The sequence below is a fragment of the Taudactylus pleione genome, unplaced genomic scaffold (assembly GCF_031769625.1).
Source record: "Taudactylus pleione unplaced genomic scaffold, aTauple2 ptg000016l, whole genome shotgun sequence".
NCBI lineage: Eukaryota > Metazoa > Chordata > Amphibia > Anura > Myobatrachidae > Taudactylus > Taudactylus pleione.
In genome coordinates this window covers 26,962,746-27,023,693 of record NW_028284418.1, presented here as the reverse complement: position 1 = coordinate 27,023,693, position 60,948 = coordinate 26,962,746, and the positions used below count along the sequence as shown (strand labels likewise).

The 60,948-nt window shown below is 44.4% G+C and overlaps 1 protein-coding gene across 1 annotated transcript; it reads right to left on the bottom strand.

Moving 5' to 3' along the window:
- Window positions 1-642: 642 nt before the first annotated feature.
- TMC8 (transmembrane channel like 8) lies at window positions 643-37,184 on the bottom strand. Its single transcript, XM_088473348.1, has 16 exons — window positions 36,960-37,184; window positions 32,582-32,721; window positions 31,104-31,252; window positions 30,136-30,282; window positions 29,942-30,015; window positions 23,406-23,545; window positions 22,539-22,686; window positions 22,285-22,455; window positions 22,053-22,204; window positions 17,028-17,148; window positions 16,689-16,786; window positions 15,729-15,912; window positions 15,424-15,554; window positions 3,435-3,593; window positions 2,134-2,212; window positions 643-1,552 (listed from the first exon to the last, which is right to left on the bottom strand). Exons 1-16 carry the CDS (start codon window positions 37,005-37,007, stop codon window positions 1,460-1,462), a joined length of 2,034 nt encoding a protein of 677 aa, XP_088329474.1. The 5' UTR covers window positions 37,008-37,184; the 3' UTR covers window positions 643-1,459.
- Between the last annotated feature and the right edge of the window lie 23,764 nt (window positions 37,185-60,948).

Genomic DNA, 60,948 nt, shown 5'->3' with positions numbered 1-60,948 from the left:
ATGCTGATGTTCACATACCTGAGCGATTATTTGTTACTGCATGCGTGGATATTAGCGAACTTTCCTATGGCGCATACGTTACCCCAAGTGTGTGCACAAAGGTGCTGTTGTGATTGATTCAGATGGTATCAGAAGTGGTGGTGAAAAAGTTATGAGCGTTCCTGGGCGGTGGCGTATTATGGGAGTGTCGGGGCCGTGCCAATGCACAGATGGACAGCACATCAAACCAATCATAGAAGGCCATAATCAGGCACTGCACTTGCCATAGGACTGGAGCAATTTTTGATGGTACAACCAATGGTGGTGTATAAGAACGTACCAATCAGTATTACAGCATGCACGGTTGCTAAAATTGGGCGTCTCAGTCCTTGCACATTCAGTTTTATTGTTGGTTATTTACTTCAATCTTCCATTCTGTAACTGTTTGTATGTGCACGTGGTTTTCATCACTGTTACCTTGATGGTTTTGCCTTGTCCTAATTTGTGTTTCCTGTGTGTGTTTCTTTGTGTAGCGATATAACAGCAACCTAAGAATAAATAACTAGATCTTTATAGCATAGGAATAAACCAAGCAGGTTTAGAAATTATTTATGTATGGCATTTTTTTATTTTTTTTTAAGGAAACATTTTATTGGTTGGATGAGAAATCTGTGCAGAAGTTTGCACAAGATAAATAGTACAATAATAAGACACCATAAAGTAGTTTAATATTATAACAAATCAATGGCATTTTTATAATACATTACTGTTCTGTCCTGGACAAACGTGTTCATATAATAAAAACAGTTTTCACTATAACAGACAGTCAGTATGCAGTTAAGTAAAAAAAATCATACAGCATAAAAAAAAAAAATAAACATATAGGCATAAAATCATATACTAAAAAATAAAACAAGAATAAGATAAAATATTTCTCACTAATAGGTAAAACTGGACGCGTTTGATTGCTCCTGGTCGCTTCCTCTAGCAGTAAAACAACTGAGTAGTAACTATAACCATAGCGGTCCATGCCACTGCTATTGGGCCCAGCAGCACAGGGGGCCCTGTCCTAAACAAATAATTGTTCCTCAAAGTATAGACTGACAATATAGGTTCAGATTAAATATACCAGGCAGTTATATGATTTACAAAATAATGAGACTCATGTATATACTGTATAATTCAAACTAATGTGCTAGATGGCTACTATTGCTATTAATACCCTTCTGTATTGGGTACTAACTATAAATGGAGCACACATCATGGTGGGTAGGACTTTATGTTGGCGCATAGAGAGCCCAATAACAATTTTGCAATGAAGTTCAGACATTTCCATTAATACTCCCTAAAAGTTGTCCAATGGGATACTGTCCGTTTGGAAAGTAACAATTAGCAGCAAAACAACGTCTCTTCCACTAGTGACCATCAATTTCTTCAGTAATAGGTTGGAGGCTTTCACATTGATTTTCAGCAGGTCACATTAGCTGGTATCTAGCTGATGGTCTGCATTATGCTTCTGGCGGTCCTGTTCCTCTCTCAGCCTTTGCACCAGAAATTCTTTATCTTCTATTTGCTAAGAAGGAATAAAAATGGATGTATGAACTTTGATTCACATAGAGGAAAGTTTGACATTGTGTCCCAGTATGACAGATGCTTCACATCACTACTCTGCTAATTTTGGTCCTCCAATATCATTCTTGCCTAAAGATGGGCATGCAGGTTTATCGGAAATACTGTAATATGCTGGTGTTACCGTTGTAATGCTCTGATTAGCTACAGGATATCCTAACTCTGCCCACTACACCTAAACATCAGTGTGTCCACAGTTTTAAAACCCTGCACCCATTCAATAAAATACCCTGTGCGGAGTCTGTGGCCATCTCCGTAGGAACCTCCAGGAAAGTAGTGACGGTGCCATTTTCCTGGAGATATGAACATGCACAACATAGAAAGCACTGGGAAAATGGCACCAACACTATTTTCCCAGAGTTATATGCAAGTGCAGTAGACTCTGGCACAGTGCGTCAGCACGAAGGAGAGAAGGTTCTCTGATCCTAATAGACCTGACTAATGTGATAACTAAACATCTATGTCCATTATGTCTCTGAGTTCTTTAGCCTTACAGTGAAGGCTTATATTACAATCACTGCTTACATTTGACAAGAGGTCCTTCAGCTGCTCCACATCTTGTTCATTCTGACGGACTCGGCAGGCATAGGAAGTGAGCAGGAGACTAGGAAAGAGAAAGAGGATTTAAAGACAGCACATTTAGGTTAGCTTAATTACTAAACTGTTTTATAATTTACTTTCAGAGTTTGTCAAGATAGTAGTGATGGTACAACAAGTGACATAATTCGTAGTGGAACCCTTTGCTGTGATACTGTATATGGTTAGATCCAATAAACATACAGTAAATGCCCACTCAGGGTGCCAGTAGAATATTCAGCAACAGAAAAATAAAACTTTTCCAACTTCTCCAGGCACAGTGGACGTGGACGCTAAGGATTGCGGAGACTCACTGACCACTGGTAACAGACATGTTCAGCATCAGGTGAAGTGGGAATGTCCTAATAAAGAAAGATGCTCTCTTCAGCAATATGTCAAAGTTTTTTCCATTTCCACTTTACCGGAACCCACAGCAATTCTGGGGACAGGACCCGAAGTCAGCCAGATGTACGCCCTCCTACCGGAGGTGTGACTGCACATGCGCATGAGTTTTAGAGTGTCACAGTACAGTGCCTAGCTTCTCAGGTGGTACCACCGTTACCGTTGTGTGCTGTTACCAATAAACCTGCAAGCCTGGTTAAGGACTCTCTGTGTGGACTAACCTCCATTTCACATTCTGCTGGTACCTACTGAAACCTCCAAGGTTCCACAACAATAGCTTATATGGATAAGTACATCACTAACATTTTGCATCAGAAGTTTTGGCATACATTTGAGGAATGGCTATCGACCACTAATGGTTAACATCAATCTATGGTTTGCCACCGATGGCTGTTGTTTTTACCGTCAATGGTAGAGAAATAATGGTTCTCCAACATCAATTGGAGTGAAGTAGCAATGGATTTTTTCTTTTTCCCCCACAGTGCAGGGGAACAGAGCTTAGTCCTGCTCCCTGGCTACACCGCTAAGCCCGTCCCTCTTTTCCTGATTTGCCTGTGTCTGCCAATCCCCAGAGAATGGGAGTCCATTAATGGGTGTAACCCATCAAATGTTCCCAGTCAGTGGTTTCATGTAATTAATGTTTACTACCAATGGCACCATTGATGTGGTGGCCATTCCCAATGCATTGTCTTATTATAGAAGTCCAATACCAATAACTGCAGAACGCTAGTAGTAATGCAGAATTAAAAGGGCACCTGACAGTATTCTAGTAATATTTACATTCTGCTTTATATAAACATTTCAGTGTACCTGCCAAGTAGGCTCAGTGTAGGCAGCCATTGACTTACCACAGGGCAATGAGCAGACAGTAAGCACTGGTATCTGATGTCATGAATCGGATGGTCGTCAGGACTACAGTGGGCAGTGCTGAGCGTGTACTGTTCTGTACAGCCTCCCACGGAGTGTTGTAGTTGATGAATAGGCCACAGGACTGAGATGGGTGAACACTGTCAGTGTTTCCAAGTTGCAATTTAAGAAGCAGAAATTAAAAAATCATTCCTCAAAGAACTGTAATGAATTTCCCTATTTATACTATGCAGATTTTGTAAAAGAGCAGATTATGTGCTTGTTTCTTACATAAGTGTAAGAATATGAGAGCAAAGCTCAAACTGTAACATTGTGGGAGATGTATCTTGGGATCATATTTAATAATGAGGAATATTCTTGTTATCACTCGTTACTATTCTTAAATTATGCTCCAAACAATTGGCTCCTGTCATGTGTTTTAAAAATGACAGTTAGGAGCTGATTAGTTGGATCACCATTTAAGATTCGTAACTAGTGATAAGAAGAATTTTGCTTGTTATTAAATTTGCCCTTTAAGAGTGGACCAGTGGAGAATTTGCCCTTAGCAACCAATCAGCTGCTAGCTTGCATTTATCATGTACATTCTATAAAATGATAGATAGAAGCTGATTTGTTGCTATGGGCTTGATACATCTCCCTCAATATCCATAATGACTTCAAAGAAATTTTTCAGAAACATTTATTTAATATTGCTTAATAACGACTCATAAAATAACACAGTCAGCCACTGTGCATTCAATAACACACTCAGGTATTACCCATTCAATATCACACTAAGGCACTACCCAATGGCCACTGTCCATTCAGTATCACACTAAGGCACTGCCCAATAGCCACTATCCATTCAATAACACACTCAGGTACTGTCCAATGGCAACTACCTAGCGTTCCCACTAGGCTGTTTTAGCGGGGCGCGGCGCCCTGCCCTCTTTCTGGAGGGCAAAAAGCACCCTGCCCTCCAGGAGGAGGGCAAAAAGCGCCCTGCCCTAACAGCCTGCGGGAGCCGTTCTCACCCGCGGGACGCAGTGTCCCGCGGGTGGACAAACATGCGGTGACCCGGTCACCGCCGGAGAATAGACGCCGGGCGCATGCGCCCGACATCTATTCTCCCTTACTGCAGCGCTTGGGGGCTGCCCGGCATGTCCGTAAGCGCCGGGCACGCCCCAAGTATGACGAAAAGGGGGCGCGTCTTATAGACACGCCCCCTTTCATAACCATGCCCTCTTTTCGGGCGCACAAGATTTCCCTCTCTAGCTCCGGCGCCCTGCCTGCCGCCGAAGCTAGAGGGAACACTAACTACCCGCTCAATAACATACTCAGGTACTGCCCAATGGGCTCTAGCCTTTTTAATAACACACTCAGGGTAAATTTACTAAAGTGAGAGTTTTTAGAAGTGAGGTTTAGAAGTGATGATGCCCATAGCAACCAATCAGATTCTACTTAACATTTAACTAGCACCTCCTAGAAGATAATAGCTAGTATCTGATTGGTTGCTATGGGCAACATCACTTTTAAAACTCTCACTTTAGTAAATTTACCCTTCAGGGTCTAATTCAGTAAGGATCGCTATGCTAATGATTGCAATCGCAATGCTATCGCAGCCAAATATAAGAGCACCCCCTTTCCCTTATACACATCCATAATACTTTGCAAGTCTGCAAAACCATTGGTAACAACGAGTACAATCGGAGCCTCACGCACACTTGCACAAGGCCTGACCTTACTCAGGAATTGCTAACTTCATTGCACGCAGTGAAAGCCCATGCTGCGTATGGCACTGCAGTGGCTAATTTATGCATGACCCTGTAACAGTGTTCAAACGCACTGGCACACCTGCATTGCGCTGAACCCCCCCATCACCATCCCAAATGGTCACTCCCTGTCAACCACTCTGCGATGGGTATATGTAGTCACTGCAATCGCAGTCCCGATCGTATTGGAGTGTACACACACTGTGATGCAAGCACAGAACACAACAACGGCCGATTGCATGCGTAATTGTAGTTGTGATCAGTAATGAATCAGGTCCTCAGTTACTGCCCAGTAGCCAATGGTCACTGGCCATTCAATATCTCACTGTCACTGCCTAATGGCCACTGTCGTCCAATCAATAACACACTCAGATACTGCCCATTCAATATCACACTAAGGCACTGCACAATGGCCACTGTCCATTCGATATAACACTCAGGTACTACCCAATGGCCAGTACCCATTCAATTATACATTCAATGACCGCCTAATGTTCACTGCCCATTTAATAACACATTCAGGTACTGCCCAATGGCCACTGCCCATTCAATAACACATTCAGGTACTGCATATTTGTCACTGCCCATCCAATAACACATTCAGGCATTCCCCAATGATGCTGCCCATTCAATATCACACTCAAGCACTGCTCAATGGCCACTGCCAATTCACTATCGCACTGCCCAGTCACTAACACAAGCAGGTACTGCCCATTCAGGCATGGCCCAATGAGTGTTGCCCATTCAATAACACTTTCAGGTACTGCCCAATGGTCACTGCCCATTCAATATCACACTCAAGCACTGCCCAATGGCCACTGCCCATTCACTAACACACTCATTCACTGCCCAGTCACTAACACAAGCAGGTACTGCCCATTGGCCACTGCCCATTTAAAAACACTCAGGTAAGGCCCAATGACCACTGACCATTCAATAACACATTCAGGTACTGCCCAATGGCCCATGTCCATTCAATAACATTCAGGTTCTGCCCAAAGGCCACTGTCCATTCAATAACACATTCAGGTACTGCCCAATGGCCACTGACCATTCAATAACACATTCAGGTACTGCCCAATGGTCAATTACCTTTCAATAACATTCAGGTACTGCCCAAAGGCCGACGCATGTTTCGCCGTGAGAAAGCCCACTCCAGGTGAAATGCGTGTCGGCTCATCAGCTGGGGGATCCCAATGCGCACTGAGGACCCCTTCACCTTGCACCCACGTGGAGAGTTTGTTTGTACAGGTACTGCTTTATCTCTTTTCCTGCTCTCTCATTAGTTGCCTGTGTTGTGAGTTTCTGCACTGCCTAGAGCAACAGGGACATCACAAACACCCTGGCACTAACAGCAGAAGCAGACTGCACTGTTTCTATGTGTGTCGTGTGACAGTGAAACTCATTCCACGTCCTCTGGATTACATGATGTGGAACAGCAGAATCTGACCTGTAAGATCACACACTCTGCTTTTCATATCTATTAAGATATTATATTGCTATCTACTCTCCAATTCACAATAGAGGCACGTCTCTTATTACCATATCCCAGAATTTGTCTGGTTACTACGTGGGAGCGGTGTACAGCTTTTTAACATTGTCTTGTATTCTATGTTACACTGCTATGTTATGTTATGTTTTGTTATATTTTTGCCTTGTGTATGAGGATTGATCCTCTATGACTATTATTATATATTTTCATTAATCATTTTTTTCATATTTACTATCGTGTTATACCATTTATTCTATTGGTCACTTGATTATATTTCTGCACACTGTTGTATATCACCGAATACCTTACTATTATGCATAGGATATTATTTCCATTATTGGTTACCAGACACTATCAGGTTCTGTGATTTTTATGTGCATGACTATATCTGCCATCAGTGACTGAATTAGTTTACTGTTAGGGCACTCATAAATTTATTATGGTACACTAATCCAGATACTGAGCAACAGCATCATTAATAACTGTTGCCTTAATGCTGTCTCTATTTTATGTGTTACATGTGTGTTTGTCTTTTGGATCTTGCTCATTGGTTTTTGCTGAAATTTAAGATAATTCAATAAAGTATTTTGAATTTTATTTATCTTATCTCTATATACACCTCACCTTTCTTCCTTGATGTCAGGGGTGTGCCTCATTAAAGGAGTTCCCTTTCTCTTTACTCTCTTCAACATTTAATAACAGATTCAGGTACTGCCTATTGGTCACTGCTGATCCAATAACACATTCAGGCATTCCCCAATGAGTGCCGCACATTCAATATTACTCTCAAGCACTGCTCAATGGCCACTGCCAATTCACCATCACACTCAGGTACTGCCCAGACGGTAACACAAGCTGGTACTGCCCATTCAACAATACTCAGGTACTTGCCAATGGCCACTACCCATTCAAAAATATACCCAATGGTCACTTCCCATTTAATAACACATTCAGGCATTGCCCATTCAATAACACATTCAGGTACTGCCCAATGGTCACTGCCCATTCAATATCACCCTCAAGCACTGCCAAATGGCCACTGCCCATTCACTTACACACTCAGGCACTGCAGAGTCACTAACACAAGCAGGTACTGCCCATTGGCCACTGCCCATTCAAAAACACTCATGTACAGCCCAATGGCCACTGCCCATTCAATAACACATTCTTGTACCGCCCAATGGCCACTGACCATTCAATAACACATTCAGGTACTGCCCAATGGCCAATTACCATTCAATAACATTCAGGTACTGCCCAAAGGCCACTGACTATTCAATAAGACTCAGGTACTGCCCCGGTGAGTGCTTCCCATTCAATAACACACTCAGGTACTGCCCTTTCAATATCACACTAAGGCATTGCCCAATGGCCACTCACCATTCAATAACACATTCAGGTACTGCCCAATGTCCATTCAATAACATTCAGGTACTGCCACTGCCCATTCAATGACACATTCAGGCATTCCCCAATGAGTGCCGCCCATTCAATATCACTCTCAAGCACTGCTCAATGGCCACTGCCAATTCACTATCACACTCAGGTACTGCCCATCCAATAACACATTCAGGCATTCCCCAATGAGTGCCGCCCATTCAATATCACTCTCAAGCACTGCTCAATGACCACTGCCAATTCACTATTACACTCAGGTACTGCCCAGTCAGTAACACAAGCAGGTACTGCCCATTCAAAAACACTCAGGTACTGCCCAATGGTCACTTCCCAATCAACAACACATTCAGGTACTTTCCATTCAATAACACATTCAAGCATTGCCCATTCAAAAACACATTCAGGTATTACACTCAAGCACTGCCCAATGGCCACTGCCAATTCACTATCGCACTGCCCAGTCACTAACACAAGCAGGTACTGCCCATTCAGGCATGGCCCAATGAGTATTGCCCATTCAATAACACTTTCAGGTACTGCCCAATGGTCACTGCCCATTCAATATCACACTCAAGCACTGCTCAATGGCCACTGCCAATTCACTATCGCACTGCCCAGTCACTAACACAAGCAGGTACTGCCCATTCAGGCATGGCCCAATGAGTGTTGCCCATTCAATAACACTTTCAGGTACTGCCCAATGGTCACTGCCCATTCAATATCACACTCAAGCACTGCCCAATGGCCACTGCCCATTCACTAACACACTCATTCACTGCCCAGTCACTAACACAAGCAGGTACTGCCCATTGGCCACTGCCCATTTAAAAACACTCAGGTAAGGCCCAATGACCACTGACCATTCAATAACACATTCAGGTACTGCCCAATGGCCCATGTCCATTCAATAACATTCAGGTTCTGCCCAAAGGCCACTGTTCATTCAATAACACATTCAGGTACTGCCCAATGGCCACTGACCATTCAATAACACATTCAGGTACTGCCCAATGGTCAATTACCTTTCAATAACATTCAGGTACTGCCCAAAGGCCGACGCACGTTTCGCCGTGAGAAAGCCCACTCCAGGTGAAATGCGTGTCGGCTCATCAGCTGGGGGATCCCAATGCGCACTGAGGACCCCTTCACCTTGCACCCACGTGGAGAGTTTGTTTGTACAGGTACTGCTTTATCTCTTTTCCTGCTCTCTCATTAGTTGCCTGTGTTGTGAGTTTCTGCACTGCCTAGAGCAACAGGGACATCACAAACACCCTGGCACTAACAGCAGAAGCAGACTGCACTGTTTCTATGTGTGTCGTGTGACAGTGAAACTCATTCCACGTCCTCTGGATTACATGATGTGGAACAGCAGAATCTGACCTGTAAGATCACACACTCTGCTTTTCATATCTATTAAGATATTATATTGCTATCTACTCTCCAATTCACAATAGAGGCACGTCTCTTATTACCATATCCCAGAATTTGTCTGGTTACTACGTGGGAGCGGTGTACAGCTTTTTAACATTGTCTTGTATTCTATGTTACACTGCTATGTTATGTTATGTTTTGTTATATTTTTGCCTTGTGTATGAGGATTGATCCTCTATGACTATTATTATATATTTTCATTAATCATTTTTTTCATATTTACTATCGTGTTATACCATTTATTCTATTGGTCACTTGATTATATTTCTGCACACTGTTGTATATCACCGAATACCTTACTATTATGCATAGGATATTATTTCCATTATTGGTTACCAGACACTATCAGGTTCTGTGATTTTTATGTGCATGACTATATCTGCCATCAGTGACTGAATTAGTTTACTGTTAGGGCACTCATAAATTTATTATGGTACACTAATCCAGATACTGAGCAACAGCATCATTAATAACTGTTGCCTTAATGCTGTCTCTATTTTATGTGTTACATGTGTGTTTGTCTTTTGGATCTTGCTCATTGGTTTTTGCTGAAATTTAAGATAATTCAATAAAGTATTTTGAATTTTATTTATCTTATCTCTATATACACCTCACCTTTCTTCCTTGATGTCAGGGGTGTGCCTCATTAAAGGAGTTCCCTTTCTCTTTACTCTCTTCAACATTTAATAACAGATTCAGGTACTGCCTATTGGTCACTGCTGATCCAATAACACATTCAGGCATTCCCCAATGAGTGCCGCACATTCAATATTACTCTCAAGCACTGCTCAATGGCCACTGCCAATTCACCATCACACTCAGGTACTGCCCAGACGGTAACACAAGCTGGTACTGCCCATTCAACAATACTCAGGTACTTGCCAATGGCCACTACCCATTCAAAAATATACCCAATGGTCACTTCCCATTTAATAACACATTCAGGCATTGCCCATTCAATAACACATTCAGGTACTGCCCAATGGTCACTGCCCATTCAATATCACCCTCAAGCACTGCCAAATGGCCACTGCCCATTCACTTACACACTCAGGCACTGCAGAGTCACTAACACAAGCAGGTACTGCCCATTGGCCACTGCCCATTCAAAAACACTCATGTACAGCCCAATGGCCACTGCCCATTCAATAACACATTCTTGTACCGCCCAATGGCCACTGACCATTCAATAACACATTCAGGTACTGCCCAATGGCCAATTACCATTCAATAACATTCAGGTACTGCCCAAAGGCCACTGACTATTCAATAAGACTCAGGTACTGCCCCGGTGAGTGCTTCCCATTCAATAACACACTCAGGTACTGCCCTTTCAATATCACACTAAGGCATTGCCCAATGGCCACTCACCATTCAATAACACATTCAGGTACTGCCCAATGTCCATTCAATAACATTCAGGTACTGCCACTGCCCATTCAATGACACATTCAGGCATTCCCCAATGAGTGCCGCCCATTCAATATCACTCTCAAGCACTGCTCAATGGCCACTGCCAATTCACTATCACACTCAGGTACTGCCCATCCAATAACACATTCAGGCATTCCCCAATGAGTGCCGCCCATTCAATATCACTCTCAAGCACTGCTCAATGACCACTGCCAATTCACTATTACACTCAGGTACTGCCCAGTCAGTAACACAAGCAGGTACTGCCCATTCAAAAACACTCAGGTACTGCCCAATGGTCACTTCCCAATCAACAACACATTCAGGTACTTTCCATTCAATAACACATTCAAGCATTGCCCATTCAAAAACACATTCAGGTATTACACTCAAGCACTGCCCAATGGCCACTGCCCATTGAATAACACATTCAGGTATTGCACAATGGTCACTGCCCATTCAATATCACGCTCAAGCACTGCGCAATGGCCACTGCCCATTCACTTACACACTCAGGCACTGCCGAGTCACTAACACAAGCAGGTACTGCCCAATAGCCAATTATCATTTAATAACATTCAGGTACTGCCCAAAGGTCAATGACTATTCAATAAGACTCAGGTACTGCCCGGTGAGTGCTTCCCATTCAATAACACACTCAGGTACTGCCCTTTCAATATCATTCTAAGGCATTGCCCAATGACCACTCAACATTTAATAGCACATTCAGGTACTGCCCAATGGCCACTGACCATTCAATAACACTTTCAGGTACTGCCCAATGTCCATTCAATAACATTCAGGTACTGCCCAATGGCCACTGCCCATTCAATGACACATTCAGGTACTGACTAATGGCCACTGCCTATTCAATAACACATTCAGGCACTGCCCAACTAATTATACAAGCAGGTACTGGCCAATAGCCACTGCCCATTCAATAACACATTTAGGTACTGCCCAATCACTAACACTAGTAAGTACTGGTCAATGGCCACTGCCCATTCAATAACACTATCAGGTACAGCCCAATGGCCACTTCCCATTCAATAAGACATTCAGGTACTGCTCAATGGCCACTACCCCTTCAATAACCCACTCAGGCACTGCTGATTCAATAACACACTCAGGTACTGCTTAATGGCCATTACCTATTCAATAACACACTCAGCTACTGCCCATTGGCCACTGTCCATTCAATAACACATTCAGGCATTGCCTAATCAGTGCTGCCTATTCAATAACACATTCAGGTACTGCCTTATGACACTGCCCATTCAATATCACACTCAACCACTGCCAAATGGCAACTGCCCATTCAATAACACTCAGGTAACGCCCAATGGCCACTGCCCATTCAATAACACATTCAGGTACTGCCCAATGGCCAATTACCAATCAATAATATTCAGGTACTGCCCAAAGGCCACTGACCATTCAATAGGACTCAGGTACTGCCCAGTGAGTGCTTCCCATTCAATAACACACTCAGGTACTGCCCTTTCAATATCACACTAAGGCGTTGCCCAATGGTCACGCTCCATTTAATAACACATTCAGGTACTGCCCAATGGCACTGACCATTCAATAACACATTCAGGTACTGCCCAAGGTCCATTCAATAACATTCAGTACTGCCCAATGGCCACTACCCATTCAATGACACATTCAGGCATTCCCCAATGAGTGCTGCCCATTCAATATCACTCTCAAGCACTGCTCAATGGCCACTGCCAATTCACTATTACACTCAGGTACCGCTCAATCAGTAACACAAGCAGGTACTGCCCATTCAAAAACACTCAGGTACTGCCCAATGGCCACTACCCATTCAAAAATATACTCAGGTACTGCCCAATGGTCACTTCCCAATCAACAACACATTCAGGTACTTTCCATTCAATAACACACTCAGACACTGCCCTTTAAATAACACACTCTGGTACTGCCAAATAGCCACTGCCCATCCACACACTCAGGTACTGCCCAATGGTCACTGCCCATTCAATAACACACTCAGGTATGGCCCAATGGCCATTGCCCATTTGATAACAGAAACAGACAAATCTCAGGTGCACAACTCCAAATTAATAATAATATATATAAATGCAATAAAAGAAGAATAGTAAGAAAAGTGCAGTGTAAAGAGATAGTTAGGAGCAGCTGCAGCTGCATATAAAGAATGAAAATAAAAAAGTGAAGTACATATAAATTAAACACACAGTGAAGGGTTAAAATGTGTTATAATGCAGTGCCCTGAGACAAATCAGCCAATGCAATTCAGGTGGACCCACGCCCCAAAAATGAACCAAGGTTGCACTACAGTATATAACTTTTAGGACTTACCTAGAATTGTGCCTAATACAGTGTGCATATACATTACCATACTCCATGCTTTTAAACCAATAAGGAAGGGTGCTGGTCCAGAATGAGGGCGTCTCATTTCCCTCAGAAGTGCAGTAAAGCACATTAAATGGAGCATATGGGAAAGATTTCTGGACTGCACAACCTGGCTATATATATATAATGGGAGGTGTGTTTAATATATATGTACTTCACTTTTTTATTTTCATTGTTTATATGCAGCTGCTCCTAACTATGGGCCTGATTCAGACCCACTCGCGAGCGGCTGTCCGCTCGCAAGTGGGTCGATGTTATGCACTGAGCATGCGCACGACGGAGGGAGCTCCGTCGTGCGCATGCGCCAGACGCGACGAGCGAAGAAAAGTCCTTTGCTCGTTGTGTCCGATCAAAGGGGGCGTGCTGTCAATGTTGATTGACAGCACGCCCCCTTTGGTGGGCGTGCCGGGGGCGTGCCTCCCTGACGGGGGCGTTCCCACGGGAACGCCTCCCGTCAGAAGCTGGCCCACTGACATCACTAGTGATGTCAGTGGGAGTGATTTTGGCTCTGATAGAGCCAAAATCACTCCGGAGCTTGCGGTTGAAAACCTCAACCGCAGGCTCCGGCTCGCAATTTCGATGGTCGCGATGGTCTCGACCATCGCGGCCATCAAAAAGCACGCTCGTATAGCCTGTGGGTGGTGACCCACAGCTATACGAGCGTCCAGGAGGACGCTCCATGAAAATGGAGCCCGGCCCTCATTCAGAGCGTGCGCTCTGCTCAGAGCGTACGGCTCTGAATGAGGGCCTATGTCTTTACACTGCACTTTTCTTACTATGCTGGTGCCCTGGGGCGGCTTGGCTGGGGCAGCTTTTTGGGGGTCCTGCGCTCTGGATTTGAACCCTAGTATGTTAGGGACCTACCTGAAAGAGGTTACCTGGATATGGTGGGTAGGCCCATAAGCTTGGCCATGATTATGCTAAAAACCTCTATAGATTGCAAAATTTTATTGCATTTATATATATTATTATTAATTTGGAGTTGTGCACCTGAGATTTGTCTGTTTCTGTGCCTGCAATTAGTCTCATCAGGTAGCACCTCCCATTATATATATAGGGCCTGATTCAGACCCACTCGCGAGCGGCTGTCCGCTCGCAAGTGGGTCGATGGTGTGCACTGCGCATGCGCACGACGGAGGGAGCTCCGTTGTGCGCATGCGCGAGACGCGACGAGCGAAGGACTTTCCTTCGCTCGTTGTGTCTGATCAAAGGGGGCATGCTGTCGATGTTGATTGACAGCACGCCCCCTTTGGTGGGCGTGCCGGGGGCGTGCCTGCCAGACGGAGGCGTTCCCAAGGGAACGCCTACCGTCAGAAGCCGGCCCCACTGACATCACTAGTGATGTCAGTGGGAGTGATTTTGGCTCTGATAGAGCCAAAATCACTCCGGGCCTTGCGGTTGAGAAACTCAACCGCAGGCTCCGGCTCGCAGTGGCGATGGTCGCGATGGTCAAGACCATCGCGACCATCAACCTGCACGCTGGTATATGCTGTGGGTGGTGACCCACAGCTATACGAGCGTCCAGGAGGAGGCTCCATAATTATGGAGGTGGGCCCTGATTCAGAGCGAGCGCTCTGGTCAGAGCGTCCGGCTCTGAATCAGGGCCATAGTCAGGTTGTGCAGTCCAGAAATCTTTCCCATATGCCCCATTTGATAACACCCTCAGGTAATGCCCAATGGGCACAGCCTAATCATTAACACAAAGAACTACAGTCCATTTTGTAACATACCTATGATCACCACCCATTTATTAACAATCCCAGATTCTACTATAACAACTATTCAGTCACGACTAAGTTGTGCCCACTCTTTATCATCCCATGTACTGCACAATGACCACAATCCATTCACTGACATACCAATGCATTGCATAATAACCATTACCCATTCCCTAACATGCCCACTGGCCAGTGCTCACTCTGTAACATAGATATTAACTAACCATTCACTAACAAACCCCTGTACTGCCCAGTGATCAGTGTACATCATTACATGTCCTCATACTACCCCAATTGCCCCTACTGTATGTAATGCCTGCATTACGCATTCATGAACAAGTATAGTTTATTTCTTCTACTCTCTCACCTTGTCACTAGATAGATCACAGGGAAAAAGACTGTCATCAGACCCAGGAGCAGGACAAAGTGAAACAAGATCCTCAAAGTTGATTCGCGAAATAATTTCTGGGAGACATCACACAGGCGGTACAGGGAAAACTGATTGCAGTGGACAAATAAAGCTGTATGTTAAATGTGTAATAGTGACTCTACAGCTCGTTACACACACCCGAAGTCTAACATCAGTCTGCTTTCAAAATAGCATTTGCCACCCCATTTGCCACCCCATTAACTACTGGAAATACCCAACCTTCCAAGATTTGTCATTCTGACCTTTTTAATATAGAAAGTGATGAAAATGAAGATGATGTTGAACAGAGGCAGAAAGGGGGCATACAGCATCCCACCCCACACCAGGGTCTGACCATACACGGTGTCCAGCACATTCTGGGAGAGTTTGAACTTTTCCTTGCCAAGCCAGCGAACCACGCAGCACTGGGACCTGGAAAGCAGAAATCTGGGATATGGGAAAGAAGGAAAGGTGTAGGGTGAGAGCCAGAAATCAGTATTGGATGAGTCAGTTACAAAATGCAGATCTAATTATTTATGTCCTAAAACCAGGAATCAAACACATCAATGCATCCATGCTGCTATCTCTGAGGAAACCTTATTTGAAGAAAAAAAAATGGTAAATTGTGAAATCTGATTATTATTTAAATCATTAATTTGGAAAAATATTAATCTGTTTCATTCACATTCTGGGCGGGATGTGTTTGTGATGAGCCCTCTTAAAAAAATTGTAGTTTTGGAAAGTTTTCTGCAATATATATGGATCTCAATGTGTACGCATATTAGAAAAGGTCCTCAGGAGATATCGGAAGTATAGTACTGCGGCATAGCAGTCTCTACTTGATTCTATGGGGCTGCAATGTGCCCGTATGCTGCACGCTCTTGAAAGTGTAACTTTCTAGAGCTTATGCCTGCTGGGCAATGCCATCTTTGGGCTTCTTTTTGCAAACTTCTACAGAGAGGAATCCGGGATCATAGACCCGGAAGTCTACACATCACCAGGAAAGCTCTACATCGGATGAGCTGTCCCAGCGGGTAAGTATTCCTGCATGCTGGTCAAATAGGGGTCGGATGTCTTTCAATTGTTTTGCAAAAATTGATGCATCCCACCCATTGTCTTCACACCAACATGTACAGACAATATAGTCAAGAATCATAACGGTTAATGATTGTATGTCTTTTAGTGGACACCTATGGAGCCAGTAAGGTATTGGCACCTCCTACCTGCGGGGCAGTTGCATGAATAAGAACTCCACTAGCAGTTGGAGGAAGTGGAACATGGACAACTTGTAGAACTCCTGTCCCACTGATGTCTCCCAGCACTGAAAGGACAGAAAAGAGTTCACATAGAATGATGTAGATATTAACATTAAACAGAAATGCAGACTAGAGGTATATAATTATCTACATTTCAGTTATAACATGCTACACTATCATTTTCATCCAGACACAGCTCAGCATGCATTGTTCTGCCAGATGATATGAACTAAATATTAGTTGTAAATGTGTACATCCAGCAGTGCACTCATACAAATCTCACACACTATTTATACTGAGCATCACCTGAAAATGTGTATTGTAGCCACAGGTCTCACAGGGTGCACTGGAACCCCCCAAACACAGAATCTTCCTTCCCAGAGAAAAGAAGAAAATCACCAAGACACCAAGCCTGAGGAACACACACCTGTTCATAGAGAGGTAAAATGGATAAGTGTGAGCAAAAAGTAGAGACAAGTTGAGTAGATAGAGATAAATATTCTAGTGAAAGAAGCAAGAGGGATAATTAGCAGCAAACAATATATGGTAAAAGACCTAGCAGTAGAGTAAGACAGAGGCAGGTGGGAGTCACAACGATGGTAATATGCAAATGCAGGTTTCAGCCTTTCCCTTGTGTACTAGCGTACAACGGACTGTGCAAGCTCTGAGATGCCATCTTTCAATGCTCATGGACAACGGACCTCCGCCAGCGGCTGTAAATACCATCGCTTGCACCATCAACGTTTACGACAGCTTATGGCTAGCACAGTGTCTCCTTATGAAAATCCTCTCAACATGGCCTCTATGGTTGTGGATCTGCTTTCGAGAAAGCCCCCGCATGCACTGACACGGCTCTGAAACTCCCATAATGAAACAGCCTTTATTTGCGAGACGGCCACCTACCACGACTGTGACACTCCCATAATGAGACTACCTTTTATTTGCGAGACGGCCACCTACCACGACTGTGACACTCCCATAATGAGACAACCTTTACTTGCAACATGGCCACCTACCACGGCTGTGACACTCCCATAATAAGACTACCTTTATTAGCGTGACGGTCCCCTACCACGGCTGTGACAACACTCACATAATGAGACAACCTTTATTTGCGAGACGGTCACTTACCATGGCTGTGACACTCCCATAATGAGACAACCTTTATTTGCGAGACAGTCACCTACCACAGCTGTGACACTCCCATAATGAGACAACCTTTATTTCGGAGACGGTCACCTACCACGGCTTTGACACTCCCATAATGAGACAATCTTTATTTGCGAGACGGTCACCTACCACGGCTGTGACACTCTCATAATGAAACAACCTTTATTTGGGAGACGGTCACCTACCACAGCTGTGATACTCCCATAATGAAACAACCTTTATTTGTGAGACGGTCACCTACCACAGCTGTGACACTCCCAATAATGAGACAACCTTTATTTGCGAGACGGTCACTTACCATGGCTATGACACTCCCAATAATGAGACAACCTTTATTTGCGAGATGGTCACCTACCACATCTGTGACACTCCCATAATGAAACAACCTTTATTTGTGAGACCGTCACCTACCACAGCTGTGACACTCCCATAATGAAACAACCTTTATTTGTGAGAGGGTCACCTACCACAGCTTTGACACTCCCAATAATGAGACAACTTTTATTTGCGAGACGGTCACCTACCACGGCTGTGACACTCCAATAATGAGACAACCTTTATTTGTGAGACGGCCACCTACCACAGCTGTGACACTCCCAATAATGAGACATCCTTTATTTGCGAGACGGTCACCTACCACAGCTGTGACACGCCCAATAATGAGACAACCTTTTTTTGCAAGATGGCCACCTACCAGTAACTGCCCAGGTACGCCTATGGCTTCCGCTGCCAGCTCAAATGGAAGCGATCCCACACGCAACAGCAGTCTCTGTGTACACTCACTGACACGGCTCTGAAACTCCCATAATGAAACAGCCTTTATTTGCGAGACGGCCACCTACCACGACTGTGACACTCCCATAATGAGACTACCTTTTATTTGCGAGACGGCCACCTACCACGACTGTGACACTCCCATAATGAGACAACCTTTACTTGCAACATGGCCACCTACCACGGCTGTGACACTCCCATAATAAGACTACCTTTATTAGCGTGACGGTCCCCTACCACGGCTGTGACAACACTCACATAATGAGACAACCTTTATTTGCGAGACGGTCACTTACCATGGCTGTGACACTCCCATAATGAGACAACCTTTATTTGCGAGACAGTCACCTACCACAGCTGTGACACTCCCATAATGAGACAACCTTTATTTCGGAGACGGTCACCTACCACGGCTTTGACACTCCCATAATGAGACAATCTTTATTTGCGAGACGGTCACCTACCACGGCTGTGACACTCTCATAATGAAACAACCTTTATTTGGGAGACGGTCACCTACCACAGCTGTGATACTCCCATAATGAAACAACCTTTATTTGTGAGACGGTCACCTACCACAGCTGTGACACTCCCAATAATGAGACAACCTTTATTTGCGAGACGGTCACTTACCATGGCTATGACACTCCCAATAATGAGACAACCTTTATTTGCGAGATGGTCACCTACCACATCTGTGACACTCCCATAATGAAACAACCTTTATTTGTGAGACCGTCACCTACCACAGCTGTGACACTCCCATAATGAAACAACCTTTATTTGTGAGAGGGTCACCTACCACAGCTTTGACACTCCCAATAATGAGACAACTTTTATTTGCGAGACGGTCACCTACCACGGCTGTGACACTCCAATAATGAGACAACCTTTATTTGTGAGACGGCCACCTACCACAGCTGTGACACTCCCAATAATGAGACATCCTTTATTTGCGAGACGGTCACCTACCACAGCTGTGACACGCCCAATAATGAGACAACCTTTTTTTGCAAGATGGCCACCTACCAGTAACTGCCCAGGTACGCCTATGGCTTCCGCTGCCAGCTCAAATGGAAGCGATCCCACACGCAACAGCAGTCTCTGTGTACACTCACTGACACGGCTCTGAAACTCCCATAATGAAACAGCCTTTATTTGCGAGACGGCCACCTACCACAACTGTGACACTCCCATAATGAGACTACCTTTTATTTGCGAGACGGCCACCTACCACGACTGTGACACTCACATAATGAGACAACCTTTATTTGCGAGACGGTCACCTACCATGGCTGTGACACTCCCATAATGAGACAACCTTTATTTGCGAGACAGTCACCTACCACAGCTGTGACACTCCCATAATGAGACAACCTTTATTTCGGAGATGGTCACCTACCACAGCTTTGACACTCCCATAATGAGATAATCTTTATTTGCGAGACGGTCACCTACCACGGCTGTGACACTCTCATAATGAAACAACCTTTATTTGAGAGACGGTCACCTACCACAGCTTTGACACTCCCAATAATGAGACAACCTTTATTTGCGAGACGGTCACCTACCATGGCTGTGACACTCCCAATAATGAGACAACCTTTATTTGCGAGACGGTCACCTACCACATCTGTGACACTCCCATAATGAAACAACCTTTATTTGTGAGACGGTCACCTACCACAGCTGTGACACTCCCATAATGAAACAACCTTTATTTGTGAGACGGTCACCTACCACAGCTTTGACACTCCCAATAATGAGACAACTTTTATTTGCGAGACGGTCACCTACCACGGCTGTGACACTCCAATAATGAGACAACCTTTATTTGTGAGACGGCCACCTACCACAGCTGTGACACTCCCAATAATGAGACATCCTTTATTTGCGAGACGGTCACCTACCACAGCTGTGACACGCCCAATAATGAGACAACCTTTTTTTGCAAGATGGCCACCTACCAGTAACTGCCCAGGTACGCCTATGGCTTCCGCTGCCAGCTCAAATAGAAGCGATCCCACACGCAATAGCAGTCTCTGTGTACACTCAGCGGTACGCATGCATCATAGGGGTTTCCAAGGCTTTTCGCGCATGCACACTAGCAGATAATCACTCAACTGCGCAAACCTCAGGACCGTGTCCACCTCTGAATCAGGCCCAGAGTCCTTAGTTTATAGGCAGATAGCACAATTTTCAAGCCATCTAAGCAAATTTTGGAGATGTTCTTTTGGTAGCGTATTGAAATAAACATATATTTACTTTATGGGGAAAGATGGAACACAGCTTGAAAAAAAATGCGATTACATGGATCTGCAATTATATGTCAGTTGTACAAGGCCTAATGCAGGAAGAGGGTAACATTTCTTTCCCTGAAGGCACAATGCATATATCATTTGGGTAAGAGTCAGGACTGCCAAAACATTGGGAAGGTCTGGGAATGAGTGCAGAGGTGGCAGCTTGGACGCGTGGTCACCTGAGAAAGTGCAGCGGAGATATCTGCTGCAAAGACACAACAGCATGCCTCATAGAATTCGATGAGACTTCAATGTGCCCATATGCATAAAGCTCATAGGCAATGCCATGCGCACTAGGACTCACGGGTCACTTTTAGACTATCCACAAGTTGTCTGAGTAATATGCAGCTATGCAATCCCACCACAATCAATAGCTGTCATCACTATTAACAGCACTTACACCTACCATATGCAAGCTGCAGAATATGTGACTGAACAAGGTGTACACAATCCATACATATATACAAATAAGTCACAACTCTGGCTACATGTATACATACAATCTCTAAATACAGGTACACAGTAGACGATGTCTAGTGTATACCGACCTCGTAAGCAGGGGCACATTTGCCGATGCCGGCAGCGACGGCGGGGGCCATGTTGCATTAGGCAGCATGGCCGTCGCTAACGATGGTGCCCGTCGGACCTGCATGCAAGCCCGCCGGGAGATGTCACTGATGACGCGCAGGATCGAGCATCATCAGTGACATTGACGGTACACACCTATATGTCATCCGATCTGGCCGGATCAGACGACTGATTTTCTATTGTGTACCCGGCATTACGCGCAATCGTCCAGTTGTCACCCACAAACATCCATTCAGCTGTCCATGAGAAGCCTCTAAGATGCATACGACTCATAGCTGCTCTAAGATGCGTATGTCGCCTGCGGCACATGCACAGTGTGTGAAAAATAGCTAGATGCGGCCGCTTTCGGATTTGCATGAAACTTAGCATCAGGCCCATGATATATACTGGTGAGAGTTTATTAAAGATCACAACTAGGAACATGGAAAGGAAGAGATCTGGATTGTAAAGAAAAGAACAAACACATGTAAGAACAGAAGGATGTATAGCAGTCATTCACCTGATCAGAGTTAGGGTTATCTCCGCACTAGGCGCAAGACCCTCATATCTCACTAGAAGCATGAAAAGATGCGGCAGGATCAGAAGGACCAGAGAGATGACAATAGGGACAAGATACTGTATCACCAAGCTAAGGGTTGGGTCTGCTGGTCTCTGCGGAACAGACTAAGAGTTAGAGATCACACAGTACTTAGGGAAGAGGATAGACATTTGGGAGATAATATTGTACTCACCTCTTGATAATCTTGAGATATTCCAGTCGCCAGGTAAATAGAATAGAAACTTCCGGCAATCAATGCCAGGCTAATACCGTTGAGTAAAACCCTAAGGACAAGAACACGCATCCTTTTACCAACAGATTGCTCAGCGATCTCCCAAAACCAGCGTTCCTCTGCCAGGTCAGACTGTGAGGAAGGAAGATATCAGGACAGAAGATCATAAAAACATTAATTTCTGGAAGCATACGGTAACACAGAGCAAAGCATACCTTCATGTCATTGCTGAAGCTCTTTTGCTTTAGGATAGATGTCCCTGTCCCACGTACACAGAAATCCCAACCTGAAAACACTTTGCTGCTGATGGGGGTCTTGTAGTCCCGACTCCGCACCCGCCTTCGCGTTATACCTTTTATTGTGCTGAGGGTTAAGAGTCAAGATCAGAGAGCCATATGATCTAGATATGGTCATAACCCTGACTGGATTCCTCCAAATCCTAGACTTTACAGGATATAATGGAACCTCTAGAGCAGCAAAAAGAGGAAGAATCTACTGTAAATGCTTGTCATACCTTGGATTAGAACTGTCCGTTCAACTAATCGACATTCAGAAGGTATACATTCAGAATGTCGACATGGATGTTACATTGACATCATATATGTTGACATACACTTAGGTCGACATTATTATAATGTGAACACATTAAGAATGACGACATTTAACATGTCAACATGTTTTTATTGTTGATGGTCAGGGTTAGGCTAACGTAAGCAAAAAAAAAGTGTCAACATTTTGGTGTCGACATATTACATTTCCACATTCTGAATGTGTCAACATTTTAACCATGTTGACCTAATTGCATGTTGACATATTGGTTGTCGACCAAATGTACATGTCGACATTATGACTTTCGGTAAGTCATACCACACCCAAATTAACTGTTCTCTCTGCTTTTTTGGAGGTGCCCATGCAGAGAAAAAAAATCTGCATAATATCCCACATGTGGTATAGAGTATGGAAGGGTTAATGGGAAAATACCGGTTATACTTGATAAATACATTTGTGTAGGAATGTGTCAGATTCTATACAGTGATAACTACTGGAAATTAGTGCATTAAGTTTCAACTGTAGGCTCTTACCACTGCAGGAGGCCAAGGCTGCAGACCAGCAGGAAAACAAGGGGAGTAAGTAGGTAGGAAAGACGGATCTTGAACCAGGAGCCTCGTGCTGTCATGTCGGTGTAATGTCCATAGAAAAGATAAGTGTTTTCCATGAAGCCCTGAAGATTTAAGAGTTCTAATGAAATACTTGAAAATTCACTTAATATTATTTTCTTTATATACAGTTGCAGCTTTTTCACAGCTACCAAAATCAGCATTATAATATTGTATCCATGACCTCACATGAGGTAGCACTAGGCCATGGTGACACTGGTAGGTAAGGATACCTCTAGCACTAAGTACTTGTCTGTGTCTTACATGGCACTTCAACTGTCCCAATATACAGTATATGAAACATTGACTACAACGTGATCGATTATAGCACAACCATGGTGAAAAGACAGGAAAGCTGCCACACCTTGTCAAATCCTGTCATTTAGACCAATGGATGGCTAGATCATAGGCCCTTAGTCTTTGGGGACCAGGTACATTGCAGTGATGGCACACACATGCAGACTGCCATCAGTGGCTGATCAGAGCGATGTTGGTGGAATGTAACAGAAAAATATATGAATTTCAATATCAAATGTGCTGTAAAGGGTCTAATGTCCAAAGATGCCAAGTAAACTGTAACAATAGTTCTCCATGTTTAATGGTTAGGCTGTCACTGGCTTCATTACAGGTTCATATATTGTTCTTTGTGACTAAATGAGGCACTGAGAAAGTTTTAAACACATGTCTAAGTTACACAAAGAAAAAGCATATGAACATTGGTTGCACAGTGGTTAGCATTGCTACTTCACAACGTTGTGGTTATGAGTTTGATCCGACCAGGGTAATCTCTGTGTGACATTTATATGTTCTTTCTGTGTTTGTGTGGGTTTCCTCTGTGTTCTATAGTTTCCTCCCACACACATAAAAAAAACATCCAGTTGCGTGGCCCCCAAGCTACACTAAAACGTGAATGGATCCAAGAATGTGTTTCAGCCTCCTTTGAGAAAAAGAAACGTGTAGTGGCGATTTTATTCCATAAACATCTTCAATATGCGGTGTCCGATAAAGAGGTTTGCTTTCTCTTGGTTCATCTTTCGGTTCATAGTGAGAAATTAACTATTCTTAACATTTATGCCCCTAATGCTCCAAACTTTTACAAAAAAAATATCTTCTTGGGGTAAATTTACTTTAGTGAGAGGTTTTAGAAGTGAAGATGTTGCCCATAGCAACCAATCAGATTCTAGCTATTATCTTCTAGAAGGTGCTAATTAAATATTAAGTAGAATCTGATTGGTTGCTATGGGCAACATCTCCACTTCTAAAAACTGTCAGTTTAGTAAATATACCCCCTTGTGTTCACGTCATGATATAGTCGATCAGTGGAGACTGTATAATCTTTCTTGTAGGAACTTCTCATTTCATTCCTGGGTTCATGATGTGCTCAAGAGAATTGATTTTATTCTGGTAGCTGTTTTTGCAGGTCCATAATGCTGTGATATACTCTATCATTATTTCTGACCCTTGCCCCTGTACCTTTTGATCTGTCTCAAATTGACCCTTGGTACACATCCTGTCTTTGGTGCTTTCCCTCGTTTCTATCTCAAAACTATGACTTTCAGACATAACATATCTGAAGAATAAATGGTGAGAATATGTAGAAGATAGTCTTGCACACTGGAATGACCCAGTCCTTTTTTAGGGAGGCCTAAAAGGCAGTGATGAGGTGTCATCTGATCTCCAATTTAGCTAAACATTAGTCGTACCCACAAAGCGGATTTGTATTCTCTTCAAAGTCATTTGAAGGAGGCTTACCGTCACAATCTTAGATTTTCAACCATGTATAACAAGAACATTTATCTTTAGCACAAGCAGATTTTAGAAACTTTTCTTTGAAAGAAGCCCATCTTAGGCTTGACTATACCAAAAACACTTATTATCGTTGGGGTGGCAGGTCTGGCAAGGTTTTGGCCTATATGGTTAAATGACAACAGAAAAAGTAGTTCATAACTAAATTGCCTGATCCTGATACTAATACTGCTGTCACTGCACCTGCTGACATAACTCCTATTTTTCATTCAAAATTTACATAGCTTTACACTGATTCCCCTATAGATCAAGTATTATCTAACTCCTTTCTTAGAGAAGCGAATCTGCCCGTGTTGTCAGCCCAGCAGAGGGAATTTATAAATAGTGATATAACAGAGGAGGATGTTAGGTTGGCCATTGATATTTTACGGCTTAATAAATCACCAGGCCCTGATGGGTTCAATGGGAATTATTTTAAAATATTGAAGGATGACTTGATTCTTTCCCTCCCACACATTTTTAAATATTCAAGAAGGGACCCTTCAGTTTCCTACTTTTAATGACGCCTATACAATTTTGTTATTGAAACCCAATCAAGATCCAGAATCTATTATATCTTACAGACCCATTACTCTTCTCAATCAAGAGTACAATATTTTTCCTGCAGTCCATACTCCCTTCTCTTTTATCTCCACAACAATCTGGGTTTACTCATGGAAGACATATAGTTCGTAATGTCCGCATAGCGGTGGCAGCTTTATACTTTTCTTCCATCCAACGCCATTCTTCCAATATGCTGCTAAGCCTAGATGCCGAAAAGGTGTTTGTTATAATCTTGTGGCTTCACTAATATGCAGTATAACAACTGAGGGATTTTGGCTCCTCTTTTATTAATTTGATTAAATATTTCTATAATTCCCCTCATACGAAATTACTAATAAATAGTCTTCTAGGTGAATCTATGTTTAGAGGAACTAGACAAGGATGTCCATTGTCCCCTTTGTTGTATAATTTGGCTTTAGACCCTTATTACGTATTCTACAATTTTGGTCTCTTTTTAAAGTTATTTCTTTTGGTTCTACCAAAGTTAAAATCTCAGCTTTTGCTCCCCTTCTTTCTAAATTAGATGAATTTGGCAGGATCTCTGGTTTTACCATAAACTATTCTAAGTCTATTGCTATGGCCTTAAATACCTCACTTAATAGGAATAGTTTGGGTTTAGGGAATCTGAAGTGGGCAGAAACGGATATCCCCTATTTAAGGATTCGTCTGTATGCTATCAATGGTAAGAATGTTATAGATACAGCTCTTAAGGAATTGGATGATTGGCAATACTTCTACTGTCAGAATGCGGCCTGGGATCGGCCGCTTCTCACCTCCGCATCCTTGGGCTTAGGTATTCTGTCACTGGGAGTGGAGGTAAGTGGTGACTGAGTATTCTTCTCTGGGTCTGCTAGGGCTTTTGTGCGTGCGTCCTGGTTCCCGGGGGTGTCAGGCATGGGCGCAGCCATGTTGGTTCATATCACCTGACTAGTCTCTCCCAATGGTAGTCCTGTGGTCTCTCAGCTGATCCTCTGATCCAATGACCAGCTACCTAAGGGTATTTAAGTCTGACTCCAGGAACAGGAAACTGCTCTTCATCTTCGCTGTTCCATTGTCTGTGTTATTCACCAGTGTTTCTCTGTGTTATTTCCTCAGTGTATTGCTTCAGCCTACTCACTGTTCTCCAGTGTTACTTGTATTAGCTTCCATGCTAATTCTTTAGTGTGTTACTTTAGTTCTTTCTCAGTACTCCGGTGTTTCATGTTTCTATTCCTGTATTGTTTTTTAGTGTGCTGCTTAGCTCTCTTGCAGCCTCCCTGTGTTACTGTGGTGTCAGCTTTCATGCTAATTGCTAGTTAGCTTTCAGCTGGACCTCTAGTATTCAGTTCATCTCCTGTGTTCAAGTATTCAGTTCATCTCCTGTGTTCAAGTATTCAGTTTATCTCCTGTGTTCAAGTATTCAGTTCAACTCCTGTGTTCTAGTAATCGGTTCATACACTTGTCTCCTGTGTTCAAGTATTAATTTCATTTGCCGATCTCCTGTGTTCAAGCATTAGTTCATACTCTAATATTCACTCTAATATAGTTCCGGTTTTCCTTCCACTCCCAGGTACCTGTCCAGAGGGCTGCGACCTGCTCACTTGGTGCAGCAAAACCCGAATGCTGATTGGAGGGGTCACTGGTACGACCACCAAGTGGGTTAAACTTCGCGCCTCTGGGCAGGTCTGTAGATGTATTGAATAACCTTGTTTTAATGTCTGCATGGTTAGTTTGGCATACAGTCTGCAAGAAATGGCATCTCAATGCCTGAATGGCCTAAATCTTTTTCTCAGGCACATTCTCAATTCTCCTTTTTGCAAACCGATAATTTGTATTTTTACAGGCGCAGTTTTATACCTCAAAGGTGATCTCCTTTCTTTCCTCCATGGACTGGATGAACCAATCCTACGTTGGTTCTAGAGGAGCCATTTCTTTATTCTACAAAATGTTGTGGACCCTGTATTATAGTGATCACTATGATACTGGTATCACTCGTGGCAGAAACACAGGGCTGGCTCCACCTGAGAGGCCGCACAAGGGCGCCACCTACAATGGACGCGCCAATTTTCTGCCATTTTACCTGGCCTGCCCTGTTACTCTCTGGCTGTGCTATGTCTAAGAATTCCGTCTGCCCACCCCGCGGCACTTCGCCTTACCTTTAGGACACACCCACGTTGCCGCAGCCACCCTATAATAAACCACCAGTCACTCCTCCAAGATTGGGGAGGGTTGGACGGGCCAGGTGTGACGTCACATGTCATCCCTGCCTCCAATTCTGGCGGGTGGCGGTGGAATGCAGTGCCTGGGCACTGGCAGCCCAGCATAGTTACTGGCTGCTGCTAGCGGCCGGCCGGCCACGGGACCAGCGTGAGGCTCAGCGTGCGGACTCTCTGAGCAGTGATCACTGGATGGACACCGGTGTCGACTCATGATGGTGAACCCAGAGACGGAGAGGAGACGTCAACCGACGGGGCCGTGCTGAGGAGACAGACCACCAGCCCAGTGACTCAGTCTCAGAGAGACTTGGTGAGTGACTGCGCCGCAGCGTCACACTCACAGCCTGCCTGCCAGTGCCTGCTGCCAGCCCATGAGTAAAAAAAAAACAGTGAAGTGTGTGGAGGTGGTGGGGTGCGGTACTGGTCTGGTATGGTAGAAGAAGAGAACAAGCTAGTCACTCAGCAGCATGCAGACAGACAGTGAGTGACAGCAGGTAGCGGTGCTGAGAGGTGGGGTGGGGGTAATCGGGGATGAATGAACAGTGTGGCAGAGTGTTTTTTGTTTCCTGTGGATTAATTTATTTTATTAACAAAATGAATATATGTCCTATCCTTTAAGTTAACAAGAGATTTGGAGGAGGGGAGGGGGTGGAGAGGTGCTCCAACATTTCTCGCACAGGGTGCTGGAACACCTGGAGCCAGCCCTGCAGAAACACTTCCCTGATGTTAGTGAATCATCAATTTTAAAAGCACTGTTGTATTCCACTTGAATTCTCTCGGCTATCACATGTCAAGATATGTTTTTTTAAAACATTTTATAAGGGATATTTGTCACCCTCGCGCTGTCACTAATTGGGCTTGCTCCCTCATCAACTTGTCCAAAATCTGCTAGACCTGATGTTTCTCTTTACCACTGTTTGTGGGATTGAACCCCCATTAAAAAATTTTGGCATCAAGTAAAGCAACTCGCAATCTCGGAGTTAGTTAATTTTTAGGATACTGACAACTATATGGGCCATTTTTGGTATACTGACAACTATATGGACCATATTTGGTATACTGACAACTATATGGGCCATTTTTCGTATACTGATAACTATATGGGCCATTTTTCGTATACTGATAACTATATGGGCCATTTTTCGTATACTGACAACTACCTCCAAAATTTCTCCAGGTTGTCATAAATGACTTCTAATACTCTCAGCCATAGTGAGGTAATGTATACTTCAGCAATGGCTACATCCCTCTCCTCCTTCTATACCAATGCTTAAAGATAAACTCTTTTATGTATTCAAAATGGACTGGATGGAGACATCATTGCATAAAGAACAACGCATTGAGAAGATCTTCGCAGTTTCGGAATCTTTTATTGACACCTTAAAAATTTCGACTAAGCAACAAATTCACAGTTGTTTTCGTGCAACATTATGGTATGCAACCAGGATATTTCAATCTGACCCTCCTAAACAACTTGGTTAATGTGTTGTGTTATATGTAGAGGGTACTGGGCTACGGGCGTTCCTCCCCTTTCCCACCCCTCCCCATTTTTTTTCCTCTTTCTTCCTTCTCTCCTCCTCTCATGAGGATACCATACAATGGTAATTTGTTAAGCAAATTTTTGTATCACTTATATGTTATTGCTTGTGTATCAAATATTGTGATTACATCTGTTAATATTACGTATTCTGTAACTAATACATTAAAAATCCAAATAAAAACAAATTGAAGATATTTTTTTTGCGTCAGATGAAATGAACCCTAGTGTGTGTAAAGTTTGTAAACTCCACTGGGGCAGGGACTGAACAGAATGGCTAAAAACTATACTCTGTGAGGCCGTGAGCAGCTATAGCAATACAGGTTAATAATGCCGCAATGTGTTGGGAGGTCAGGAAACGATTTTTGTGTATTACTCACTTCTCCTGTGAATATGTCCAGTACTGCACTTTGTAGGGATTGTTTGTGCGAGGATGAGGAGTTTCCACATGGTGCTGGTGAGAATATATTGGAACATATCAACATAATGAGGTTAAGTGATCACATATAAATGAAACAGGAACTTCATATTCTAGGTCAAGGTACGTTTGCATACACTAAAGTGCAATACCTACCAAAATGGTCCTGGCGATGTTCAGTCTGGTTGAGAAACATAATGGGGAAGAGGACCAATCCGGTGGTAAGGATGAGGGATGCAAAATTCAACACCAGCAAGAAACGAAGGAATGAGAAATAGGAGCTAATGCTGGAGCCAAACCTCCCTGGAACATGATATGAAAATAAACATCATGGGTTAATTTACTGTATTTACCATCTGACTCTGACACACCAGACCTAAAAGGAGTAAGTTGTATTTCTCAAACTGGCCACACACCTATCTATTGGGAATAAATAGGCCTAGCAATGCAGTGATTGTTATGAAAAGCAGATTAGCTTTAATCAGGCAAAAAAATCTACGCACGTGTAAGGTCATTGGCTAACCTGTGATGGCAGCAAATGCCCTTTTCTTAATCTGATGACCAAATAATATCAGGATTTCCCCAGTGTGACCTGCCATCTTTCTTCTTGGTGCAATGCTGTCACTCTACATTTCCCACACTCAGTCAGCAAAACGCCCTATTGTTGTAACTAGGAATGACTTGGCCATGTCCTATTTGAAGGGTAAATTAAGGCAGCAGAGTTGTGACAAATGACTGCACAGTGTCATTTATCAGTTACTGTGAGATAAAATAATTCCCATTTAAAGCATCCTGCATCCATTCTGCAGGGAGGCTGGAAATACCTTTAAAATGCTTGCAAATTGGGCAAAAGTTATAGTAAACCCACAATATATACTGTATATAATTTTTTTAAGTCACTTTTTATTGCGCATCACATCAACTTACAAACATTGAGCATGATATGTCAAAATATACAAGAGCAAAATTGGAAAAACATATACATGTTCGTAATCGTATACAGTAATATACAATAATGTACATAAAAGTGGTCATGCATATGGCTAAAAACCAACAATATTTAATGTACAGCATAAGAAACATTTCCAGTGTTACCTTTTTTTCAGTATTGTTTATTTTCTCACCTCTGATGGCGATTAGCGCTTTCTCCCACAATTTAAATCTTGCCAGGAGCTGGAGTCCTTTGCCCCAGGCTGTCTGCAGACAGAAACAGTGCTTCGGAGTCCATAGGCTGCAGAAACTATCCCTGTTGTCTCCAGTCTGCCTTATCTCTCTATGAAAAACATTCAATAATATCATTTATGCACTATCTCTACAAGCTGTCAGACTACCGCCCGCATTATCACCCATACTAAAGACATTTATAATCAAGTCAGATAAGAGTAAGATTATATGGTAAATCAGATTTACCATTGCTTATGCTGGGTACACACTAGGCCGACCACTATCTGATCATTGCTAATTGCATCTACTAATAATCATCTCCCTGATGTGTTGGGCTTGACATCACAACTGGACTGGCATTTACATTTTCCCAAGCAATTGATCTGTCACTCACCGCCGGGTCTCTGCAGCATGTGTTGGCGGTCAGCAGGTCACCTGTACACACCAGCAGATGCACCGATATATATATGCAGATATATTGGCCATCTGCTGTGCTACACAGCTGATGCAATATGTCTGTGAATGATGTCGTTCACAGATATATCGGAAAAACACACCCACCGACGTGCTTTCGATATATCGGCCGTTTAATTGAATGGCCCGATATATTGCCCAGTGTATACCCAGCTTTAGAAGGCTCTTGTTTCTATAAGAGAATGTACACAGGAGCGTTATTTCTTTCTTTATTTCCTCTATTCTGTTCTTGACATGTGAACAGAGGAGAGATATACACTTATATAGAGATCATTGAGCTGTAGAGGGACATGGCGATTCAGTGCACATGGTCATCATTTCACAGTACAGTAGATGACAGAACAGGGTACAATAGAGCCTTTCCTGTTTTCCCATGTCCCTGAGTAGCCTTCCACCTTTAAAAGACAGTCATGTGCACTCCATTATTACCGCTTCATAAGATCAGTGATCTCTATGTGAGTATCGCTTTCTTCCATTCACAAGTCAGAAGTGGAATGGAGGACAGACATAATAATTTAATGGTTATGTGCACAAGTCCGCATGTAAATTTTGCTCAGGAATTTGCTCCTTAATATATGTTACTGGTAAAATCCTGATTAAATCTCAAGGTGTGTGTTCCCATGGTGACAATGATGCCAGATAATCATCCTATTGAAACTGATAGGACAGTTATTGGGCATAGCAAAGCTTTCAGTAGATGGGTACTATTGTCTGTGCATGATAATCTGCCAACCGCACTAACAAACTGCAATAACACTAGACATGCTCTGTCCCTTGGCCTGAGATAAATAACCAGGTATTGCCTACTTTGGCCACCGAAAGTTGCCAAGTTAAGCAATGATCCAGTCATTTCATCCAATGTTGTGGTGCTTTGTCCTCTCACCAGCAGTGTCCTTTACATGTGTTTAGATATGTAATGAACGTGGAAATGGGAGTGTATGGGGTATTGGCATTATACACTCACCTCAGTATGCGCTTATCTTTCATGGGTAACGGTCTATCCCGGAGGTCACTATACTTTGCTTTTGACCACCACCTTTTGTCTGCAGAATTCCATGTCCCAGAGTGTTCGTCAGTCATTTCACAGCTGTATCGTACATTTTCCTGCATATAACAATTCAATTCAGTCCACAACTATTATCACTGAAAATTAGGCTCTTCTCTGACATTTGTAAATTGCTGTTTTACATATGTAAAGTGTAAACTAATCAGTTAGTAAATCAGTGTTAAATTGTTACATAGTACTGGCCAGGAACTACTGTATTTATTATATAACATTGGGAAACTCTGCATATTACACTGGTTTTAAAGTACTGTATACTTCACAATTGTGGAATAATCAAGGAAATTGCAATAATGACAGTCACAGTTATTAGTGACATCCTTTATTTATAAACACAAATATATTCTGTGTATTATTGATAATAGTTACAAATGAAAAGTAGATGAGAAATTCCAGCTCATAGAGCTTACTAACTGAATGAGCTATGACAGAGGTTCCCAAATTCCACCATTACAGTTCAGGTTCTAAGGTAGGCTTGCCTACCCTCCCGATTTGGTCGGGAGCCTCCCGAATATCGGATGCCGCTCCCGACCCCCCGGAAAGGCAGGCAAGCCTCCCGGCTGCAGCCTGCCCCCCGCACAACTACTAGAAACCCTGCAGTGGGGATGCCCGATGACGCGATTCGCGCTGAATCGCGTCATCGTGGCTCCGCCCCCCGCTTTACAATGCCTTTATTTTTGGCATTGTGAAGAGGGGGCGGGGCCACGATGACGCGTTCGTGCGGTCACGCCCCCGCCCCCAAAACTCTGTCATAGCCGGCCACGCCTCCCCCTCTATGCAGGCATTCAGCTCCCTCCCGGAAGGAGGGAGCTGAATGTCGGCAAGTATGTTCTAAAGATATCCATGCTTGAGCCCAGATGGTTAAATCAAACTGACTAATGTACTAATTAACTCACCTGTGTGCTCAAGTATGGATATCTTTAAAACCAGGACTGTATGGGAATTGGGGAATGATGCAGGCTTGCCTACCCTCCCGATTTGGCCGGGAGCCTCCCAAATATCAAGTGCCACTCCCGGCCTCCCGGAAAGGCAGGCAAACCTCCCGACATTCCCGTACCCTCCCGACCTCCCCCCAGAATACACTAGAAATCCCCGCAGCGGGGGGGGCGGTGGCACGATTCGCGCTGAATCGCGTCATCGTGGCCCTGCCCCCTGCTTCACAGTGCCGAAAATAACGACATTGTGAAGAGGGGGCAGGGCCACGATGACGCGATCACTCGGCCCCACCCCCAGCTCCGCCCCCATGTCACATCTGTCCGGACATGCCCCCCGCTGTTAGCTGACAATCAGCTCCCTCTCGGAAGGAGGGAGCTGATTGTCGGCAAGTATGGGAATGATGTGGTGGCTCTGCAATGTATTTATCATAAAGATATGTCAAGTTAATTGGGCAAAACTAGGAAAAATAACATTTAATTAGGTCGAAGTTGAAGCAGAAAAGTGAGCAATAACTACATGCAGGACTGTTTTTCTGGAAAAATAGGTTCAGGAACTGTGGGTGGAGCTACAGAAATACAATTTTATATATATGGCCTTTGTTCTAGTCATCACAGGTGCTAATTTCCAGCTTGTTCCTCTTCACTAACTGAGCATGCTCACTCACATAGGCACATTTTATATAGCTATGCCCAGGTAGGCACATTTTCTATGTGTACATTAAGGAGCTCTCATTGACTACACCCATGCCCACATTAGGTGCGCTCTTTTTTAAACTGTTCAGACTTCAGTGTCTGAGACGCATGTTGTGTTTGCATCCATTGTGTTTAAGCTTAATTCTGTCTGACCTTCATATAGTGATCACAGTTTCCCATGACTGAGATCATGGACCTCATTCAGAGTCGGTCGAAGCGGCCGCACGGTCGTACGGAAAAAGGGGCCGGATATTCAAATGATTCCCTCGCAAGTTGCGTACCTAAGTTCGGATCGGTAGTTGGCCGACCAAGGGGAGGAAGCGGTCGGAAGACAAAAAAATACGCCCCCTTCTCGTACGCTTTGCACGTCATCTCCGGGCATATAAGGATTAATCGAGACCATCGGGAACCATCGGCATTGGTCGTAGAGCTTAAGGTTGACCATACCCTCTCTTAAGCTCTACGATCATGTCAGTGTAAAAACCTCCCATGTCCCATGTGCCATGACGCTACTTTGTTAATTATGCACTCCCATAAGCCATTCGTATAATTAGGCACGCCTGCGTTCAGATCTCCACTCCCCCGTTTTCAAGCACCTTCCCCTGTTACCACCCACAAACGCCTCCATCTGTCACTCAAACTACCGACCTGGCTGTGTTCAAGGAGAGAGAAATTTCTGATCGTAGCGGCTAGTTTGCGCACGCGCATTGCGAACTTTACGCATGCGCAGTATAGCGAACATCGGTGGCGTAGGACCGTGCGGCCGCTTCGACCGACTCTGAATGAGGTCCCATGTGCTTATATAACCCTGACCTCTGCTTCTTTATCATTCTGAGCCATACATGTCTACTTTGAAAAAGCATTTCAGGGGGATTGTGAAAGCAGCACCTATGAGCGCAGGATAAAGTGGGCGTGTGACTTATATTGAAATGCAGGGAAATGATGCTAATGATCCCCAGACCCGTAACTATGTGGTGCCCTGTGCCAGAGATAGCATTGGTGCTCCACCCCCCATCGTGGCTCCGCCCCCCGCTTTACAATGCCTTTATTTTTGGCATTGTGAAGAGGGGGCGGGGCCACGATGACACGTTCGTGCGGTCACGCCCCCGCCCCCAAAACTCTGTCATAGCCGGCCACGCCTCCCCCTCTATGCAGGCATTCAGCTCCCTCCCGGAAGGAGGGAGCTGAATGTCGGCAAGTATGTTCTAAAGATATCCATGCTTGAGCCCAGATGGTTAAATCAAACTGACTAATGTACTAATTAACTCACCTGTGTGCTCAAGTATGGATATCTTTAAAACCAGGACTGTATGGGAATTGGGGAATGATGCAGGCTTGCCTACCCTCCCGATTTGGCCGGGAGCCTCCCAAATATCAAGTGCCACTCCCGGCCTCCCGGAAAGGCAGGCAAACCTCCCGACATTCCCGTACCCTCCCGACCTCCCCCCAGAATACACTAGAAATCCCCGCAGCGGGGGGGGGGGGCAGTGGCACGATTCGCGCTGAATCGCGTCATCGTGGCCCTGCCCCCTGCTTCACAGTGCCGAAAATAACGACATTGTGAAGAGGGGGCAGGGCCACGATGACGCGATCACTCGGCCCCACCCCCAGCTCCGCCCCCATGTCACATCTGTCCGGACATGCCCCCCGCTGTTAGCTGACAATCAGCTCCCTCTCGGAAGGAGGGAGCTGATTGTCGGCAAGTATGGGAATGATGTGGTGGCTCTGCAATGTATTTATCATAAAGATATGTCAAGTTAATTGGGCAAAACTAGGAAAAATAACATTTAATTAGGTCGAAGTTGAAGCAGAAAAGTGAGCAATAACTACATGCAGGACTGTTTTTCTGGAAAAATAGGTTCAGGAACTGTGGGTGGAGCTACAGAAATACAATTTTATATATATTATATATATATATATTATATATATATGTATATATATATATATATACACCTCCCAACTGTCCCGCATTCAGTGGGGCTGTCCCACCCGCAGGCCGCAGTGTCCTGTAGTGGGGGGGAAGTTGGGGGAAGCATATACCGCTGCTCTGCAGCGTGTATGCAGAGCGAGAATAGATGCTGTGCGCATGCGCACAGCATCTATTCACAGTATGGGGGAAGCCAGGGGGCAGTCCAGCATCTCGGAGATGCTGGACATGCCCCTTAGTGATGTAAACAGGGACGTGCCATCAGGCCATGCCCCCTTTTCGGACACGCACGTCTTCGGCGCACGGAAGTCCCGACTGTCCATTCACAAATGTTGGGAGGTATGATATATATATACAGTATATAATGTAGAAAAGGGCCTCTAAAATAAAGCTTATCTTATGGAAAATAGATGGCCCAGGAAATAGCCCCAAAAAATAGCACTGCCTACGTGACCTGTAAAGGGGAAGCGCAGAGCACATCTGTCTCAGCAACAAGGCACTTGCTTGCACATGCTGAACATGAAAACATAGAGTTTCTTCATATTAGACAATGAAATAAAACATTTGAGTTCAAGGATTGTCCCTGGAAATGTCTTGGCTTTCAATATTTTCAATTCTCTTATACTAAATGCAGTTATCAGTATTCATTCTTGTGTTATGGGCCTCACACATTTTTAGTTGCTTTCAATATGAAAATAAATAACATAAGTTAGAAAAAACATACCACAAGGGGGATTGTCATCCTCACGTCTTCCAAGACTGTGCCACTCATGATTTGCTGAGATGCATCCGCTTAGCGCCAAAAGATCAAATGTAAATCATTATAACATGCTGGCAACTGTGAGTGTGCTACGTTATATAGTGTATAGTGTATCCTGTACAGAAATTGTAAGGGTTCATCTGTGCAGTAGTGCCTCGGACATCTGGTATCATAGCATGCTCCCCTACCTTGTCTAGTTGTTGGTGTCAGTACATCTCCCCTCTGTTTACACTTGTGCGTTTGACAACTTGAGGGCGAGGGACAGGAAGTTGTGATGCACATACATGTACAGGAAACCACAAAAAATACAACACAGCTGTAGCTTTCACAAACGGATCTGTCAGCAAGGTTTCTGGGTAGCGAAGCCCACAGATAACGCAGATATGACTATACTGAAGACAATGACAGATATGCACGGCTGAGAGTAACACGGTATACCAACCAAGCTGCAAAGAGGTAAGGAAAAACTGCTACAGATTGGGGTAATGTAGGGTTGTGTTTCTAGGCAATGCCGTCCTAGACACCCACAAATTAGTATGTATAGGGAAATTAATACAATCGCATACATCGTCACTGTTCTTATTATACCAAACCTGGCCTTTGTTCTAGTCATCACAGGTGCTATTTTCCAGCTTGTTCCTCTTCACTAACTGAGCGTGCTCACTCACATAGGCACATTTTATATAGCTATGCCCAGGTAGGCACATTTTCTATGTGTACATTAAGGAGCTCTCATTGACTACACCCATGCCCACATTAGGTGCGCTCTTTTTTAAACTGTTCAGACTTCAGTGTCTGAGACGCATGTTGTGTTTGCATCCATTGTGTTTAAGCTTAATTCTGTCTGACCTTCATATAGTGATCACAGTTTCCCATGACTGAGATCATGGACCTCATTCAGAGTCGGTCGAAGCGGCAGCACGGTCGTACGGAAAAAGGGGCCGGATATTCAAATGATTCCCTCGCAAGTTGCGTACCTAAGTTCGGATCGGTAGTTGGCCGACCAAGGGGAGGAAGCGGTCGGAAGACAAAAAAATACGCCCCCTTCTCGTACGCTTTGCACGTCATCTCCGGGCATATAAGGATTAATCGAGACCATCGGGAACCATCGGCATTGGTCGTAGAGCTTAAGGTTGACCATACACTCCCATAAGCCATTCGCATAATTAGGCACGCCTGCGTTCAGATCTCCACTCCCCCGTTTTCAAGCACCTTCCCCTGTTACCACCCACAAACGCCTCCATCTGTCACTCAAACTACCGACCTGGCTGTGTTCAAGGAGAGAGAAATTTCTGATCGTAGCGGCTAGTTTGCGCACGCGCATTGCGAACTTTACGCATGCGCAGTATAGCGAACATCGGTGGCGTAGGACCGTGCGGCCGCTTCGACCGACTCTGAATGAGGTCCCATGTGCTTATATAACCCTGACCTCTGCTTCTTTATCATTCTGAGCCATACATGTCTACTTTGAAAAAGCATTTCAGGGGGATTGTGAAAGCAGCACCTATGAGCGCAGGATAAAGTGGGCGTGTGACTTATATTGAAATACAGGGAAATGATGCTAATGATCCCCAGACCCGTAACTATGTGGTGCCCTGTGCCAGAGATAGCATTGGTGCTCCACCCCCCATGTTTTATATAAGGACATAAGATAGTGCGCCTGATAAAAGGCCATGGCCTCATGGGGAAGGGCCAGGGAAGAGATAGGAGAGGCCAGGAGATGCTGGGGATAAAAGAAGAGGAAGCTACAAGTGAGAATGATAATAAACAGGAAAACTGACAGGCCCAAACAGCGTCCCCTGCCCTGTGGTGCCCTGTGACATGGCACAGGTCGCACTACCCTAGTTACGACCCTGGTGATCCCATCTGATAGTATATACCTCTATATTTCCAAGTATATAACAGGGAGATTACTAGACTCTTCAGGGATACAGGGAGATTGCTACTATTTCCGGGAGTCTCCTTGGCAATCAGGGAGAGTTGGCAAGTATGTTCTGAACCTTTTCCTGTCTCCCTGGATCTTGAACTATAAATTAACTCCAATATGTGTCTTGATTCCTCTATACAGGAATTTTGGTGAGAATAGTTCTGTGGGTTCCCAGCAGCTGTGCCCAGCACTCCATTGCGAGTGTTCCAGGTGAAAACTGATCTTCCACTTAAGGGGGGTATCCAATTAGCCACGAAGCCAGCACTTATCAGGGATTTTGTTTCGCCTGCCTCAGGCGAAACCAAATCCCGGTAAGAAGGCGTTTTTCTCCCGATCGCAGAAAATTTTCGGCTGTAATAAACAGGGTTCAATTGGATAGCACGATAAAAAAATGGTCGAAAAATACCCGAACCACAGCGAACCCCCCCCCCATTTTTTACGCCCGGGAGCTCATTGGATACCCCCGTATGGTGTGTACACACGTAGTGATCAGCCAGGCTGGCTGATCGTCATGCACCCTCTTTGGTGTGCTGGATGATCGATATCAATCATCCAGCACACCACCTACTCACCGACAACTACAGCGACCCGCGATCAACAGTCGCGGGTCCCTATAGTAACCTGCTTGATATCGAGCAAGTTGATCAGCATGCAAGGCCGATGGACGATATCGTCCATACATGGCCGAGCATTGTTGGTCGATGGTGAGTTGGTAGAGACCATTTAAATGACCAATTTGAATGATAACGGTAACGATATCTTTCAAATCTATCATTTAAATCGCGACGTGTGTACGCACCATTAGACTCTGTGCTGCTGATCTAGTCAGTGGAAATCGCTAGCAGCACAGTGCATTCACACACTAGTCATTTCATTAGAACTATTAAGCAGAATATTGAGTTTTCATTTTGCCATCGCTTATGTTGATATAATAGTTTATTATTAATATGTGATCTGCCAGACATAATGATTTCAACTACACCACAACAGGTGTATTGTGATAAAACCTGAAATAAAATTATTATGGACTTTTTCTGTACATAGGGCCTGATTCAGAGGTTAGGAATGGACAAGGGGCCTGATTCAGACCCACTCGCGAGCGGCTGTCCGCTCGCAAGTGGGTCGATGGTCTGCACTGCGCATGCGCACGACGGAGGGAGCTCCGTCGTGCGCATGCGCGAGACGCGACGAGCGAAGGACTTTCCTTCGCTCGTAGTGTCTGATCAAAGGGGGCGTGCTGTCGATGTTGATTGACAGCACGCCCCCTTTGGTGGGCGTGCCGGGGGCGTGCCTCCTAGACGGAGGCGTTCCCAAGGGAACGCCTACCGTCAGAAGCCGGCCCCACTGATAGAGCCAAAATCACTCCGGGCCTTGCGGTTGAGAAACTCAACCGCAGGCTTCGGCTCGCAGTGGCGATGGTCGCGATGGTCAAGATCATCGCGACCATCATCCTGCACGCTCGTATATGCTTCGGGTGGTGACCCACAGCTATACGAGCGTCCAGGAGGACGCTCCATATTTATGGAGGTGGGCCCTGATTCAGAGCGAGCGCTCTGGTCAGAGCGTCCGGCTCTGAATCAGGCCCAAGGTGTCTCACAGTATCTCATTGTTACCATACATAGTTAATCCCAAATCAACTTGGTTTTACCTTCAGCTTAATCTAAGCATATACCATAAAATAGTCAAGTATTGTTGGGATGTCCAACATTCATAATTGAGGCAACAGTGCCCCCTACTGCCTATTAGTATGTATGTATATTCCCGGATATGACCTTTGTACTTGTAAAATGCTGATGAAGGAGTTTTCCTCCTATATAAACTGTCATTTGTCAGTATACAATCAGCCTTAACCAGCCTACAGCATATAGCCTATGGCCGAGGCCTATGCTCGATGTACGAGATCCAGCTCCAAACTGTTGGAGAGAGGCTCCTGGGAATGAAACCATTTATGTTCTAAGTAGATGATCTGTCAAGCTAGTTAAGTGCTAATTATACTTTACTCTTATTCTTTTACTTTGTAATAAATGTCTTTTTAAATTATATTTGTTCTTTGTATCCAAAGAATCTTATCTCGTTCCACCGAGAACATGGACTTGCGTGCAACTCTGATTAAGCCCCTTGGTGTCCAAGGCAACAGGGGAGCACCAGGTTCCATGTAAGTAGCCACCTGACTTCTGGTCTCAGAGGCAACTAACTAGAAGGAGCAAGAACCACTGAGAAGTCTACAAGCAGAAGCAAGGGAGAACAGCAGAAATACATGGATAGACTGAACATATAAAGAGACAGACTGGTGATCTGGAGAGTCATATAAGACAGCAGACAGAGGGCCTGATTCACTATGGATCGCTATTGCGATCACAGGTGTGATTGGGCATGCAGGTCTGCTGTGAAAATATGCTAATGACTGCAATCACAAAGCCGTCGCACAGCCAGCATAGAGACGCCCACTACCACTCTCTCACATCCGTATTATCTTGCAGTCCTGTTTATACATCGGTAACATCGAGTAACATCGGCCCCTCACGCAAAATTACAACAGTTCTGACCTTACTCAGAAATTACTAAACTCATCGCAAGCTGTGAGTACACATGCTACGTACGCCCTCACAGTGGCTAGTTTATGCACGCCCATGCAACAACGTTCAAACGGACAGGCGCGCTTGCATTTCTCCAACCACCCACTGTTACCACCCCCAAACGCTGACGTCCTGTCCCTTGATCTGCAAAGGCTATGTTTCTGTGTAGATGATCGCAGTGCAATCGCAATGCCAGCTCCAGCAGTCGCACTGAGGTGCATATGCATTCGCAATACACACCAGTGGCTGATCTGCGTATGCTGTTGTAATGCCATCAATGCTGAATCAGGCCCAGAGTCATGTACACAGACGGTGACCACAGAATGGAGGGCAATAGGCGAGGGGACGAAGTATCAAACCTTCCAGAGAGATAAATGTGGAGAAGTTGCCCGTAGCAAGCATTCTTACTGTCATTTTATAGACTGTGTTATATCAATAATAGAATGTAGCTAATTGGTTGTTATTGGCAACTTCTCCACATTTATCTCTATCTAAAGGATTGATACATCTCCCCCTGATTATCATTATCATCACAGATCATGCACCAGGGCAGAGGCAGCTGTAACGGATATGCTTCCTAAGATGCTTATCTGTGACTTCCTTTACTCTGAATCATCCATAAGGTGCATAAATATGGCAGCCTGCCCTCGGGATGGCCATCAGTGGGTTAACCACCGATGGTACCTTTGTTACATTTGAATGTTTTCCTTGATGGTATGAAACCATCAACGGGAACTATCGATGGTTTCACCCACCGATGGTTATCCCTGCTCTATTAGTCATAGAGCAGTGGGTCAATCAGAGGTGGAGTCACATCATGGGCATCCATATGCGCTGTGTCCCAGCACCAGGGAGAAGAAAAACCCGTTACAGGGCTCTGTGCCATCAATGGCAGCGAACCATTGGATCTCCGCCATTGATGGCAGAACCTTCTGCTATCGGTGGTTAACCATTTGATGGTTGTTAACCACAGATGGCTGGTAGCCCTCCCGAGTCTGCCCCTTCACTCCCCTTTTCCTCCTTTTTAAGCGCAGAGAGGAACAACACTTAGGAACGTCCCAGTCTACATGCAGAACGAGAGGCTCTCCATTTTATTGTGCATGAGAACTATAAAGCAAAGTATTTTATGAGAAAACTCAAAGTGCGTTTACATTTAACTCGGCATGAAGCCCACAGTGAGAACGCAATGTCAATTGCTTCTAATACAGTACTGTAACTAATGGCAGGCTATATAGCCTAAGTAGCAATAATGGCATTTCATACACCTTCCTTGCCGTTTTGAAATGAGTACGTTTCATGAAAAAAATCCCTGGAAAGTTCATAAAAAGGTGTAAGTAATGTAACAGTAACAGACAATAACATTAGATACAGTCTTAGGACTGACTGGAAAATCTTACTGTATAATTGTAAAGTAATGCTAATGGAAGAATAAAATGTGCAGGAGATTATAAATATGTTGTTTTGTTCTATATATGAGCACCTCTCTAGTACAGCATCTCTTGTTCTGTAAGGTGGCTGTCATTTGTGATGTTTCTGTACTGTGGACGTGATGCTGATGTTGACACAGTTGACCGATTATCAGTAATCTGCACATGCATCTAAGTCACACTGCGCAGGTGTAAAATTTCATTACCATTGTGAGGATTTATGAGGATTTATTGGCAAAGTGATTGACAGACAGGGACCATTTGTGGGCGGCAACAGAGGGTAGTGACCATAAAGTTACTCAGATGGGCGATTATCTGCGATTGATGCTGTGATTGGCAAAGCCACAAGTGGGCATCTCAATACAAATCCATGTGGCTACAACATTTGTATACTTACCCACAGCAACTGCATACAAATGCACAACTTCGGTGGAATTAGTGTCCATCGCTGTATCAGGTCCTGTATGTCTGAAATGTAATTGCAGCACCAGTTTTCTTTTTCTGTATGCTGGATGTAATTCTCAATATCGTTTTTTACTAGTTACTATTGGAGACAAACAGTTCGGATTCAGAGATATTTATTATTTATTTATTTATTAACAGTTATTTATATAGCGCACACATATTCCGCAGAGCTTTACAGAGAATATTTGGCCATTCACATCAGTCCCTGCTCCGGAGGAGCTTACAATCTATTAGAGATGAGCGGTTTGGATTCTGTGGAATCCGAACTGCTCCGAATATCGGGGATCCGAGTCCACCCGAACGCTGCTCAGGTGTTCCCTGCCTGACTCGGATCCCCCCTCGTGTCCAAACGGCGGCCTCCTGATGTCGGCTTCTCGCGAGAGAATCCGACGTCAGGGTCCCACTAGTGTAGGGCAGACTTCGGTGATTGTTTCTGTGTACGGCAGACCACTAACCCACACCCGCCAACGGCAGCTGTGTGTTAGTTATAGTAGCCAATGAGAGTCACACAGACACAGAGCGGGGAATCAGGTAAGTTTATTAGTTTTTATTTGTGTGTGTAAGGGGGCGCTATTGGGGGCACCACTGCTAATGGGGGCATACTACTGGGGGCACTGCTAATCGGTGTACACTACTGGGGGTACTGCTACTGGGGGCACTACTAATGGGGGCATACTAATGGGGGCACTGCTAATGGGGGCATACTACTGGGGGCACTGCTAATGGGGGCATACTAGGGGCACTACTAATGGGGGCATACTACTGGGGGCACTGCTAATGGGGGCATACTACTGGGGGCACTGTTAATGGGGGCATACAACTGGGGGCACTACTACTGGGGGCATACTACTGGGGGCACTGCTAATGGGGGCATACTAGGGGCCCTGCTAATGGGGGCATACTACTGGAGGGCATACTACTAGGGAGCATACTATTGGGGGCACTACTACTGGGGGCATACTAGGGGCACTACTAATGGGGGGTACTACTGGGGGGGCACTGCTACTGGGGGCACTGCTAATGTGGGCATTACTAATGGGGGCATACTACTAGGGGTACTACCACTGGGGGCATTACTACAAGGGGCATAACTATTGGGGGCACTACTACAATATGCATTACTACTGGGGGCACTGCATAGGGTGCCCTACTACAAAGGGCACTGCATAGGGGGCACCACTACTGGGGGCATTGTGTAAGGGACACCACTGCTGGGTGCATTGTGTAAGGGACACTATTGCTGTGGGCATTGTGTAAGGGACACTATTGCTGTGGGCATTGTATAAGGGGCATTACTACTGTGGGCTTTGGGCCTGATTCAGAGCTGAACGCTCTGACCAGAGCGCTCGCTCTGAATCAGGGCCCTCCTCCATGAAAATGGAGCGGCCTCCTGGCCGCTCGTATAGCTGTGGGTGACCACCCACAGCATATGCGAGCAGCCAAAAAGATGGTTGCGATGGTCGCGACCATCGGAGCCAAAATCACTCCCACTGACATCACTAGTGATGTCAGTGGGGCCAGCTTCAGACGGTAGGCGTTCCCATGGCAACGCCTCCGTCTGGCAGGCACGCCCCCTGCACGCCCACCAAAGGGGGCGTGCTGTCAATCAACATCGACAGCACGCCCCCTTTGGTGCGAGACCTGGAGCGATGGAAAGCCCGTCGCTCCCCGGGTTTCGCGCATGCGCACGACGGAGCTCCCTCCATCGTGCGCATGCACAGTGGGGAACATCAACCCGCTTGCGAGCGTCCTGACGTTCGCGAGCGGGTCTGAATGACCCCTGTGTGTATAAGGGTCACTACTGTGGGCATTGTGTAAAATGGACACTACTGTGGGCATTGCATAAAAGGGGCACTACTGTGTGTTGTAATATAAATAATAGACACTACTTTATGGTGTAATGTGAATCAGGAGCATTATGTGCAGTGTAATGTGAATCAGAGTGTGCACTGTGACTCCTTGGGCCGTAGCCCACTTTGTAAACAAGTACTGTGATTCTGCTGGCCGTACCCCACTGGGTGGGTGGGAGGGCCCAAGGACAATTCCATCTTGCACTACTTTTCATTTCTGCCACTGCTGTGTGGCAATGTGTTATAGATGTGCTTTATACTGTGGTGTCTGTGTCGTTGTGCCGCTGCTCTGTCACTTAGTAACCAGTCAGCTCACTGCAACCTTTGGCCAATAATGGAAAAAACAATATTATAAGCTGTGAGGTAGTCTAAATTGACTGGAAATTAATGTTATTGAGGTTAATAATATTCTAGCAAGAAAAAAAAAACTATTTATGTGATTTTAGCTTTTCTTGTAAATTTTTGTAAAAAATCCAAATCCAAAGCCAGTCACTGCAGTTTGGCAAATCCAAATCCAAAGGCGGACAACGAATTAGAACCAAATCCAAATCCAGCAAAAATGGTTCGGCGCACATCCCTACAATCTATATTCCCTACCACATGTACATGCACACACATACACACCAGGGTCAATTTTTGTTAGGAGATAATTCACCTACCTGTATTTCTTTGGAGTGTGGGAAGAAACCAGAGCGCATGGAGGAAACCCATGCACAGGGAGAATATACAAACTCCACACAGTTAGTGCCATGGTGAGAATCAAACCCATGACCTCAGTGCTTTGAGGCAGTAATGCTAACCATTACACCATTTGTGATATCTGAGTGAACCAGATTTTGTGGTTGACGAGTCAAACCAGGTTAGGATCCAGTTTTGTGTGCCAAAACTAGGTCATACTTGCCTACACTCCCAGAAGTCATTGGAGGCTTCTGATTTTTCGGGTAGCCTCCCGCACCCCCGGCAGTGTAGGCACTTCTCCCGCATCCCGCCCACTTCCTAGTGAAGTGGGCAGAAGGGGAGAAACTTACTTGAAATTCGCGGTCCGTCAGTAGGGGGCGGGGCTTAATGATGCAAGTCTATGATTATCCCGTCACTTGGCCACGCCTCCTAGTAAAATATGTACGATTCACAGTGTTTTGCTGCGAAGGGGGTCTAATGACGCAAATGGTATGGCCCCGCCCCCATCACTGCCTGACTGCTGCCTCCCCCCAGGCTTCTCCCAGGGAGGGCAGATTAAAAGACGTCAAATATGATCTAGGTCTTATGGAGCATACACAAGGTACGATAAAAATGCACAATATGAACGATAACGATATCAACCGTATCGTTATCATTCAGATTGTTCATTTTTTGGTGCCCAACGACCAGCGATGCGCGGGCACATATGGACGATAACGATATCGACCATCGCCCGTGCATGCAGGCCAACCTGGTCGATATCATTATCGCTCACTGATTGTACCGTGTGTCTACGCACAAAAGAGGCAAAACTTAATATTTTGGACATCACGGTTCTAGTGTGTTTTGGATAAATAAAGAAATAGTTCCTTCCTTCTCTCAGCTGCCACTTTACATCAGAAAGTGTCGGGAAAGGTTGTGTCATTACTGCAGTAGCAGAAGGGATGAGAAAGGATATGACAGGGTGTGTTCTATTGTGCAACAAGCAGGCAGCTCCTTTTAGAGCACCCCCCCTCCCCCCCTGAAAAAGGCTGGATTAACGACTGCAGATGTGCAAAAATAAATTTACTCTTGTACAACAAAAATCGTAGGTTCACTCTTTTGTGTCTTCCTATCTCTGAACTGGCTACTGTGAACTTGTGACTGTTAAGCATCAACAAAAATTATTAACTTTTATTCTTATTCAATCCAATGGGATTACAGTTAGACATACTTGTGTGAGGGGCAGTAAAAAAGAAATTCTTATTTATAAATCCATCCAGCGGGCATAATGCAGCAATGTAGATTTTGAGGTCAAACCTCCGAAAATGAAATTTTCTGAGGTTTGGCCACTTACCGCATATGCACCAAGCTCCGGGAATGCGATGCACTCCAAGGCATGGATACGGTGGCTGACAACATCTTTAGATTGCTTTGCCAATAGAGGCCTATAAGATTCCTCCCAGCACCCCCATGGCACTTGTGTCACTCAACGCATGCGCAGAAGGACTTCTGGGTCATAAACCCAGATATTCTTCTATCGCCAAGGACAGCTCTTACCAGGAGAGCTACTGTATCTTTTGTGATGTTTTTTCAAGCATACAGTTTTAATAAACTCCATTATGCTTGTGATGAGTGTCAGGATGCGTCGTGCATTCTGCCCATAGAGGTGTAACTATTGTTGATGGTGCCCAAGGCAAATAAAAAAATTACACCCCTTAAAAACTGTTCTTTAAAATTCTGACTAAATTCTTTGATTGGTATTTAAACATACATAAATACACAAATTAGGGAGATGTAATATTCTGGCTAATATCATCATTGGTAGTTTCTATAGAGAACAGGCTTTACTAATTTTGGAGAAGTCTTCACAAGTTTGGCTCAACACATCAGTATGAAAACTATGGGGTCTGTTTATTAAGCCGTATGAAAAACATAGGTTTTCCCCAATTTATCAAAAACATTTCACAGGAGCAGCAGAGTTCTAGTCAGCTCCCCAGTAATACTGGCTAGCAGTGGTAAGAGTTAGCCAGGGGCAAAGGTTTGTAAGTGCCCCTATGTACAACCCAATGGTGAAGAATGTATATAACACATGTAACTTTGACAAGGAAGATGGGCCCCCCTCAGCTCTGGGTCCCATAGCAGCTGCCTCCCTTGCACCTAGGGTAGTTGGGCCCAAAGCACCTCTCCCCCACCCCTTACCGCCAATGTGCATGGTGCCACACCTATCTATTGCAATGGATGATTTCAATACATTTTATTTTTGTTATTGCTCAGCTGTAACTTGATGAAACAAAGTGCAGGTTATTTCTAGGAGTTACCACTACAAAGTGCTGTTTTCATGAAAATCGGTTCAGTAGTTTTTGCGCCAACTTGGAACAAACAGACAGACACAACGTTCTTATATTAGCATAAATATATATATATATATTTATATTTATATTATTTAACTAATAAAGCAATTTTTCTTGGGCCGTCTCCTTGATAAATAGGCTTCCTTTGCTGCAGAGTCCCAGCGATGGCTTCCGCTGTTGATAGTTTGCGATAGCCACTGCTAGCAATAGTGTTATAAATAGGAATACATCCTATTTCTATTTCCAGCAAAAAGAATCCTATATTACAAGTTCCTTTTTGGTGTAAGTAGCTACTACACTACGAGCGCTCCCCTGTGCTTTTAAATTATAAATAGAGTGTGTGTTAAAACCCAGTAGAGAACGATCATGGTGTAGCAGTTAGATTTCTTAAATATATCTACATAGAGAAATTAATACTTGAATAAAAAAAAGTATAAATGACTTATATGAAAATTAAATGAGTATATATACTACATAGGCTACCTTAGGTACTTCCTATGTGATTGGCACACTTCACTAGCTGGAGCACTATTATCATACGCAACAAATTTTATCACTCGTTGTGAGTGATAAAAGTGTTGATAAATGAGGCCCTATAAGGGCTTCATTTATCAACGCGTTTTATTATATGTAATGAGTATTATGATAATGGTGCTCCAGACAATCAGCTTCCAACTGACATCTGTTTGAAAAATTACAATTGGGAGCTGATTGGCTTGAGCACCATTTATCATATGAAATTAGTTTTATCACTCATTACGTATGATAAAGCTCGTTGACAAATGAGGCCCTTTAAGGGGTCTATATACTAAGCCTTGGAGAGACGTAAAGTAAACAATAAAATACCAACTTATCAGGTCCTAACTATCATTTTTAAAACACAGCCTGTAAAGTGACAGTTAGGAGCTGATTGGATGGTACTATATTGCTGTCCATTTATCTCTCTCCAAGGCTTAGTTTATACAGGGTTGCCTACCTTTAATATTCTCTTCCCGGGAGAAGCCCGGGTAAGAGAAGCAGCAGGGGGCCGACGGGGGCGGGGCTTGACGATTCGCGACATTAAGCCCCGCCCCCTCGCGGTAAAATTGCCGCGACTGGGCACAATTTACATAGGGGGCGGGGCCAAATGCTGTGATTCATGCAGAATCACAGCTTAAGCCCCGCCCCCTTCACGGAGACCCGCGATTGCCGCGGGTATTCTCCTAATTCTGCCCACTTCACTAGGAAGTGGGCAGAATGCGGGAGAAATGCCTACCCTTCCGGGGGTGCGGGGGGTTACCCGAAAAATCGGGAGCCTCCCGCGAAAACCGGGAGGGTAGGCATGTATGAGTTTATAGGCCCCTAAATTGAAAGCTCATCTGTTAAGTATAAATGGAAGACTGCAATCATATGCTGTGCTCACACCTATATTTCAGTCCAGGCTGTAAGGCTCACTCTACTGCCTCCTTCAGGGTCAAAAGCAGGATATCTAGAGGAGGGTTGCTGCAATGTTTTAACCACTTAACTGGCCGTGTTGCATTGCATCCCATGTGACTGTGACCTGCACTTCTGTCCCCCGGCTTTTGAAATAGAAATAAGTTTTGCACAACTGTACAACTGATTTCCTGTTCTGGTCCAGTCCCTGGCAGTGATGACGGCAGTGACTGACTGCCAACATCACTGCCGCTTCTGCATCCCAGAATGTCGATGCCCCGCATTTAAATTTTAAAGTTATATTTAAGTACAAAGAGCACTATTTGCTGATCTCTGCACTCCAGGTGGAAGAGGATTGACCCCTTTGAGTTTTCTTTAGGAGAATCGTGCCATATAAATATTATTATTATTATTATAATTTCCCATGTATTCCTAAAATCATTGACAAAAATGATGGTGAAAAATTACCATCTCATTGACCATGTGGCTTTTGGCTATTGTAAGCAGTGCCATCACCCAGGGAGCAGGGACTTGAAAGCGAAACAGACCCTGCCCCACAACACCTGTATTTGGCTTGCAGGTTGCCTGGAACAGCACCCTGCAGCCACAATTGCTACACCAGAGCTGCCCAGAGCATTCTTTGGATGCTCCAGGTAGACAGTCTGCAGCCTGTACTTGCACCCCCGCCCACTCAGCGTGAAGTCATGACATCACGGGTTCAAAGTGCGGGGCCGTCAAAGGGCGCACTGTGGTTGCACTTACCCATGTGATGAGATTAAAATAAAGGTTCTTAAGAAATACTTAGCAAAACGTTTTATCCATGCCTCAATATCTTCAGAGGGTGCAAATATTTTCTTTATGAAAAAAACAGTCCATTTACTAAAATCTTCCATTGTCTATGCAGAATTGAAAAAAATAAAAATAACAATTAAGAATGGTTGTCCGCTTATAACATCTTCTCTAAAGTAGACTATATTTGAATAGAAATTAATTCTCATATGACTTGGCGATTGGTAAAATAATTTTTGAACAAAATATGAACATAACAATTATTTAGTGATGCATTTAGGACTGTGCAATGCTCCTGTAACATTTCATAAATTACCAATTTGCTGTTTACATTGATGACATACTATTTTTCTTGATGACATACTATTTTTCTCATATTACCTAGAAGAACATATTATTATTATTATTATCCTTTATTTATATAGCACCACAAGTGTTTCGGAGCGCCTTACATAGTACATAAAACTAATAAGTGAACAAGAAACAAGTAACTTACAGTACATTACAGTGCAGGACAAGGACACAACTTATATACAATGCTGAAATAGTGATTAAAGCACTCACAATAAGCTGCCGGGAGTTGGCAGTCACGTGTTAGGTGCCCTAATGGGGAGTAAGGAGTAGAAGAAAATGTAAAAAGAAGCACATGAGGGAAGAGGTCCCTGCTCGTGAGAGCTTACATTCTAAAGGGGAGGGGCAGACAGACAGGCGTGACACAGAAGGGGAAGATAGGAAGGAAAGAGCATGAGGTGGGTTAGGATGAGAGCTGGAAGGCCTTGATGAAGTAGTGGGTCTTGAGAGCCTGTTTGAAGATTTGTAGAGAGGTGGAGAGTCTGATAGGGAGAGGGAGAGCGTTCCAAAGGTAGGGAGCAGCACGGGCAAAATCTTGGATGTGGGAGTGGGAGGAAGTAATCAGTTGGCAAGAGAGGCGACATGCATTTGTTGAGCAAAGTGGACGGGCAGGAGTGTGAATGGAGAGAAGGTCAGAAATTTAAGTTGGATAGGATTTGGTGAGGGCTTTGTAGGCGAGTGTAAGAACCTTGAATTGGCATCTGAAGGGGAAGGGGAGCCAGTGTAGGGCTTGAAGGAGAGGGGAAGCAGATGTAGAACGTCTGGAGAGGAAGATGAGCTGAGCAGCATCACTGAGAACCGCCTGTAGTGAAGAGAGGTGAGAGACTGGGAGGCCAGCTAGGAGAAGGTTATAGTAATCCAATCTGGAGATGACCAGTGAGTGGATGAGGGTTTTAGTGGCGTCCTGGGAGAGGAAGGGTCTCACATAGTGAGGACAGTGGGCTATCAGGCATCATTAATAAATATTAAGCCTACCTGGAACCCCGGAGGCACTTCCTCTATATTCTTAAATTTCATCATGTATTACGTGTTCCTGTTGTTAGCAATACCATGGAAGAGCTATAAGTACCTTTAATAAACTTTCACAGAGCTTTCCTTGGCGAACTGAAGGTGTTGGAGACAGTACAGTGTAATACAGCGAGGAGGTCAAGGGGCCACTTTATCAATAATTGCATTTGCAATGGGATCTGGGAGCAATATTAGCATCCAAAATCACATTGCAGAATGCGATTATACAGTTTAATGTATTAAATAGAACATGCAGGGACTAGGGCTTCGAAAGGAGCCTGTCCCTGCGATGTGCTGAGAGTAAAGAGACCGCATCACATTGGCTATTGCCAGGGATTGTACAGTGTACACACATACAGTGTACAGTGTAGCACATAGGATACAGCAGGTAGCTGCGGGGATCAAACTTTGGAAGTTGTGCTGCTGTTGGAAATGGAGGAACCACAGCAGGGAGATATCTGCTGCAGTCCCCCCTTCATAGTCCCCCCTTCATACATTGGGATGATACTGAATATTTGTGGGTATCCCCCTAAAACAGGTGTTTTCAGTGAATATGCCGCAACTATTTAATAATAGATCCCAAAAACTCTTCTCTGTATGCTGTGGTTTTACTCCATTCTGTGGTTTTACTCCATTGTGGAACAAGGTCAGAGTCTATTGTACAAGTCTTGCAGCGCTAGACTGAGAGTTGCCGCCACTAGCACTGTTCCTGGTAGATGAGAGACAGCATTTGCTTAAAAAAAGGGAGACATTTGTTATTTTATGATGTGGGCACCGTTTATAGAGCCATAATATAATACATTTTGCCCATCATAAATATATTTATAACACCAATTAATTAATATTGAACCTTTCATGTAATTAGGCAACTGGGACAGACACTGCATCATGCCTTGATTCCAGTTCCAGCTCCGGTGATATCATCTGACTTTAAAGCTGGCCACACACTAGACCAACTTGCATCCAACCATCCAACTAGTTGATTGGTTGGAATGAAAACCTGGTAAGGGATAAAAGCAAATGACAATCAGCAATTTGCACACAAACGCAGGAAAATGGACTAAAAACTGTTGTTTGAACAAATTGTTTTGATCAAACATTTAACAAACTTGTCTGACCATTTTCATCTGTTTTCTGGCAGTTAGGAGCAAATTGCTGATCATCATTTACTCCCATACGTTACCAGATTTTCATTCCAACCAATCAACAAGTTGGCTGGTTGGATGAAAGTTGGTCTAGTGTGTAGCCAGCTTTAGAGTATGTGTTTGTCCTGTGCTCAGATGCTTGATGTCTAGCTGGTCTCACCTTGTTCTGCGGTTCCAGCGTGCTGAGAGTATTTCTCCTGTGTCCGTGCTTGTCTGCCTGATCAGAAGTCGAGTCATCTGCTGTGGTACTATTTGCTCACATCCTTGCTGGTGGGACCAACTGTGACTTCTGCATACCTCTCCACAGCCCGCGGCATTTCCATACCGCAATCCAGTCTAGCCGCATCAGTCTGTGTCCATCTGATTCAAGCCAGCAGTGTTCTCTACCTTGCTGCCTTTAGCCTGTGTTCCAGCCACGCCTGTGTTAATCTGTCTGCTCAGTCAGTGGCTTCACGTACCTCGGCCCACACCTCGTGTTGTTCCTGGCGCACCTCGGTCCTCAAGACTGCACTGTGTTGTTCTTGTCGTACCACGGGCCTCAAGGCCACACCGTGTGGCTCCTGTCACACCTCGGCCCTCAAGGCCGCACCTTGGCCCTCAAGGCCACTCCGTGTGGTTCCTGTCGCACCTCAGCCCGCAAGGCTGCACCTTGAACCTAGTCTGCTACTTCAGTCGGTAGCTCTGCCACAGTATTGTGCATGGCCTGTCTAGTCCTTGTTTGTGATTTGTATGTCTAGTTCATGTCTGTTATTGGCCTGTCTAGTCCTTATCTGTTATCTGGCCTGTCTAGTCCATGTTTGTTATTTGCCAGTCCAGTCCTTGTCAGTTATCTTCCCTGTCTAGTTCTTGTCTGAAAACCTGCAATATCACAGTCCAGGTCACTCCTGCTGCGCAGCCTGTATTGTTTGTCTAGTCGCTTCTTGTCTGACAATCCTGCTGCACCATAGTGCCTAGACGTTCCTGAGACCTAATCATCTGTCGCTGCTAGAGTACCCTGTCCATCATACCTGTTCTAGTACCATTCACCTGCAGCCTCACTCCAGGGGATGCAATCGGGAAGCCGGCTGACATTATACCGACAGCCGGCTTCCCAACTGTCATTTAGCGGACCCGGGGGGGACTTAGGGTTAGGCACCCCCCGGGAGGGTTAGGGTTAGACACCCCCCGGGGGGACAGGGTTAGGCACCCCACCGGAGGACTTAGGTTTAGGCAGCGGGGAAGGGGGGGTTAGGGTTAGGCACTTACAGGGGGAAATAGGGTTAGGCACTTGGGGGGGAGGTTAGGGTTAGGCACCCCTAAGGAGGGTTAGGGTTAGGGGGGTTAGGTTAGGTTAGTCATTACTTACCTTACGAAGATCGGGATTTCCAGCGCTGTCGGGCTGATGCTGCTGGGATCTGTTCCAGTGTCGGCCTGCCGCTGCCAGGAATCAAACCATACTGATTCCCACTCCAGCTAGTACCCGTAGTTTAAGGACTGCCACTCCTCAGCATTGTTTCTTGTCAGCAGTCCTGCGGTGACTCGTCAGTTGTGTAAGCCTCTACTGCTGTAGTTTTAAATACAATCGGCCACCTAAGTACCAGTGTAAGTATAAATCACTAAGGGAAGATCCTCACACTGGCTCTAGAGGTTTTACATAACCGTGCGAGAACCGTAACAGAGCTTCTCAATAACAACCCTCACAGGTAATGTTTTGGGGATTTCTGTATGTGGCAGTGGGGTCACTACCAGTGGGGAATCTAGGGACTCTATGCGCGACAGGTACAAATGGTCGACATGGTCAAAAGGTCAACACAAATGGTTGACACTTTTTTAAATTTTTCTAACCCTGCCCTTGGTGCCTAATCCTAACCCTCCCTTCTGGTGCCTAACCCTAACGTCGGGGTAGGTGCCTGACCCTAACCGTCCCTTGTAGTGCCTAACCCTAACCCACCAGTAAGTGCCTAACCTTTCCTCCTGGTGCCTAACTCTAACCATCAGGGTAAGTGCCTAGCCATGACAGTCGAGGCAAGTGCCTAACCGTTGGGGTAACCCTCCGGTAAGTGCTTAACCCTAACCAAAGCATAAAAAACATGTGGACCATTTGTGTGTAGACCATTTTCGTATCGACATTTTGACCCTGTCCACCTTTTGTTCCTGTCGACCTATTGTCTATCTAACATCTGGTGTTAGTCTAGACATTATCGATCTATTAACAACTGTATCTATGGTCCGGGTACCGGACGGTGTCACCTGGTGCCACCCACAACCTCCTAGTGACACCACTGGTCTGTGGTGGCAGGTGGTATAATTACTGACCCAGCAATGTAGATTAACTCACCTGTGTATGGTTAAAGAAATCCACAAAACATGACCTGTTGGTGGTATGTGAGGACTGGAGCTGAGAACCCCTGATTTAGATTATATTTCTCTCTAATACATTACACTAGATGACAACAAAAATAGTTATTGTACGCTACTGAGGAAAATCCATGTGTTATTGGTTAACTTCTGTGTGCTGATTCTGAATCCAAGCTCCAAATTGGCCTTTCACGTCAGGAACTAAAGTTATGGGCATCCTACTGTTTTATGTTTTAAACATTATACAATAGCTATCACAGTGACTTCTTTGTCATTTCTTTGCTCTTAGGGCTACAGTTAGGGTACGCCAAAAATCTGTGCTTCTTGTGCCTCTGGAACAGTCATGCTGACTGAAAGACTGGAGAGCAAGAGCTGACAACATCATTGGTAAACACAAGTCCCTAGTAGATCCTCATAAAGTTTATCTTCCACCACTCCACATAAAATTGGGATTGATGAAAAACTTTGTGAAGGCTATGGATCACAATGGAAGTGGCTTCCTCTATCTGAATGAGAAGTTTGGAGCAATGCTAACTGATGCTAAGATAAAAGTAGGAGTATTTATTGGACCTCAGATTTGTGAAGTGATTTGAGATACAGAGTTCAGATTGAAGTAAAATACACTTGAGTTGGCAGCTTGGGATACCTTTTCTATTAGTGGTGATGAATTTTTTTGGAAATGACAGATCTGATCAGTATGTTGAGCAAGTAGACAACATGCTTACAGCTTACAAGCAAATGGGATCAAGACTGTCCCTGACAATTTTCTCCGCTGTCACCTCAACTTCTTCCCACCCAGCCTAGGTACAGTTAGCGATGAACATGGTGAGAGATTTCATCAACAAATGTTTTTATTGGAAACAAAATAGCAAGGTCACTTTGACCCCAATATGATGGGTGACTTTTGATGATTTCTGTACAGGGAAACAAATACAACACATAAGCTCATTCCCCAAAGCATTTTTGAATATATTCATATGATGTGTAAACATATTTAATATGTAATCTAATAATTTTTCCAATGGCAAAGGTTTTGTACAATAACTCACAACTTATCGACTAGACCAGTGTTTCCCAACCTCGGTCCTCAAGGCACACTAACAGTCCAGGTTTTAGTGATTTCCATGTTTGGACAAAGATGGTTAAATCAAAATAACTGAGGTTCTAATGAAGACACCTGTGCTCAAGTATGGCTATCCTTAGAACCTGGACTGTTAATGTGCCTTGCGAACCCCCTGCACCAGACAAATACTATATATGCCAATGTGCTGTATCATCCAGCCCATCTCCATAATCTCTCATACAATTCTTCTATTTCAGCTTTTTCTGCCAAAAAGATTCTACAAAATAATCTTAAAGAGAATCAATATTCCATGACCAGTACAGTCATAAAAGAACTGCTGACAGGTACCATTAAGCTGCACCACTCGAAATCTGAAATTAAGCTTGCTTATCCTTAAAATGAGGTAAATTGAGCACAAGTCAGTCCGTATCATACGTGCCTACCCTCCCAATTTGGTGGAGAGCCTCCCAAAAATCGTGTGCCGCTCCCGGCCCCCTGGATAAGCAGACAAGCAGCCTGCAAGCGGTCGCCGACCCCTCCACCCCCCTGCGATTATGAGAGAGACCCCCGCAGCGGGGTGGCCGATGACGCAATTCCCGCTGAATCGCGTAATTTTTGCCCCGCCCCTGGTCCACAATTCCGGTAAACTCGGGCAGGCCAAAATGATGCACCCAAATGGCCACGCCCCTGCTCCGCCCACAAATGCCGGGTAAGATTCCCGGCCACGCTCCCTGTCCTGGCCACGCCCCCTGCCTATGCCGATCTGGCTGCTCCCTCCTGGAAAGGGGTAGCCAGAATGTCGGCAAGCATGGTCCGGACGCCTTTGAACTCCGTGAAGAGTTATCCAGTTTTTCATATTTCCCTACTAAAAGCAATGATATTGAATCTACTTCCTTGCTGTGTCTTACCTCCTCCAGAGTCTGTTCAAGATGATGAACATGGTATATTTCTTATGGAAAGAATTTGAGATTCAGCCATTTTTCAAAAGGAACTTCAATATTTAATCCAATAGCAAGGGTGTGGTACAGAAGGCAATTTATGGGGACCAGTGGAAAATGTTCATGCTCCTTAATTGAATTTCACCAGAGAAACCAAGCAATTTACCATTTAAAGAAGGTTCTTGTGGATACTGTTAGGAATAGTGCCTGACAATTTCACCTCTGGCCACTTGAGGGCACTCTCATACCTAAAACTTGTTATTGGTCTTGTTCTTAAAAAGTTGGCCAATACTGACACAACAGCAAAATCTACATTGGATCCTGCTTCCTACTTGGGCCTGTTGTTGTTATTATTATTATAATACTTTATTTATATGGCGCCACAAGTGTTCCGCAGCGCCTTACATAGTACATAGAACTAATAGGTGAACAAGAAACAAGTAACTTACAGTACATTACAGTGCAGGACAAGGACACGACTTATATACATTGCTGAAATAGTGATTAAAGCACTCACAATAAGCTGCCGGGAGTTGGCAGTCCCGTGATAGGTGCCCTAATGGGGAGTAGAGTAGAAGAAAATGTAAAGAGAAGCACATGAGGGACGAGGTCCCTGCTCATGAGAGCTTACATTCTAAGGGGAGTAAATACAAGCAAACTCTGATTAAAGCCTTTGATTACTTTGTTTGCTCAGCTACTGCTACTTGAACCTATTACTCTTGGATTGTCAACTACCTGCTGGTATTGACCTGGCTTACTACTTTATATACCCAGCTATGTGCTGACCTGGCTTACTACTTTATATACCCAGCTCTGTGCTGACCTGGCTTACTACTTTATATACCCAGCTCTGTGCTGACCTGGCTTACTACTTTATATACCCAGCTCTGTGCTGACCTGGCTTACTACTTTATATACCCAGCTCTGTGCTGACCTGGCTTACTACTTTATATACCCAGCTCTGTGCTGACCTGGCTTACTACTTTATATACCCAGCTCTGTGCTGACCTGGCTTACTACTTTATATACCCAGCTCTGTGCTGACCTGGCTTACTACTTTATATACCCAGCTCTGTGCTGACCTGGCTTACTACTTTATATACCCAGCTCTGTGCTGACCTGGCTTACTACTTTATATACCCAGCTCTGTGCTGACCTGGCTTACTACTTTATATACCCAGCTCTGTGCTGACCTGGCTTACTACTTTATATACCCAGCTATGTGCTGACCTGGCTTACTACTTTATATACCCAGCTATGTGCTGACCTGGCTTACTACTTTATATACCCAGCTCTGTGCTGACCTGGCTTACTACTTTATATACCCAGCTATGTGCTGACCTGGCTTACTACTTTATATACCCAGCTCTGTGCTGACCTGGCTTACTACTTTATATACCCAGCTCTGTGCTGACCTGGCTTACTACTTTATATACCCAGCTCTGTGCTGACCTGGCTTACTACTTTATATACCCAGCTCTGTGCTGACCTGGCTTACTACTTTATATACCCAGCTCTGTGCTGACCTGGCTTACTACTTTATATACCCAGCTATGTGCTGACCTGGCTTACTACTTTATATACCCAGCTCTGTGCTGACCTGGCTTACTACTTTATATACCCAGCTATCTGCTGACCTGGCTTACTACTTTATATACCCAGCTCTGTGCTGACCTGGCTTACTACTTTATATACCCAGCTCTGTGCTGACCTGGCTTACTACTTTATATACCCAGCTCTGTGCTGACCTGGCTTACTACTTTATATACCCAGCTCTGTGCTGACCTGGCTTACTACTTTATATACCCAGCTCTGTGCTGACCTGGCTTACTACTTTATATACCCAGCTCTGTGCTGACCTGGCTTACTACTTTATATACCCAGCTCTGTGCTGACCTGGCTTACTACTTTATATACCCAGCTCTGTGCTGACCTGGCTTACTACTTTATATACCCAGCTCTGTGCTGACCTGGCTTACTACTTTATATACCCAGCTATGTGCTGACCTGGCTTACTACTTTATATACCCAGCTCTGTGCTGACCTGGCTTACTACTTTATATACCCAGCTCTGTGCTGACCTGGCTTACTACTTTATATACCCAGCTCTGTGCTGACCTGGCTTACTACTTTATATACCCAGCTCTGTGCTGACCTGGCTTACTACTTTATATACCCAGCTCTGTGCTGACCTGGCTTACTACTTTATATACCCAGCTCTGTGCTGACCTGGCTTACTACTTTATATACCCAGCTCTGTGCTGACCTGGCTTACTACTTTATATACCCAGCTCTGTGCTGACCTGGCTTACTACTTTATATACCCAGCTCTGTGCTGACCTGGCTTACTACTTTATATACCCAGCTCTGTGCTGACCTGGCTTACTACTTTATATACCCAGCTCTGTGCTGACCTGGCTTACTACTTTATATACCCAGCTCTGTGCTGACCTGGCTTACTACTTTATATACCCAGCTCTGTGCTGACCTGGCTTACTACTTTATATACCCAGCTCTGTGCTGACCTGGCTTACTACTTTATATACCCAGCTATGTGCTGACCTGGCTTACTACTTTATATACCCAGCTATGTGCTGACCTGGCTTACTACTTTATATACCCAGCTCTGTGCTGACCTGGCTTACTACTTTATATACCCAGCTCTGTGCTGACCTGGCTTACTACTTTATATACCCAGCTCTGTGCTGACCTGGCTTACTACTTTATATACCCAGCTCTGTGCTGACCTGGCTTACTACTTTATATACCCAGCTATGTGCTGACCTGGCTTACTACTTTATATACCCAGCTCTGTGCTGACCTGGCTTACTACTTTATATACCCAGCTATGTGCTGACCTGGCTTACTACTTTATATACCCAGCTCTGTGCTGACCTGGCTTACTACTTTATATACCCAGCTATGTGCTGACCTGGCTTACTACTTTATATACCCAGCTATGTGCTGACCTGGCTTACTACCTGCTTGTGTGCCGACCTTGTGTGTGGTACCCTGGCTTACATTTAAATGTACATGATACTAATAAATATTCGGGGCATTTGAGTTGCCTTTGACTTAATTTGCTGTTAGCGCTAGCGGTTACTAGACTTTAGCTAACGGACCATTATCATGACACACCTGTTCCTACTGTGTATACACTGTGAAATATTTGATAGAGTGTATTTAAAATTTAATAGAGCTAAATTATTCATTGTAAGAAAATCATGTATATGAAGTTGGGCATCCTTGAAGATAAACAGCTTTATTTCAATGACAGCATGGCACGGCAGAGCATATGATACAAGCAGATTATTCGCAGGGTGAAGTTCAAGTTACAAAATTATTCTTACTAAAACTGTCTTCATATGTTATGTAAAACCTAAAGTAACTGTGTTTTTTTCCCACATGATAAAATAATAACAGTAAATTGGAAAGTGATAAACTACCAGCCACTCAGCTCCTAACGTTCATGTTACTGGCTGTGTTTGAAAAATGACAGTTAGTAGTGGATTGGTTGGTAGTTTATCACTCTCCAATGTATCACTTCCAGAGCTGAGTACACCTGCCCCTTAATATGTTGTTTTTCCAGGGGTTTAAAAAAAGTCTGGGTGTACATTATAGTTGTCTACTGCCAGTTCGACATAGCGGGGGCG

Coding starts and splice junctions, on each gene's coding strand:
- TMC8 (XM_088473348.1), bottom strand. CDS start 37,007: ATGAGTGGCACAGTCTTGGAAGACGTGAGGATGACAATCCCCCTTGTG. Junction 15,555..15,728: donor TCACTTTCTATATTAAAAAG/GTCAGAATGACA, acceptor CACTGCAATCAG/TTTTCCCTGTACCGCCTGTG. Junction 2,213..3,434: donor TGTCTGCTCATTGCCCTGTG/GTAAGTCAATGG, acceptor TCTCTTTCCTAG/TCTCCTGCTCACTTCCTATG.